Raw genomic sequence first — 72,089 nt, 5'->3', positions numbered from 1 at the left:
TTTACGGCTTCTTCTTATTTGCCTCACCGAAGGGACACGAAGGTCCACCCATAGCATGATTACGGGCTTGCTTCTTAGCGGTGCAGATAAGGCATTTATGCTCCTTAGTGCAGCCCTGCTCCTTTTGCCCCTCCTCACCGCAGCGATGACATAGTTTGCTCCTGTCTGTACCCTTACATTCGTACGACTTATGGCCAGACTCAAGGCACCGATAGCACCTATCCACTGAAGGCGGCTGGGGTATGCTAACTGGGCATACTGACCAGCCGATCTTCAGTTTACCTATCACGGTAACCTTTTTTGCATGTGTCTTCAGTAGCCTCCTGAGGTAGGCTACTTGCGTGCCGGAGGGTCCCCCTCTCAACCGCACAGAGGCCCGCTCTATTTTTACGTTGCATTGTCATTTCCGCCCCTAACGACCTCACTTGGGCGCCTTCACCAAGGACCTCTTGGGCCAAGGCCTTATAGACTGCACTGGATTGTGCGTCTCACGTTGCGCACGTCTTACCCGAGGGCCGAGAGGCTTTCGGCCGCCCTCATCGACTTTAGGACGTCGGCATATTTGTCCTTGTCGGTCTTTAACCACCAGGCCTCGCCTCTGTCCTTGGCCTTCTTCGCGGGCCGCGGTGCATCCGGTGTCGATGTCGGCTTCTTCTTGGTGACCAGCGTCCGGGGTTTACGCCCCCTGACCCGGTTGCGGCAAGTTACTGGTACCTTCTCTCTGCCCGGCGGGGTCATTTTCGCCCCGGTTTACCTCGACCAAACGGCGTTTGGCCGTCGGTGGGGCCATTTTCTACCACTGCTGGGGGGTCACTGGTGCTGTCGGATGCAGCACTCGTCGCTCCACTACTCTCCCCACTGGGAGGAGACCTCATCAAACCACCTTTAGCAAAGGGGTTCGGCACCTCCATTTTTTGGTTTTTGTTATTTTTCACGACACTCATTGATCCCACGAGTCGCGCGAGAAAGAAAGGTCCGCCACGCCAGAGCTCCGCAGTAACGTGGTAAGGGACGCTTACTGTGAGGGTTGCTCAGGTACCCCACAGGCTCCGTTAACGATTGAGCATCTTTTTCATCCCCTCGATCACTCATCCCTTGGCACGGGTCGCTTCACGCCTTGGACTTGGGGTTATGACATTTTTTTGCTTTACGTGGTGACCGCGGCCCAAATTATCACAACCATCCTCCTTTACCAGGGCTTTGGACCTGTAGCTCTGGTTCTCAATAGTTCCAAGTACATAGGTTATTACAGACATGCTACTATTGAGATCCGTCATTCGCTAGCGGAGTCTGGTCATGGGTGTTTCAAACAGGACCTTCGCCGATTCGGACACGTAACATCACCCTTTTGCCCGGCCAGAGTATGTAGATGTCGAGGAAACAACGGGGCATTTGTCTGCCTTATATTTGCAGTAGCGCGATGGGAGATGCCTCCGTTTAGTGTAGAGAATATCATGGCAGTTACTAACGCCAACTAGCAGGAGAATATGAACGAGAAGTACGAAGTCGGTTTAAAAACCCTGCTAGGGTGGCTGTAAAGCGATATAAGTCATGTTGAACGGCATCTCCGGATCGGATCACATCTCGGCATTTTCCAGCTCAAGCGACAGATAACAATACACAGGTCAAACGACGTGCTAGCAACATCGGCGGATGTGAGAAAAATAAAAACAAACAATCGGAGGGAAATTGGGAATTCGTTGTCTGGAGAATGTCCGCAATCAGGGACCCCTCCGTCGAAGTAGACTTAATTCACCACCCGCAACTACTTGAGTAGATTACGACAAAGTGAAAAGCTAAATGATTCAAAAAAGTGGACCAATATGGGAGCTAAATGGCCCAACGAACGCAAAAAAATGTATTCAGCCTTTTTCAAGGAATCTACAAAAGCTGTCCAGTAGCTCCATTCGATTGAAATGAAAGTTGTGATTCTCCGTTGTGCAGTGATCTAGAAGTGCCGTACATGTGCCGTGTACGTTTGACTCGACTGAAGAGGAGAACTCGCTCTCTTCGATTTTGGCTGCTGTACTGTGCAGAAGTTTTCTGATCGAGCTATACAGATAGGTAAAAGTTACGTGTGTAACTGGGAGACCAATACCAAAGGAATAGAGTTCGGGTGATATTGATAAACCAGGGACGAAAAACGACATCAGGAGTTCGGAGCGCAAATACCAGTAAACCTAAAAAGGAAAACAAATGAAACTGACATCACGCGCACAAAGTCGAACGTCGAATCCGCCGCTCTGGTGTCTTCCCTATACCCGCGATCAGTTTCCCAATGATGTAGTTCGGAACACCTCCTTCTGAAAACTCTGAAGAATAACCACACGGTCTCCACGAAACCGCCTGAAGAAACAGGATCAATGCGTGGCATAGTGCTAAATTAAGGGACGGGCGATCGAGGAAAGCAGCGTGAGCTCGAGCCAGCGTAAAACGACTACAGACGACGAAGCAGACAGGTGCACCCCGGAGTTATAGTCAAAGGTGTTATTCTAACAGTCATATGCTGATTTCGTTCTAGATCAGAGTCACTCTAGGTTAGCTCGAAACTGTCATTTTATATGAATTTTGTAAACTTTGGAGCGAATTTAGAGCAACTCGAATCTAAAACTGAAAAAAGTATTAAGGTAAACGGATCTTACATGTCCCCCTTAGGCAGAAATAGCTTTATTTCAACGTTAGGCACTATGATCTAAGCAGCAACTAGTCTAATTTATTGCTAAATAATGAACGTTGATTTCATGAAATTAAACAGTCATTTTTACGTTTCAAATAATTCTGGGTTCCTAGGAATAGAAGTAGGGCGTTTTGCCCCGGTGGAGCGTATTATACCCTCTTACCCTAGTTACAGAAAATAGCCCGTATTGAATCAAGTTGGATTTTTGTGTTTCGAATTAAACTCATCAGTAACTAGAACCAACCTGGGGCCAAGGTAAACGATGTATCTAAACTAGTAACCAAATTGGCACTAGTTAGACACTATATCCAAACAGTCATACTACATGACGCCTAAAGCTACTGGCAAGTCCCGAGTGATGTCCCTAGAAGCAAAATTTGAAGCTTATTTTTCGGCCAAAGAACCGAACGCCGTATTTGTCCACCCCATATGGATATGCTCATTTTTATTATTTTTTTTATTTTTATCGAAATATTAGGCACACAAGGTGACTGCAGAGCTTCAAATAACCCCACTGATTATTGCTAGCCAATTTCTGATATCTAAAACTAATCAATTTAAGAAATAGAATTCACGCTACACTGAGCGTGTAAAAAATTATTTCCGGAAACTTTTCGTTATATCTACAGTAACGGCTATATGTTACATAAACATCGGAAATAGCGATGCTTTTTAAGTTGTACACAATAGAAGGCAGTATTTGTTCCATTTGGGGATTGTTTTACCTCTGGAGAATAGCGACTAGAGCTCGTTTTTCAATAGACAATGAATTTGGACGCTTTGTCAAATCAGCTCGAACAGGTGGAATTAGAATAATTTATTCTTCTTTTAATTTTCCAATTGAGAATTTGTTTATATTTGATTATTTCAAACAAAATCCATTCAGGGTATCCCTCTGAAAAATGTTTAAAAAATATTGCACATGCCAAAACTATCTGCATACAAATTTTTAAAAGCAGTAAATTAACATAAAAATTTCCATTCATCAAGGGTAACCACTCAAACATTTGACCTGTACTGTAGCTCCGATTCCACTCCAGCAGTATCAGGATCGACCGTCACCGTCGCAACAGGATGCCACCACTCGGTGAGTGGTGCCAAGTGGGAATCCAAATTGAAAAATAATCAAACACGCACATAAACCGGTTGATTGCTTTGGCTCATGGGGCGCGAGGTTTTCATTGTTCGAAAAAAAAACCAGCCTTCACAAGTTTATCTGTGGGGGCTGTGGTACGTGCAGTGAACTGTCCAAGCTTGACCGATGGGCAGTTGTGTATAATGAAGATCTCAACAGTGCAGAGTACATTCCAGCGATGGATGAAATCGATTCATCAATCAATGGGATGCTGTGTGGCTTTGGATGCAGTTCTCGGGTACAGTTGAGTCTTTGCAAGGGAGTTAATTGCATGGTCGGAGCACATGTATCATCAGCCTACGTTTTGAATTTTTTTTGAGAAGCCTAACGAAAGAGAGATACACAATATGGTTGAGTACAAGGTATTCGGCTGTGAAAACCCACGAGCAAATCCTCACCGACAATAAGAGGCTGGAAAAGATGCGCTATCCGACATCACACAGGTTAGGGCTAACTATTGTAGGTGCGAGGAGACTGCAGCTGAAAGCTCCAAACAAACTGTTTACATTTAACCTAACAACACTGAATCTCTCGGGATAAAGACTCGCCATCTCTATCGTTTGTTTACCATTTACCTGTCAGTGTCATTCCAATTGTACACGAGAAGTATTTGAAGAAATTTTCCCAAGGAGTTTCCTCTGATTCAGAGCTTTTAACAGGTCTCGTGCTCATTTGCAGAGATGCCAGATTTGCAGACATGTCTGCAAAATCGCAGACTTTTAGTTTTAGCTGCAGATTTTTTCGATGACGCAGATATTTACAGATTTTTTAATTTGGTTGCAGATATTTACAAATTTTTGAAAATAAAGGCCATTTGGTTACATTAGTTTCAAATTACAGTTTTATCTACTTTAGGCATTTTTGATACTTCCCAGACTCTGAAAATTATTATTGCAGACATTTGGAAAAAGTATCTGGTATCTCTGCTCATTTGGAATGACACAGACAGATGAATGGTAAACAAACGATTCAGATGGTGGATTTTACTCGAGGATTCTGCGTCGGTAATTTAACTATAGCGAATTCTAAAAGTTATTGTTAGGTTTTTTATTCTAAATTTCGAGTTAAGCAAACATTAATTTCTGTTAAATTTCTTCCATATCTCTTTAGTTTCAAAATACCTTTTTAGGAAGAAACCTTTCGTATGTGTCGTTCTGTTTTGATATCAATCATGAACTCTAGAGAAGCGTATAATCAAAAATTACTCAAATTTAAGTTCTTGTTTTTTTCTGTTTTGCTATGTACGCCGTTGGGTGTTGTGTTCGAGCAATATTTGGATCTCTTTTCGCACTATGTCCAAAGTTTGAAGGAAAAAAATACATTGACGTCATTCATGTCCCTTCATTAATAGAAATTTGCTACTCCTCACGACGACAACGACGATGCGATGTTCATGGTGGTAACAGAAGTGATATTGATTGCGATTGCAATGAGCGGAACGAAAATTTAATCAATCTCTTTTATTTTTACGGTTTTATGGCTCCGCCAGCAATATCGACTGGACCACAGCGAGTTCCTGTGGCGGAATTATTTTTGGTTATTGGACTGATTGGGCGAGCGATTAATGTACTTGACCGAAGCGTAATTTGATGGCTGCCGGGTGTTCAATTGGTAGCAGCAGAGCAGTATGAGTGAGAGATTATGAACCCGTTGAAGCTTTATTTTGATTAAATCTCGTGAAATAAAAATATACTTGGATACTTCACTATTAACAGAGGATTAAAACACTCGTTCTGATTGGAATGATAACTGGAAAAGTTTCACCCAAAATTTGAGCACTACTTATACAGTTGTGATTCTCTGTATGAGCATATTTTATATAACAAAAATAGACGAGAGAACTGGTAAAGCACAGTACATACTGCAAGAAGGACATAATATGATATTAGCTTTGATTTGGCCAACACTACAGACACTTTGTACACAGACTTGCGGAGATAAAAACAGTAAAACTAGCATCCATGAATGTAAACTAGCATCACAGAAGATCCCATAAGCTTCGAATAGGCTTCCTCTTGTACTTCTCTTATCAGAACCCTCATGTCCCTTTGGCTGCAATTTTTGGCACTTCGCTAGCTGTGTATAAAGTGTCTGTAGCCAACACTATAAAGCGACCTTTACACGTTCAGTATTTTGACAGTACTAGATCATATTGACAAAAGGATTGTATGTGTAATGGACAGGCATTGCATTTATCGCTCATATGAGTAAATGCGCCCGGATAGTTTGCTACTGCGACAATAAAAACTCACATTTTCACACGAAAAGTTATTGGCACTCACACAACTTCTCCGGATAAATACAACGTGTTATTTCTCCGGATAAATAAAACAGCCGGAGAATGAGTGAATGAGTTTATCACGGTATCGTTTTTGCGTTCCCTGCTTTGCTGTCGTTATTCCAAAACACGATAAAACAAGTCTATCATACCTCTTTGCCGCTTTTCTTTGTAATTAAGTGTATTTTTTGAAGTTTTTATTGATTTCCACGAAATTAAAATTTTATCACCTTCTCCGGTGAGAAGGAAAAAGTCAAATAAATGTTATCCGGAAAATCATTCTCACGCTATTTGTGGAGACGGAGAATTTTGCGACTCAAAAAGTTGGACATCGGATAAGCTACTTCCCGCGTGAGTGAGAGAGAATTACAATCCCTGGTAATGGAAAAACCTGTTTTAATCCACCTAGCGGTGCAATTGTGCCTTTCTCATTTCTTCAAACTATGACTCCATGACCGATTATGTATAATTATGGAAATGTCTTTTACATTCTTAATACACTTTGCACCTACATACGCTCGCCAGCCACGGACCTGATATCCTCCTTACTTCCCTAGTTACGCTCCTGTAAAATCCATAAATCCTATGTCAGTCGAAAGAAAATTGGGTTGACGATTTTCAGATTGATTGCATAACCTTTCTATAAGAGAAAGGCAAAGGTAAAAATTTGCCAAAATACAAAAAAAAACAATCTTTGTCAATTTCTTTTCGAGATTTCATCAAATTTCGACGTTTCGTGCATTTTAAAGACATTTGGCATCAAAAATATAAATTCGAATTTTGAATTTTTCTATTCAGTTCCTACTTCTATGAACTCAGGAACCGTCGCAGGTGCACACCAAAGAGACTAGAATAACAAAGAGACGCCATGTTTCGTTTGGAATTTCAATTTAACTGTCAATGTCATTCCAAAGGAACAAGAGAGTTGTCAACAGGGTTGCCACTAGTTTTCAAAAAAAAATCTGGCAATTGGGTCATTAAATGAGAAAAAAAGTCTTTTTTTGTTACTTACATCGATAAAGCTGATTTTCGTGATTTCAACAATGTTTTTTTCCAACTCAGGAAACGTGAAAATAATATTAAAATTTAAAATAAAGAAATACGTTGACAGTCTGGATTTGACACTATAGTAAGGATTTGACATATCGAATTTCACGACAAATGATGCCCTGTCAGAAAAAATTAAGGCATGTTTTCTCGATTTTCCCACAGGGTTATTTTTATTTGACATAAACACCATCCATTGCAGATGTAAACAACCGCAGTTTTCCTATGTATGGTTGCCAAGTTTACATAAGATTTATTTTAAAAAACAAAAAAATCGTTTTTTCGTATTACAACTAAATTTTTTTTGAAATAATGTTATATTATGTATATTGGACCTAAAATTTGTCGAATGGAACGGAAAACTATATATAGCTTAATGACCCAATTCAACTAAAAATGTCTGGCAAAATCTGGCACTTAACACCGACCTTAAAGTTAGCGAAATTTTTCATACATTTTAGTTTCCATAGAATGTGTATTAATCGACCTTTGTAAAATTTGTGATATCATTACCCAAATTTCCAAAATATGTATGTAGCAGCTTCTAAAACATAAAAATTTGGCAGAATGAGAGCTTTGTCTTTTTGTCTGGAAGCTGCCAAAATTTCTGGCTATGCCAGATAAATCTGGCGTAATAGCATCCCTGGTTGTCAATCGTAAATGTTTACCACTATGTGACATTGTGTTTTTGGAAGTATTGTTATCCAATCCATTAAAATTTCTAAATCTCGACAAACATATGATTACGGCTTAAAAGCCAACTGTCAAAATTCTCTTTGAAAGCAAATTCCGGACAAACCGTTACTGGCTAAACATAGCAGTTAATGAAAGAGAAAACTTTTCTCTTTTGTTTACTACCAATATCTGTGATTGGCGAGTAACGATTTGTCCGGAATTTCCTTTCAAAGAGGATTTTGACAGTTGGCTTTTAAGCCGTAATCATATGTTTAACGAGAAATGTTTTAAAGATAAAAGCTACATCCTCAAACCAAATTTGTTACAATACCATCGTGTTTAGAAACGCTAACTAGAAAATGGCATGGTTTGATGGGAGAACGAAATTCAGCATGAGCATTACGAATATCAAATGATGCAAACATGCAGTCGTTCCGTTATTGTCCTGAATCAGCAAAACAAAGCAAAGCTCTTTTGTTTTCTGCAAACTCACAAGACAAGAACACACGTACAAGACATCAACCACGCCTCTTTTTGTTGTGGATTCGCTTGCAATAAAAAAATCTCAATTGTTCTTGTTCTAATGTGGTTCTGCTGCTGCGAAATTCCATTCGAGATAAAACAATGTTTTAGCTGGTCGAGAAACTCAGATTCCAGAAGTCGCAGTAGATTTTTATTTTGGCTAAAAGAAACAAACAGAATAACAACAAGCAAGTTTTGTGAGGCTTGCACATGTGCAGTGTTGCTTGTAAACCGTAGCTTGGTTGCTAGTTGAATTATTTTCACTGAATTAAGATGGCGTCTCTTTGTTATTCTTTGTTGTTCTCCTTAGTGCACACCAAAAAATATGAATTTTATCGTTGACGTAATTGCAAGCACGACAGAATTTAACAAACCGTAATTCACGAAATGACGAAATATAACCGTGCTCCGTTTAATTTTACATGAAACATATACATTACTTGCGCCATGACATAAAATTACACTTACTGCCATTCAGAACAAACGCTATATGTCGAGTAAAATTATATGATTTACGAAATTCAACGTCATGTAAAATTAAAATAAAACTTAAAAGTAAGTCCTTTTTGATGCTCGTATATGTCAGGGTCAGGATCCGTAAATTTACACGATTTTTTCTAGGTGTATGGCCAAAGCGATTTTGGGGTGTCATTAGTGATCTAGACTGTTATAGTGGTATCAGTTTATATGTGTTGTCGCACTCTTAACCCTCAAGTAGGCCAGCTATAATTGTGACTTCAAGAAGCATCACTCCTAAGATACATGTATTTCAAATTACAAGTTCATTGAAACTGGAGAACAGTAACTAGCTGGGCCTCTGAGATCCCTTGCCCTTTTGAGGGTTAAAGCCGTAACTCCGGAAACGGATTCAGATCGAGATAAAATTCAATAGCAGCCGAAATTTTTTTTTCTACGTAACATAAAATTTAGTCGATTCATGCTTTTTGGAGATATTTGGCAACGAAAGTACGAATTCGATTTCATTAGGTCCCCTTAAGAAAAAAAAAGAAAAGAAAATTTTCCGGCCTATGTACGAATTTCATATGTGACCGGAAGGTTCGATCTATATCTCCGGAACCATATAACCGATGCGTACGAAATTTTATAGACATCTATGGTGATTATATACCTTTCATTTGGGACTAAGTTTGTGAAGATCGTCCTAACCATCCCTGATAAACTGATGTGAGTTTGTTAATTTTTATAGGTGGTGATTCTTCTGAGTCACTTCCAGAACCGTCTATGAAGGTCAATGCGGTCAACGAGACATTGGATGGCCGTCAGTGACCTAGAACTGCTAATGCAAGTTGTTTTACACATAAATATATTCATTTTAGCGAAATTTTTACCTTTTTGCCTTCATCGAGGTATTATTTTGAATCGGAATTTTCTATGTGACCGCATGCCACAACCCGTAACACCTGAACTGTAAGTCGGAACAGAATTAAATTTAATAGCAGTTTACGGGGTAGTAAAAGCTTTCATTTTAGTTTGGTCCATACGGTCTAGCCATCTCCGAGAAACCGACGTAATTGTTATTCTAAGTTCGGATACTTCCGTCTGGGCCGCCGGATCAGGCGATGGTGGTCAATGTGGCCAAAGAGACTTTGAATGACTGTCAGTGACCTAGAACTATAAATACAAGCAGTTGCAGTCGCATATTTGAAAAAAATTCACCTTTATACATTCCATGCAGTATCCGTTGAAATAGGGATTTTCTGCGTGATCGTACTCATCATCCTGTAATTCCGGAACTAGAAATCAAACCCACACAAAATTCAATAGCAGCCGATGGGAACGTTGTACTTTTCATTTGCGACTAAGTTTGTGAAAATCGGTTTAGCCATCTCCGAGAAACCGATGTGGACATTTTGTTGACATGTCTGCACATACACACACATACATACATACATGAACATGAACAATATTGTCCAAAGAATGTGTGCGGATAAAGAAAAATGGGACGCGGTGAACAGAACAGTCGTTCAAATCATGTCAGTGATGCGACGAAGCTGGCGAGAGGAGCAACGATCATCAACGTAGCAGTACGCGGCTTCGAGCCATCGAAGCTCCGATGAACTGGAAGTTAAACTCCAACTGGAATCGCCGGATCGACCATGGTGTAGATTAGGTCCACCGACGGGGACCAGTTGAGTAGTACGCGACGTAGCACCGGGTTCGGGTTGTCGGGGTGCCAGTGAACCGGACGTCAGGCTTCGCCGGAATCGCCGGATCGACCTCGACACCCTACCGGGTAGCTCGAGAGTAAGCTAGATCCACCGCCGGGGATTAGACCGAGTAGACCGCGTCGTACAGCTAGCAGTGGGTCGTTGGGGCGCCATTGAACCGGAAGCTACGCTCCACCCGGAATTGCTGGATGGAATTCAGCACCTACTGGCTGGGCCGTTGAGTAGGCTAGATTCACCGTCGGGGACTAGATCGAGTAGATCGGGACGAAGCGGGGAGCTAAATGGCTCACAGAAACGAACAACGGAAATCTACCGCTCGGTTTCGGGGGAACCTCTCTCGCCGGGGAATTCTCCGTCGGAGTAGGCTAGATCCACTGTCGGAGACTAGACCGAGTAGCTCGCGAACAAGTAAGGGCGGGAGATGGAGGGCTCAGTGAGTTGCGGTGCTAAATGGCACCGTACAGGGAGCCAAAGGGCTCAAGAAATTGTGGTGCTAAAACAAAAGAAGAATCGGTATCGGGAGAGCTTCCTTCGCCGGGGAACTCTCCGTCGGCGTAAGCTAGATTCACCGCCAGGGACTAGACTAAGTAGACCGCGACGAGATACCACCAGTCGCAGGTTGTCGGGGCATCAGCGAACCGGACGCCCTGCTCCACCGGAATCGCAGAACTGACCTCGACACCTGGTTGGTTGGCTCGGTTTCGGGAGAACTTCTCTCACCGGGGAATTCTCCGTCGGAGTAGGCTAGGTCCATTAGACCGACTAGTTCGCGAAAAAGTCTGGTGCTCAACGAGTAAACGGCGCTAAATGGTGCGAGAAGGGAGTTGCGGTGCTAACTGGCACAACGAAGCCGAAGGGCTCGGAGAATTAGACAGTCTGAAGTTTGCCGCCCAGATTGTCTTCGTAGAGGAGGAGCACTAAGTCTCGACTCACAGTCAACTTTCCTACTGCCATGCAGAAATTGCCAGTCTGTGTGGATAGTGGAGAATTGGTGGTGTGTCGAGGAGTGGTGCTGTAACCCTGCGGAAGAAACGAACTTGTAAGTAGTTGAATTAGAGTGTGTGCTATGCACAGAAAAACCCCTCCCCGAAGTAATGCCGTAAGGTGGTGCCGGGGAGGAATCAGGTTCTGGGCAAGAGCAGTGGTTTTTTAGCGGGTCGGGTGATGGCAGCCCAAACCCGTTCCCCGAGACATTGGGGTTTTTGTACATTTTCCTTCAGGTCTCAGGGGTTTCCTGATTTTTTTTACTGCTCTCTAAAAAACATGCATACATACACACACAGACATGTTCCGATCTCGACGATCTGAGTCGAATGATATATGACACTCGGCCCTCCGGGCCTCGGTTAGAAGGGCGGTTTTTTGGAGCAATTGCATAACCTTTCTATATGAGAAAGGCAAAAAGTAGTATTGACGATGTGGATTTCAAATGGGATTGAAATATTGTATCAATACTGTGTATTGACAAAATATTGAACATGTAAGGGTCGATTAAAACTGTTTGAATGTACTATAACAAATTGACACGGCGGGAGAGCAAAATAACTAGAATAACTGAATCTACAAAGAAAATGTGGAACTTTACGCACAACACGGGCTTTGATAGCTTTAAGATATTTGATCTAGGCACCCAGCGTGGAAAACTGTCAAATTGAGACGATTAAAAGCGACTAAAAGAGCCTCTCTGAAGAAGTACTCCAAGTTTGGGAGCATTACGACAACATTTCGCGCATGTTATCTAAGTGTATAAAAGACTGCCAAGCGATGTCATGCCACTTACTTGCATAACGTGCAACATAGGCTGAAGTCCGAATCTAAAAAAAGGGAAGGCGTATTTCAAGCCCTTTAAGCGACGGTGCCTCCAGGGAAACCTCAGCACTTTCATCTAAAACTACCTCACCAACCACCGCTTCCGGGTCTGTATAGACGGAACCCTAGCTCAGGAGTTCCACGAGACCAACGGAGTAGTCCCGTCACCTCAAAAACAACCGTAGAACAGCACTTAACATAGGACGAACACTAATAAATAGCAAAATATTTGACGGGATCGAACTTATGCGCCGAAAGTTCGACGGGCGTTAGCCTTTGGATTACTTTCAAGCACCCCTGTCGAAACAGCATGCGTCGAAGCCGGAGTCCTCCCCTGCCGCTAAGAAGCAGCCAGGCTAGCTCTCAAACGGGCAATAAACTTCCTCCAGCGGGCGACGAATATCACATTCTCACCGTCGCAGCCAATATCCACCAGGAATTCACCAACAAGTCTCTCCCAAACATCACCCGACTGCATCGCGTAAGACCATGAGCCTAGCACGACCCTGGATTGAACAACGACGACAAATTCACCCGCATAATAAAGGTCGGCGACCCCCGAGCAGCATTATATAAAAAAAATTAGTTCCCGGAAGTACAACATCTCAAAGTCTACATCGACGACTCCAAGGTGGACCGACGGCGTCGGAGAGGGAATCAGCGCGAACTGGGGAGCAAGATTTCCTTCTATCTTCCCCCCTGCCTGCTCAGTTTTCACTACGGAAGCGGCATCCATTGTAGTGGCAATAGTCAAAAAGAGGACAGACGAACAAACAGTTATTCTCACTGACTCCTTGTCAGTTTTGAAGGATATCGGTCGGACAGCTGGACCGACCGAGTAAGCCTGAAGGAGCAAAGGATGCTCTTCCGACTCCGGGAGGGACATACTAGAGTGACCCACGCGCACACCATCTCCAGGGCACCAATAACGTCTGATAGATTTCCGCTTAGGTCGTTAATATTCTACTGCGCCACCAGAACGCAACTTTCGCTCTCGGCCGAGGTTTTTCAGATTCGCTCCTGATGATGATGAATGATGCTCATTTCGATAAACGCCTTTCTCTGCTTTTCCGGCGCGTTTCAGGTCAGTGGAGGGCCTTCTAATCGCCAACTATTACGCAGCCTAATTTGGCAGTCACTTTCATTCAAATGAGCAGTTACTCTAGCTGAACAAAAATTTCCCAAAACGTCAACAAAGCGTAGGTTGGAGAGTCGGATGTCGACCAAACGTGTTTCTGTTAGAAGGCAGACCGCCTAGAGCGACGTCATGTAGCTACGATCATGGAGTCTGTTGAGCTTCGCATGTTGGCAGCTCACGTGTTGACGTTGACGGAGAAGATCGATAGGCTCATACAGCAATTGAATGTCTTATCAAAAAGGTCTGCGAAGCGGCGACAATAAAATCGGCTGTTCAATTATATCGAACGAGCGTTCCATAATCAAGTCACCAATGAGAAGCTTAATTTCATCCTATGTCTACCAGATATAGACGATGTAAGCAGTGACCGTCGAAATAATAATATAGTCGAGGCTAAGCTGTGCCTGTGCGGCACCTGGACTAGCCAGTGTGTCTAAAACTTTTGGTACCATAAACTAAACGTTGTACATTCCACGAAGAATGTCCATTTCAAATGGACATTGCGTGTTCCACGATTACCTGCCTGTCAAGACTATATAAGATCCTGAGCAGCTTCATCGTTATATTCGTATGTGCCCATTGAGACCATCCGGACCATCCATTTCAAGAAGGCTTGCGACGGAGATTGTAGTAGATCCGCTAGTCGTGAAGTACCTGCGGCAGAGGATGGAGAGGTGGACGAGCGTTGGAGTCATCGAAAGGATCAATGGAGGCATCGGTGCCGAACAGTACAGGTAGTAGCAAGGCATTTAGTCGATCGTGGTGGCTGCGGTATGTATCGCATCGTGTAAGTACTTCGGAATCTTACAGTTCCCAGGAATTCTCAACACTAACATCATACTTCAACTCCGAGATAACGTCTTGAATCGAGTGAGCAGTGTCTTCAAATCTTTCTTGAATAGTAGGAATAAGGTGACTGCAATCAACCCGATTGCTGTGCCCTTGTTAGCCTATAGTTTCAGCATCCAGGAGGATCTTGAGTGAAAATTGAGGAAAGCATTTAGACTACAAACTTTACTGCTTCCTCCAGACTGCCAGGAAATCGCCGAATAGAAGTAGAAAGCTGTTCATGGTACCCACCCCCACTAGTTGTAGCAACCGTATGTGCACATAGCGTACATTCTGACGTGAAATTGTATCAAAAAGGCTCCTCCTTATTGTCATGTCCTGTCTTAGGATGTTTCCTGTGGTATGTCAATCTTCTAACTAATAAAATTGACAGCTGGTGGAGCCTTGCCCATTGTGCCCATGCGGCAAGCCAGCACAATGGGTAGCATTCTAAGATACCTTTTTGGTGTGCAATGATGGTGGTTTAATGACCGTCAATAGGTTTCGGTAAAACCATTTTAAAATATATCATTCAATATTCTAATCCTAGGTGACGAATGGACGCCAACCAGGCGCATTCGACGGGTAGCGTGCGTCCTATTAAATTATTAATTTAAATAAACATGCGGTTGTTTGGTGTGTCGGTGTGTGTATCGATCACCATTTTCAGCCATTTGTTCCAATTATCACGCAAACTAAAGGTTATACATACATTAGCGGGTGTCGTGGGGCGCTTGCTTCTATTCCCAAGCGTGTGTTTGGGTATCCCGAACGATTTGAAACAATGGCCTCGTTCAATGCAAAAACAATTATTCAACTGTGAAAATGGCTTCTATGGTTGCAAATGACCTCCATAAATATTTCATTAGTAACATTGTGTTTTTTGCCGGTCAGTACGGTTGATTCGTGATTGAAAACTAAACTAATTGAACCATCACAATGAAATATGAATACATTCGCTGCAGCTGTTCGTCGAAATGGTTTTGTATTTTTTTTTTGTCACTCGCAGAAATGTTCATAGGAAATGTAGCGAATACAATTCAAATCAAAAACTCATCACAATATTTTTCATAAGTTACGATAACAATTGTGTCTACTTGATTGTATATGGAATCGTATTTCGATTCTGAGTTCCAATTCAGAGTTTCGTCTTGGAATTTCGATTTAGAATTCCAATTATGAGTTCCGATTTCGAACCTCATTTTACATTTACGAGACTTTTAAAGGTTTTGAACTCCGCACTACGAATCGGAGTTCTATATTTTCAATTTGAAATCTGAACCATTTGACCATTCCTTTGCTAACAGAACACGTGTGTTTGTGAGACATCGTCTGCTGTTTACTTGCGGATGCAAGTAATTTTTCATTTTGGATTCAGCTTCTGTTGACCAAGCCGATCGCCAGATACTGATGAAACAAAGTCGAAATGCAAATTCACGACATTCTCAAAAGAGAGAAAATTCAAGCAGCAACTATAGTTCCTAGTGTTTTAGCACCAACAACTAACAACTCTAAAGAAGAAAAATTAGGTTCCAATGAACACAGATTGTCGAAAATTCTTGTAAAACTATAATCGTCGTGAAAAGGACTTGATTTAAATAGCATGTTAGCACAAATCCCGCTGCACTGTTTTGCATTCTCCGGAAATATCCTTCATGTATTGTGGCAACCCCACCGGATCGATTTTGTTCGTTTCCCGCAGACAACTGACTTAGAAATGCATATACATCCGCCCATTACCCATTCCGGCAAAGTTATCTCAATTAGTACAATTACACGCCATTTCAGAACCGCACAGTTTTATGTGGTCGGAGGAATGCACTACCAGGACCGAGCATCACTATAGTTCCTCCGCATGAGAGGTAAAAGTTAAATTTTAGGAGCTTTTTACGGCTCTCCGCGCAGATCGTAGGACGGGTTCCAGCTGCAAAGTTATTTTTAGTATAATTAGTTTGAGAACCGGACTGACTGACTGACTGACCGCTCCGAATTGGTTCGGACTACTTTCGTGGAGAAATACTGGTTGGGAAATGCGGAATTCTGCAGCAGCTAATTTCAATTTATGTCGGAATGCATTTACTGGAATTATGCGCTTTGCTTAACGACGCTATTTCAGAGTTATACCAAAGCTAGTTATTTCTAGCTTTTTCTAGAACTATTTGCTCTCTTTGCAGATGATCAACTCGCAAACCGAAATGTGTTTGAATTTTTGGAAAGGTACCTAAATTTTACATTCCGTTTCATATGTTGATAATCGCAGATCTAGCAGAAATCACATTCAGCCATCCAGCAAGTTCATCCTTAGTAGATCAAGCTCATCCGCCTTCAGTTTAACACCTCAAATCGGTCATATCCTTCGCCATCTCATCCTTTCGACGCGGTCATAACAGAATCAGAACACACCACCGCGATCGGCTCGAACTTTCTAATACTGTAATCTACATTTCCTTCCATCCATGGTTCCGGGACCAACCCCATTATTATCCCGCCTGATTGTAGTCATAAGAAGCGTGAAAGCGAAGAGAAAGAGGAGTGTCGTTCGGTCTGACTGCCGCGGTTCGAATTAAATATTAAAATTAATGGTAATGGAATTTACGGCCGCTTTATCGCTTCGGTCCCCGATTCCACTCCCCCCTAGACGGATTATCGTGATACCCCGCGAGGGAAGAGTGGGAGCTGTGTGAATTACACAATGACTTACATCGGCTGTCACCGAGGGAGCTGTATCCGCTAAAAGACAAAAAGGAAATTATCGTTACATCCGAAAGCTTTTCCTTAGACTATCGTCTTGGTGATTAACACTTGCATCACGCGGCACAGGGATCGATTCTCTATTTTGTACCAATGTCAATGTAACCAATGTAGTTATATCGCAAAAATACACGTAAATTTGCTGTTGATAAAGTTATTTTTTTAACAATAGTGAATGCTTCATGTCAAACTTTCTATGAGCGCAGTACTAATAAAGTTCTAGAATTTTTACGATAGTCTAACAAACACCGACAATTCTATTACGGAAAAAATCAGTGAACACAATTAAATTCGAGCCTGAATTCCCAAGATAAAATACATTCTGAACAACATTTATCTGAACACAACCTAACTCAGCCCACTATCCCGACTAAAAAGAAATAACAGCACATATTGCAGGATGTAATTTTCTTAACAAATTGTATAATAATTCTTGACTCGTTAGTAGTTGAAATAACAAAAATTCACCAAATATTAAGAGGTGATATGTCATTCTAAACTATTTTGTTATGTTTTACTGATCGGCATAGGTTTGCTACCCATTTTGCCATGCAACTCACCGTCCCCTACCGAACACTAGCAAGTACATCTTTTATTTGCATAATTTTGATGCACTTGTTATGCTCTTGACAATGCCCAATTGCCATCATTTATCAGCCAGGTTTGCTGTGCCTCAATAGAAAGACTAGACTGGCCGGAAAAAAGTCGATCTACCAAATTTTGTAGGTAAATAAATATCAGTCATTTGGATCACGAATAGTTTTTTAAAAGATTTTGCTTCTAAGCTTTCAGAATTTATTCAATTGAATAGCAAATTGAATCTAAAATAAAATTTTTGTTATATTTTATCTGGACAAAAAACAACGAGAAAATTCAATATGAAAACAAACTTCAATACGCGCTTCAGCATGCATCCTTCACAAAAATTAAAATGAGCAACAATTTTTTTTTTCGATTAGTCCACTCAGACTTGTGCAGTGGAAATCGCTTCAGCAAGTGCATTAATTGAACATCGAGTCAATTGTGAGAAGTGCTTGTCGGGGGTCGGGAGTGCACCTAGTGCCTCCATCAAGAGCCATCAAAAAACGATACAACCAGTATAGTGCCGAGTTGAAATCATCGATGCTTCATACAGCAGCAGGATAAAATTGGCACACGCAAATCTCGGTATGTGTGTGTGTGTGTGCAAACTAGAAACTATAATTGATCGATATTCTGGCGGAGCGTCATTGCAAGCTGACGTTGGATTTGATTCATTGAAGTTTAATTATTGTTTTTGTTTTTCAATCTGGCATTCACTATGTTCGGACTATTTGTCATTTGGAAAATTACGGATTCTAAAAATCTAAAAAAGAAGCTGCCTGGTATCGCTAAATGTTTTCAATGGTCAACAGCAGGGGCATAAATAAGGGATCAGAAGTTATTGGCTCGATTGGCATGTTTCCCACGTTCTACGGAGATTAGTGCTTTTCCATGTCGGAAAGGAAGAAGAAAGAAAAGGTAGGGAAATAGAAAATGACAAAACAATATGACACAAAACAGTAAAATGTCTAGATATCTTACACCCTAAGGAATAATGAATCCTACTGATGAAGCCTATAGCTCTACACCGCACTTGATTTACAACAATGATATATCCTTGAATTTTAGCTCCCTGTACATATAGGTTCATCTATGCATGGAGAACACCCGGCTAGTTTCAAAACACAATCAGAAAAAAACCGACTCGGAATAGTGGTGGGGTATTTTGGTCGGTGTTAAATTGAAATTTCTTTTCTATCACGGACGTCATTAGCAAGGTAGCGACTGCACAAAACATGAACTGTTTCCCGTCATGTACGGGAAGCAAGACCTACGGTTTGGATCCACGTATCCGAGCCGAGGGTCCGGATTCAGACACTTGCCTGGATCTAAGCACCAAGTCTGGGCCTAGTTTATGTCCGGACCTGGTAAGGGGAAAAGGGGATGGACTAGATCCAGGAACTGGTCCGTCAAAATTTTTTATATGATAGGATGCTTCCTTTTTTATTCCCAATTCGTTACTGCCTATTGCCGCGATGATTTGGTACCTCTAACTATTGAAAAAATCAGAAATAGTGCAAGCTGCCCATTTAACCCCATATTCTGAATACCTATCTTGCCTTGCTTCCCCGTATTTTTACACCATTTGGATGAATTTCCTGTGGGGAATACTAAAAGGATGCCAGATCTGCATATATCTTAGTAAATCTGCAGATTTAGCATTTTCACTGCAGATCTTTTGCAGAGTACAAGTATTTAGCAGATCAAAGCCGATGCCAGCCAATTTACACACCTGCTTTCAACATTTTTGATCATTTAAAATATATTTCTATGTCAAATTGATTGAAGATTTTTGTAGCAATTTGCAGACTTTTATATTTTTACTGCAGGCTATTGTTTAACTGGACCTGGCATCAATGATGCTGAAATGATTCATTCATATACCTGTCAAAAACATACACGGTTAAATAAAACAACCTGCAGAATAAGTTCTTTTAACTTACTTTTGAGTTGTGCGTCTCTTTCGCACTTATTAGTGTTGTCAAAAACAAGACGAGAGATTCGACTCAGTCGAGGTCTTCCGTGGAGGAAGGTACTTTTGAGTTGTTTGGGCTATACTCAAAATTAGGTAAATTCAACTTAAATTTGAGTATAAAAAACCTATCAATGAGTTGTAATTTTTGCCGTGGTTAAATGGAAATTACCTTCAACACGGATTACCTAATTTTAAGTTCCGCCACGCTACCACGAGATTGAGTCAAAGGAACTCAATTTTAGGTAGTTTTTCGTTTCCGTGTAGAGCATTGTATGAAAATGTATAACCTCACTTTTCTGACAGTTCAGTGTGCTTGTTTACCTAAGACTTGTTTACATGGACTTTTAAAATTTACATTACTTGAATAATTTCGATGCTCTTTGTTCATACATTGACCAATCGGCGCTGGATGTAATACCCGGTGACATATGCTGAATCGCAAGATCAAGTATTGGGCTATTAAACGATTGATTTCTGGATGATGGATAAGGATTTGTACACATTTGTTTGTTTGCTCGTGGGTTAATTCCTAACAAGATGATCCGATTGATTATTCATTTTTAGGTGGTGAAGTTTACCTGAACCCGAATTCGGTCGATGATAAGTTGTTGAAATGATCGTTCAATGCCCATACCGAAAAACGTTTCCATTGGTCAGAATGCCTACCAGCGTATGATAGCTGCAAACATGAGGACAACAAGGTTATCGCTTTCGAATGGAACAACTATTTATTATTCGTGTTCAAGTTCCATTACAGCAAAAGTTTCGTCGATGATCACATTGTCGTTGATTTAGCCGGCAAATGCAAAACAGTGCTCGGTACTGACGATAAGGAGTTAGAAGGATTTGATAGGAGTGATAAGAATGCAGAGCATTATACATTCTGGAAGAATATCAGGGAGGAGAAATTATATGTAAATTAATATTATATCCCGAGTTGCCATCATTTTGGCACCGCAATAAAGCTATCTTTCATCTGCTGTCTTGTTCAAATTGGTAGGAAATAACTAGGCATGCTTCGGAGATCTGTCTTAACACTCTCTACTTAGCGCAGGATACGCGAAAGCGCTGCTAGCTTTCAAAAGAAAATTCCTAGCTGCTGCTACTCTATCAGTCTCTCAATAGTGGACTACAATTTCGGTCGGATAAATTATGCTATGAAAATTGTATTTCCTGGAATTTCCTCTGACGAGATCAATTCATTGTGAGGAATTTCGCTGCGTTTCAATATTGCTTGCCTCTGTAGGTGATGTGTGTGTGTGTGTGTGTGGTTTCACTTCGGCAGCCCGCTCTTATATTTTTGGTAATTTTGCTATCTTATTCTGCTGAATAAATCATCTGCCCAAAAGCCTCTAGGTTATACTATGGTCACTTTAAAAACGCCATGCTATTTAATCTTGTAGCTCTCGGCAAGTCAGTCCTGGCACTCTTCTCGACTATTCCTGGCACTATACCGCTGATGTCACACTTATTACGGTATTCAAACTTGGCGAGAGCGGCAGTAGTTTCGTCGGAATTGTTCACTCGACACGCAGTAAGTGCAAGGACTCTACTACTTATGCCTGAGCCCCTCGTTGAAACCTTCGTCCTGCCGGAGTGTTAGCTTCGCCCGATACCGGAGCGTATTGCTGAACCGAAGCAGTCTGCTACTGGCGCTGCTTCCTTCGAATCGGAATCGCTGAATATTCCCGTTAGCCGATTGTCCAACGTGGCCGAAGGCAAACCGATTGCAGTAACACAACCAGCCGTAGCTGACATTTTAGTCTTTAATCCAAGTCCCTGCCATTGACATAGCGACAGACGAGTGCGGCGCAGGCTGGACCATCGGTTGACTCGGTGCCGGACGGTGCGAAACAGCTGCAACAGGAGCGGACCTAGTATGGGGTGTAAAGGTCATCAATTGCCATAGATCACCAAAACGCTCTGCGACTAACATTGTGAACAAAACAAACCAAATGAAATTGATCGCAACAACGATAAAATAATCTAAATTCTACCCAAACATTTGAAACATTTGAAAAGGGTCTAACTGCCAAACGTAAACCTCGAGAAAAAGGCAAAAGAAATTCGGGTCGAATTCATTATAATTCTATTTAAAAAATTTAATACTGTTTTATTTAGTTTAATTGTGCATATTGTTTACATGAGACACTCCCCTTAATTCATTGAGTACGTATTTCACTGCCTTTATAATCCTTTTGGAATCAGTTACAATAATCCTTTATAATCATTTTATAATAAGTGTATTGCTAGTTAGGACTTTTATATCAGCCGGGCCCTTTTATAATTTGTTATAAAATCATTATCAAAATTCTTCATAATCCATTGTTGCGTTATGTTTATGTACATGGCCAGATAGATAGTTTTTAACTGGGACGGGGCGTGTGGATACGAAAAACCTAATATCAATTGCAGCCAGGGGGAGCTGTCAAATGCAGCCAAAAAGGAACCGTCAAATGCTGTCAGAGGGAACTGTCAAATGTAGCCAGTCCATTTAAAATATGTGAGGAAGAAAGAGTGGCTATGCAAGACAAGAGATAAAATGAACAGAAAAAAAGAAAAAGAAAACATCTATCCATAGGTTCTGTCCCAGGATTTTAATAGAGAACATGAAAATTCGATTTATTTGCATTTGGCAGTAGGCCTTTTTCAAATGTTTGGCTAGAAATTCCTTACTTCTTCAATGAATCATGTACAAGAAAAGTAAAAATGTTAAATTTAACGGAACAATGTATGATGCCGACATCAAATAAAAAATTACAGCTGAGCGAGCTTGTTTGGAAAGTGTTAATATTTGGAAGCGAACCAAACCAAGTTTCTCATACTGTGATCGAATCAACAAAACTTCCAAGACCATGTAAACAATCTCTCTGAACTTTCAAAAAAGTGAGGTTAAATCAAGATGGAAAGGTGGGAACATTTGACACTTTTGAGTGTATTAGTATTATACTTGCAAAATTAAGCATGGCGGCCGGGGCCCGTGAAGTAAACATCAACATCCGAACGAGCATCCTGATTCTTTGGCGCACGATGAAAAGTGAGAAAAGGCCGAGCTTCACTTCGGATCTATCGATTAGAACACTTATGGACACTTTTTACCTCGAAAAAAAACCGATTAAATTAACTATGACCGAACCGAAACAAAACTTATGGCAACAAAAGGGCCCGCTAGGTCAACTGTTTGTGCTTTTCTTCTTCATATCCTCTTGTTTTTTTCGGCTTCGTCAAAGAAAAATGACAACCGCACTCACACACAGAAAAAAATGTGCACACCTGTATCCGTCTTGAGGTTAAACATTATCATGCAATGTTCTCCACCGAGAGGTTCACTTTAGTTTGTTTACATAACCAATGAACTTTGTACCGCGACTCACCACTTCATTTGCCGCGTTGCCAGGAACTCAAGCAAAAATAAACAAAACAGTGTTGCCCAAACACACATTTTGAGTCCCACCATTCTTGCAAAGGTGAAAAAAATACTAAACATTCTTGCATTTTTCAAATTTAAAAAAAATCATTAAAAAATCACGATAGCTCTAAAAAGTCTCATTTCAACGGAAATATTCTTAAAAATGTATATTCTTTTAAATAAAAATAAGAAAAAAGGGGGTTAGGTCGGACGAGAAAGGTCTATTGTGCTTGAAAAAATGCAACAAATTATTTGATATTCCATTAAGGGGTTGCACTAGAATCTCGTATCACTTGAAGCGAACAAGCTTCTTACATGCTGCTACTATGAATGAGTTTGTTTGGAACTTCAATCGTTGGAAATACCCGTAAAACCTAGTCGCCAAACCCACTGCACAGAGGTCCCAGGTCGTAGATTTGGAATGACGACATGTAGCGATATCAAGGGAAATGTTTTTGTGTTCAAAGATGAACTATTTATGATCAAATAAAGACGGATGAGCCAGTTTGCCAGCTCATCAGTAATACTGTCTGAGTAGAGAGTTACATCTAACACCTCTTCTCTGCCAGACCATGCCTATGCAGAATTGTACTACTTAAGTGTTCATGCAATGCAGTGCCATTAAAATCGATATCTGATTGTGATGCGTATTTTCAACACTGGTGATTATGAGAGAAAGCCCATTTAGGCTACAGAATACCATCCTTCTGATATCATCAGAAGGTGATGATTCATTGTGGTGTATGGGTCAGTTCGATTTAGAATAAGGCCAAGCAAAATGGCGCACCTCGTTGGTAACTACTGATGGACTGGAGGGCGGGTTTCCCCGTACGGCCGGGACAACAACGGCCTGGTCTGTCTCTGCTGGTATCATAGCTGGCTCCTCCGGCAGCGGTCCTTGTCTATTAGCTAGGGAGGCGAGCAAGGCTCATTTGTCGGAACCTCCCTAGTGACGGTGGTGACGAATCACCGGATTCTTTGCTCCCCGCAAAGCATCACGGAAGAAACTGTAGTGTTCTTCCCAGGGGAAGCTACTGTCCACCCTGCTTCGCTCTCCTTGGCTATTAGCTGGGAAGGAGAGCAAGGCTCGTTTGGCTTATCCTTCTCAGCGAGGGCGGTTTGGTGCGTCTGGATCCTTTACGGTTAGCCGGGGAAGCGAAAGCCCCTTGGTAATAAACTTCCCTGACGGCGATCCAGCACCACAAAACAAACAAGCACCCGAACCACGGGTCGGCACGGATTTGTTTCCATCGCTCACACGCGCTTCACAACTGTTCTTGTGGCGGTAAACTATCTCGAAAATTATGAACGACGTCTTTTCGTTGCCGGGGTTCGTTACTAACTAAACTATCACTGCGATGGCCGTCTTCCATCCGACCAAAACAAAACCGACAAACCGCCTCGGTGCATAGCTGTCATCGCCCTTGCAGCATATCCAGCAACCAATTGAACAACAAAGGGAGAACGGTGACCAAACTAATCCCTATGTTGTTTATCTACAATTGTATAACAAAAATTACTACACCTATCTGCACGCACAAAACTGTTCACAAACGCGAAACTATACAAAAATTTACAAACTAAATGTGAACGGTATCGAATAGTGGTGAGCATAACTATAAGTAAACAAATACACTCTACGGAGTGTATACACAAAAGAGAGTATATTTCCACCCAGTGCTAAATGGTTACCCTAACGGGTTACACACTGACAGTTCAAACATTTTGATAGCGATTGGAGTTGGAACGGTACTCCTTGATAAAGTTGCTCCTTGGAGTACTCCCTCACACTCTACCGTGTTTTGGGCCTTGGCGTGATCTAGAATGGCGATATCCGCATGCAAGCAGTTTGCTATGCTTGGCGAATCCGGTCCTTTCGGCAATGCAAACTGGCGCCGGTCGAGAAGATCTTGTTCCTCGAAGAGGGTAATCAGGCATCTACTCACCAATCGTCTTCCCAGCAGAGTTAAAAATGATCGAAGCTCCTCTTTTTTGACGGCTGAAAATGAACCTGTTGCGACTCTAGGTGAATAGAAAAAGAAAAAATATTCATTCAAAAATTCATGTTATTCATTATCGTTGAATATCGTACAATAATATTAATTTCACTAATTAACTAGGAAAATATTTTCAAATGCCGGTAGAGCATATAAAACAAACAATTATCATCGCTTACATTGTGTCAGGGTCTACGTTGATGCATTTGATTCGATGCTGCACGTTCACTTCGTGTAATGATCGAAGACGAATGAAAATCTGCATGGATGAATGGGTGATTTGTTCGTTTGACGATTTCAGCTGCGTCACTGAATATTGCAAATGAATGCTGCTGAATATGGTCAATTTTCATTCAATGAATGTGAATATTTGTAACTCTGCTTCCCAGAGAAGGAGTCTGATGGATCAGAAGCCATTCGCGTTTCTAGTTCACTCGCAATTATACGGGATGGGAATCGTGATGACAGTTTTTCAGTTGTCTGGGAAGAGTCCATCTCTCAGTTGAAATTGTCTAACAGTGTTCGCCTACCAACCGTAGAAGAATGCCTTAGCAAAGGATAGCCACCGTTGACGAGTCCGGCAGAATTATCCTGCGCAGTAATCAGCTCAGTCTGATTCCACACTAGATAAGGCTTGTTGTAATTTTGGTTCGCATCTAGCGTGAATGTTGTAGGCTTCTATGGCCCTTATCATTTTAAAGAATGCAGATGGAGGGGAGTCCCCAGAGAGAAGAACGAAGTGAGTTCAGATTTTATTGGTAATCTCGCAATGCTCAACCGTCGTAGAACCGTTGACTAATAATGCCGGGTTACTGTGCCCATCCAGGAAGGAAGGAAGCCCAGTTGGTCTCATTGGCTTTCTCGATGGCCTACCTGTCCTGATTCCGTACACATCGAAAATTTGTCGATCTCATCCGAACGATGGTGGTCAAGGGAGGCGTTTTTGTAAGCTCGAAGCGCTATCCGTGGATAAATTTTTGTTTGGCTTCGCTACCACTGGGTTCCACCATTGAACCGCCCGTTTTGGAGGTGTTCCGGCAGTTTGAGAAATGCTTGGTCTACCAACCTGGATCTTTATTTCTACAAGTTCTTTCGGCTGGTAATTGCACTCTCAATCTAGAGCAACCGAAACGTTGTTTTCGTAGATGATCTGGTTCGCCTGATCGCAGATCCAATGACGACGCGAATATCTGGTCATAAGAAAGATAGTAAGGAAGACGTCGCTGTTTGCACAGTCGACTAGAACTGATCATCCGCAGGCTCCAGCAATGGTGCTAGAAGATTTAGTCATATCTAACACGTATGTGGATCGGTCCCGGGAAAAGGTGGCAGTACAATTATTCAGCATCATCGCATTGTTGTTTTCAACAGCCTCAATGATGGCGTTCCCGCTCTAGAAGCACCTTCTTAAACTGGAATTAGTATGGTGGGCGTTTAAATCACCCATTGATAGGAAGAGAGTCCGCAGTTGCTTGAAGAGATGCAACTACAATCCATTGGGATAGATCTTGTGGAAGACAGTAGAATGGGCTGCAACAAATCCGTCGCAGTTGTACGTAAAACTGGTCTTTGAGCTGTTTCCATTGCTTCTATAGAAAGAGTAGAGGTGGACTCGTCGGATGACTCCGGGACTTTCCGAATCGGTGGCATTGCAGGGTTTTTTTGATGCCGGGTATGTTGTAGGCAAATTCGTGTCTCATGTTTTCTTTGACGACTCAGAGGTTTCGAGATGATGCGGCTGATTTTGTACCGTAAAATTCTGTAAGAAGGTAGAGTGCATCATATGGGTCCGATCGGGTTATGGGGTTAGTTGAACTTACTCAAAAGGATGGAGCGGGGAGGAGTTCTCTGCTCCGGCAACCATGGGCCACTCATCATGTGTCTTCTGAATCGGACTCGAGCTCGGTGCCAGGAGTAAACGGTGATAAGCCTTAGGTTGCGGAACAAACGGTTGGTGTTGCTATGGTCTAAGTGGTCGATCCTATAGTGCAAGGTTCTTTGTGTACTCTTAATCGAACCAACGGGTTAGGTAAGGGTTTATTGCTGTGTGAGTCGATAGTTGACGGCGGCATGTCGTCTGTAAGAATTTAGTGTTAGCTGTTGGGTTCTTTGGACAAAATGAAACAGAATTTGTCCAAAGAACCCACGCCTGTGCTAACAGCCGCCGTTGGTACATCGAGGAACTCGTAATGTCCCCGATCGGGTCAATGGAAGAGGGTTGCTTGTTTTATGCTGATTTCGGTTTTAGATCAGAGTCGCTCTAGGTTCGCTCTAATATTTGCCAAATGCATACAAAAGTGACAGCTCAGAGCGAACCTAGAGCGGCTCGGTTCTAAGAACGAAATCAGCATTACTTCGGCTATTAAATTTTATTGCTGTTGTTATTTGCCAGTAGCCGGGTTGAGTGTTTGCAGGTTATTGTGGTTATTCTTAAATGTATGGGTTAGAATTCAGTAAGGATTCAGATTGCAGAAATTAACGGATAACATGAATTTTTTGAAAATTGTTCAGATTTTTTTCCTTTAGTCACGTCTGTATTGCTGTTTCATTTTTATCTATAGAAGAACGAACCCCGATTTAGTACCTATAACCTTTGGATTTGAAAGGAGCATGAACCGTTTCGAAGGGCGTGATATGTGACTTGCTGACGGGAGGAAAGGTAGCAACCAGTGATGCCACAAGTACAGATTTATCTAGAAAGGTACAGATTTTTGAAGCGTTTTTGGTACAGATTCTGTACGGTACAGATTACAGATTTTTGTAAAAAAGTACAGATTGGTACAGATTTTTTTAGATGACAGAAGAAAATAATTTAACCTTGCGATGCATCCCATAATGTGCACAAAGAGCGAAACACAAAAAAAGAGCGGCACAAGAACACTGCGATGTGGAGATCACCCGCCCAAAGAGAAACTTGAAAACGAAAAAGAGAAAGAGCTGTGCACCAAGAGATGCAAAATTTCGCACATTGAGTCACCTTGAAGAGCCACTTTTTTGTGCCTCCCCTCCAGAGTTAAAAATAATCGAAGCTGTTTGTTGACGGCTGAAAATGAACCTTTTGCGACTCGCGGTGAATAGAAAAAATATTCATTCAACCTTCCATCTTATTCATTCAGTTGAATATCGTACAATATATTCATTACACTAATTATCTAGGAAAATGTTTTCAAATGCCGATAAAGCATATGAAACAACAATCATCATCGCTTACATTATGCCAGGGCCTACTTTGATGAGTTTGATTCGTTGCTGCACGGTCGCTTCGTGTAATAATCGGAGCCGAATGAAAATCTGCATATATGAATGGGCGATTTGTTCGTTTGACGTTTTCAGCTGCGTCACTGAATATTGAAAATGAATGCGGCTGAATACGATCAATTTTCATTCAATGAATTTGAATATTTTTAACTTTGCTCCCCTCACTGGCAAACAGGGAGGAAGGGGAATCAAACTATTCAGATTCAGATAAAGATTGATCGGAAGAACGTTTTTAAAATGTTTTTTGGTTGTCATCTCTGCTTCCGTGCGCATGGGACCATGATGCACACTAAAGAGCCTTTATTTCTACTCTTTGAGGTGTGCGGCCATGGAGTAGAATGCACACATGGGAGCAAAACACATAGGAGTGAAGAGGTTTATTGTGAAAGAGAAGAGTCAAAATTTCTGGTTTGATTTCCCCAAATGAAAAATATGTATAAGAAAAATGATTTTTTCTAAACAACCTTTTTATTGTTTCGGTACAGAATCCGGTACAGATTTTTCTATAGCAGAGTACAGATAGGAAAGATTTTTCAACTCCCGGTACAGATTTAATTGTGGCAACACTGGTAGCAACTGACAATAAAAGCAGGTGCACATAAAGCGGCCCTTGCACGGTCAATATTTTTATCAATACACGTATTAACAATATTGTTACAATCCCATTTGAAATCCACATCGTCAATACAACTTTTTTCTCGAAACTGTGTTCACGTCAGTTGAGTGCGTAGATTTTTTGACATTGAAAGTGTTAAAAACAGATTTCTTCTTACTTTTACTATCTGGAAGGTTAGCAAGGCGCGCAAGTCTCGCGGTTTGAATAATATTGTCTGTCTCGAGATAATCTAGCGTTTCGTCGAGTTGTTGCTATACGGGAGCCACTCGAGTGCGATAGAAACAAAAACAAAACGTCAAAACGCTTTCTCACTCGCATCGATGCAAACTAGATGGGCGCGTAATTCAACGCACGGCCCGGTGGTGCTTGGCTTTAAGAAAAGATTCGAAAAAGTTCTTTTTTTGTCGATTTCATATCACTACATTTGGCAACCGTTTAAAAAGTGATAGCGAAGTGCATGCAAAACCCAACATTCAGCAATAAACAATAAGAATGCCAAATGCAAGACTTATTGCAATCACTTTAAGAATAACAAAGACAACTACGAAAAATACATATCCCATGTTCTGTTACTTTTCCATAACTCACTAGAATTTGACAACGAGTTTAAAATACTTTGTAATTGTACAGTCATCTGATGAGATACGAAACTCATTTTCGAACCCGGAGAATGTATACCGACTAATCTATCCATATGGGAGCTATTTCTCACAACCTAATTAACATTCCACTGTGACACCACCGGGCTGAAAAATGTTTCCAGTGTAAAAAAACAGCACGCTCCTAAAAATATGCAAGTACATACAGTGTCGGACAAAACGATATTTACCCTTTTTGTGCTATCTATCTTGATATTAATGCGTCAAGCAATGATTTGAGCCAGATTTCAATCACCATTGCACACAATTTAACGAATATAAATTATATTTCTCACACACTATTTTAAAATTTTACTTAGCCGGCAGTCATCAGTTATGCAGTTGAAATACTAAACAATATTGTGAGTGCTAAATATGCTCAATTTACAAAAAAACATCGAACACTGCATCAAAAGTCTATGAATCAGTGATTTCATGAAAATTTTGTACATAAAAAGAAGTCGTAGATTTTACTTTCGAAAAAGAAACACATTCTAGAAACGTCAAACTTGTTAATTATAGACCATTGGACGAAACTGTTTAACCTCACTTTTCTAACAGTTCAGAGAACTTGTTTACTTGAACTTAGAAAATTTTTGTTTCCACCCAATCACACTTAACACTAGGTTCCAGATTCTAACACTATGTAAACATGGTGAACGCTGAACTGTCATTTTTCGAGCACTTTAACTCAGATGACGGTTTCTTGCAATGTTCTATTGGGTTGAATTTGTTTTCTATAATACTGCACAGGTTTTATTTTTGTTTCCAATTGTCGAACTACAACTAACGTTTTAATTTTTTATGGAGACATGTAAACACAACAAGAAAGGTATGATGTACATTGCAATAACACGATATTCAAAGAAATTTAAAAAAATTCTTGAGGGTGGCAACATTTTTTGTCCGTCCCTGTACAGATGTAAGCGCTACCACGATGTGAATAAATTGGAATCCCCTAGAAAAACGCTACTTCAACTCGCATTTCGCATCTTATTTTTCAAACCGCGGTAAAACGCCCAATGCAAAGCTGGTTAGAGAGCTGGAGTGGATGGCAAAATCAGCGCGGAATGCGAAAAATATTGCTCCCGTGAGAAATTAAAAAAAACCGGCAAAATATGCTGCGCTCATACACAAAGTGCGATGTTTTATAGATGGTGAGTTTTTTAACAATGAGAAAGAATGGTGAAAGTTTTTTTTGTTAGTATTTATCTGTCTGTGTCGCTGCACGCACATTGAAACCAGGAGGATAATTGAATAATATTTGGCAAATTGGAGTCCAGTCGCGGTCGCGGGAGGGAGACTCACATGACTTTATTCCTTTTGACAGTGAGCATACGAAGCATTTGCATGTAAGCTAGAGTCCCTGTTAGGTTGACCTTTCACGATCATTGCATTGTCAATACTATAGACCTGGATTATTGATAGTGGAATGTAAAAAAAAACCGATTGATAAAACATCTTACCGAGGCGAGGTTTTAATTACTGGATTTGCTTAGGATATTAACAGCAATCCAGTCGGCAATATACGTAGTAAAACATCTTTGTAACCGAGCTCCCCCCGAGAAACACTAAATATTGGATTTTGACAATCATAATATAGCACTTCCCACAAATGCAAGAATAGTTTAGTTTCCCTTCGTACCCCATCGTCTGATCGCGCATCAGCATGCTTCTCATTCGACGAGTAAAAGTCAAATGATGCACGAAAATACATGCGGTCCTCAGATATCTTCCCAATATTTGATTAGGTGTGCTAGGTGCTCTATATTGACGACTCTGCCTGAAATAGACTAGGAAATTTCGGTTTTCCGCGTCGCTTTCAAAAGATTTTCTGTAAAACAGGATTAGCGTTGTTTGAAAAAGTTAGACATACTTCAAAATTTAATACAAAATAGGTGCACATTTTTCCGACTGGTTGATGAAATGGAAACAATGTTTAATTTCGTTCGGTACAATGATGGTCGATTGGATACGATTTCAAAGTCGTTGTCGGAATTTGTTCCGCATTTTTTGCAAAGCAGATAAGCAGCGTAGTATGGAAACGATGGCAAGCTCAATCGTCTCATGTAGCAAGACCTCTTCACGGGCATCAAAGCGTTTAGTAAAAATTCGGGAGTTACAAACTAAAAACTTTGATACTAAGTAAGCACTGGAGGGAAAAAGCAACAGGAGAGCGGCCGATCAAAAGCTCCAACAAGGATGAAACGGTACTGCCGGTGAACAAAGAACTGTTGCAAATTATTACGAACGATTTGGCATCCGGTGTAGTTAATAAGTCAATCACTTTGTACCCAGTTTATCTGGGTTAAATTCGTTACCGCCGTACAAAGTAATAGAAATTTTTTGAACCCGAGTAAAGGTTCAAACCTGAAACTTCATAAGCACGATAACCGATAAATCTACATCTCAAAACAATTAACCTTCCAGCAGTCGCGCTAGTGCACTGAGTGCACGCTGCTCTGAAAATCTAGCGAAATTGTCGTTCGGCACCAGCGGATGCTCGTTTAGTAGGCCATAAGCGCGACTTCCGGAAGGTTAACTTCATTTCTGAAATTTCCCTTCTAAGTAGAGTCTAAAAATAAGCAATTTAATCCAGCAGCTATAATCAAAAATTGCACAATTATCCTATTCGCAACTTTCATCGTTCAGTCCCGGCATCGAAGAAAATTTAAATATTTCAGCAGTTCCCATCGGTCCGTTAAAGTAAACTTGAAAGCTAACAAGGCATGGCAAAGCTAAATCACTCAATCTGATGCCTTTGCGACTAAAACATGGAAGCCGTGTTCGTTGTAATTAAAATCTTGTATCCCTCCGGTTTGCCTAGCCCTGGCGTATAAAGTGCCAATCCAGCCTTGCATAACAATCACGCTCCAATCCACGCTGGCTCTGGCTGCCACGAGCCAGCAGAAAGATAATAAAAACATTCCTTTGTGCTTAAGGGTCTCTCTTCTCCGCCGAGAGCTCCTTTCTGTCACATTTAGCGAACATTGAATGTGCACGAGGCTGGCAGGAAAGCGATTTCCTCCCCATTCCCAGGCCCGTCGTCGAATTCAATAAAATCCAATTCGAAAGTACAATAAACAAGGTTTAATTGATTTGCCTTCCCCATCGCATTCGGTTGTTGTGGCTGCGTCTGATGGCTCGGTGGTTTCCTGGGAGGACGAAATTTTTGTGTTGCGAGAGAACGCATGTTTCACAATTGGCATGATGAAGACTCCTCCTGAGGATAGGCTTCTGGTAGGTACATAGACGATGACGGTGATGGGCCTTTGTTGGCTTTGTTTTCTCAACATACATCTCGGCGTTGTCGGCGTCGTCGTCGTCGTCGTCGCAGCCGTCGTCATGGGCTCTTAGGCGCATTGTCCGAGTAACCGTCCATTTCATTGGTTTAGTGTGTTTGCGTTCTTGGCCTACGCTGTTTTACGAATGCAAAAAAGAAAGCACTCAGTGGGATTGCGATTTTTTTTCTTCTCAACATCATACCAAGGACAGTCTTTTTTGCGAAACATTTGGCAGACGTTTGATTGACGATGAATCAATGATTCGGTTTTTTTCCTGTTGTGGGTTGATTAGACCCAAATTTCAATTGGCTGTAAACAGATTGAGCATCTAATACAGAAACAATTATCAATGCCGATGTCGGCTTGTGAACGACAAGCTTTAGTGAACATTAGACATACAGCTTCGGGGTTGTAAAGTTGACCAGAACTGACTCGGAGGCATTAAAACGAACATTACGTCTGGCATTCACTAAGCATCATATGCACCATCCAACATGATACCGATCATCCAGCCCGTAATCCTGAGAACACACATGGCACAGATGGTTTTCGAACTTCGCTTTCCGAATACCACTTGGTTCCTAGCGTGCCGTTGGGTACAACACGTTCGTGCAATCTGCCGTTTCTTGAACGAAGCATTATTTCCATGCCATCGTTTAGACTACACCTTCAAAATCACGCTGCGCTGCCATCACCAACCGGGACGCTCCAACGCTATCGCGCTACCAGCCAGCGACCAGCTTAGTCGTCCCGGTCCTGCGTTCGGAGGTCGTGACAGGCAGTGATGGCATTTCACCCTAGTGATGCACTGGCGCGCAAGTGTGATGCCTTCACAGAGGATACAATGATCACACACCACAGAAAAAAGCAGAACGCTCTTTCTTTCGGAGCTGTATAGACCGATTTCAAGTGTGCGCTGGTGTTGAGCAGCCCCGTGAAAACTGTTTGTTGTCTGAAGCTGCCACCAAATGCCAGTAGCGCTAGCTACGTTTTAAATGGTTAAGGTCTGTTCACTTGAACTATATAACACTGTTTAAAAGTTGGATTCAAAACAAGTAATTAATAACAATATATGAGAAATCATGCTTTCTCTTGCATCGCTTCTTCTCCACAAAATCCGAACGCTTGTATCACCTGAGTACCAGTTAAGCACATCGAAATGTAGTTTGTTTGCATTCGATAAGTTTCAGGTCGAGTTAACAACATTGGCTCGTAGCGATATGAACGTTGCTTAAAGCGCGTTCGCTGTCATTTTTGACAACTAACCGAGCCAGAAAGCCAGCTTATGTTGGCTTCACTCATTTTTCAAAGAAACGTCAAAACATTCACCCTCTTGGTGTTGAGGTAGTTGGGTGCGAGATAGCCGTGCTCTCTTGCTCTTTAAATTCTCTGTGGCGCGCTCAGATAAAGTCACCACCGCGCGCGCCCCAGAGTCGCTGTGGTGTATTCACTGGCGTGGTTTCACTGGCGTGTATTCACTGGCGTGTGATCTTTGGTTTGTTTTCGTCTTACAAGCGGCATTGCGAGTGAGATTGATTTGATTTGCACAGGTTATTGCGTTGTGTTGTGTGGATGGCGGTGGCTTATTTCAAGCTTATATTATTTTCTACTGAAGATTTCATACAAGTTGCTTGGTAAAGCGAACGAGTTTATAAAGTATTGTTACACTACCTGCAAAACTAAAAGTACTCGGTCCTCGGAGCAAATTGGGAAAACTTTTTACGTATCATCGTATAGAGAGTTTTATATTGACCAGAGGTACCTGATATGCAAACTCGTGTTATAAGTATTAATAGTTTTATTATAACTTAATCCTACAACTTTTAAACGGTATACGCTTGTGACGATAATTAATTTACATAGAACATCACAATTGAGCGTACACCCGTTATTCATTTGTTTATTTGTCTATTATTTTGCGTGGAAATCGTTTAAACAGCAGGCGAAAGCGAATGTTTCAAGAGCATGGGAGCTAGGACCGGGATTCAGCGCGTCAATGAGCGAAATAAATTGGCTCAGTTTCGGGGTCAAGAAAAAAGGCCACTAGTGTTCACGCTTATTTTAAATGAACAATGAATCTTGTGTTCCATAAAAGGATGTTATAAATGGGTCAGCAGCAACAATGTTTATTATACGTATTCTAGATTTTTGCGTCAGTTAGTATTTTAGACCGTAATTATAATGCACGGATTCATTGCACGTAATATCAGCAGCAAAACAAAGTATTAGGTATCTGGTAGTATCTGTCGGAATCTCTATGAAATTTTCGTATTTTCAAGTAATAAGTAAGGTGTTTCCTCAAGTTTAAACAAGCGATTTTTGTGTGATAAATTATTCCTCATTATAACTTTCTTGAATGAGGTGTTTTATCAAAAAGGTAGTGTTGGGAAAATATCAAAATATCAATGTTCACAACAGAATCTTTTCATCGCCGATTTTCTAATAAAAAGTTCAATGATATAAAATATCGCTACGGAAAAATCGTCAGTGAACTTCAAGAGTGCCGATGTTTGGGAACATTATTCCGTTCAAGCAAATATTGGAAGAAGAAAAGATCGCTTGCGAACTTTTATATCAACGAAAATATAGAAAAAAAGTTCGCCTTATGAAAACATCTTGCACGATCTTCGAACAGGGGATTTCCGAGGGATTTTCAAAGATTCTAAAAACCTGTAGATTAACATGATATAAAAAACTACGTTCTATAATATTACGGTGATAGCCATAGGCGTGCGCAGCCTTTTCCATTAGGGGGGGCTAACAGCTTAAAAAATTTCAGTTATGTTTCAGTTGGATCTCTGGTAGAGATTCGATTGTAAAACAGTTATTTTATTTTGTAATTAAACTTCACGTTGTTTCATTTATTTCCTAAATCGAGAAGAAATTAACATCAAACATTTTCAACTTCCTTGAAAAAATTCTCGTGGTCTTTAGCGTAAAATAATCGTCACCAAATTTCTTGCATCAATCGTGAACTATTGATGCAAGAAGTTTTTCTACAAATAATTAAAGTTGTGTTTTGGTATGAGCAGTATGAAAAAAAAAATTAAAACATTTTTTTATCATTTGACTTATGTATCCTGCAATAAGCAAAGCCAATTTAAAATCTAAAAGGGTAGCGATTTTTGGAAGTATGATTTAGCATAATACGTTATCAGAAAAAAATGATGCGTATTTATTGTGGTTTGAAGACACAATGTGAGTTTTTGCGGTTTTTATTCCTCTCGAATGAAAATTTGAACTTTGGGCACGATACCTGCCTTTAGTTTCTGCACAAGCTGCTGATCATTATCGCCGGCTGCTTTTTTCCAGTATCTAGTCATTGAAATAACATCCTTAGCCATGTTTCCATTCTATATATTTAGAGTACATAGACTTGGTTTGGGTGTAATTCCTATATACTTCGATTGTGTGGAATTCCGGGATGTTAGGAGTTTCAACCCATTCTCATGTACGTTGACGTCATTATCCCGGTACAGCTACTGCACATTCTTACTGTAGTGGTTACTCGCCAAATCTGGCAAAAACTGGGGAGAGCCCCGGTGATACCTAATTAGCCGCTAGACGCTTTTAAGACCATCATTGATGTATAACTCGTTGTAGGTTGTGATGAAAATTGGAGTCTTGTGGCTATAACTGCAAATTTACTGCCAGATGATATACTTTTTCCGGCAAACTTGTCCGTAACAACAATTTTATACTTCTTGGGAACATCTCAGTGATCTTTGGCAACATTAAACTTATGTTCCGGAAGCTGTTTAAAGTCAAATTTGACATACGTTTCATCAGCCTTTTGTTGCATTTATTGAATTTGTTCAGATCATGATCATACATCATTCAGACCCGCGATTTTGGCCATAAAGTTTTGCTTTACGGTCCAGTTTGATTGCTTGATAGCGCTAAACTTGAAGAATACTTCCCACATCCCTGCCCGAAATTCCTGGATTAGCTTTGAAAGCCTGACGCAGTTTCTGGTACCGCTTCGACGATGGCATCTTCTGAACAGCAGACAAACATTACTTGAAATCTGTTTGTAATGAACATATAGAGGTGAGGGTGGGCGTAGCGTAGTTGGTAAATCGATTGCCTTGTACGCAGTGCACCTGGGTTCGAGTCCCGACCCCGCACATAGAGTTAAAACTTCTATAATCGAAATAAAAAAACATAGATGTTTGGATATTGTGATCATCATATTTGGGTTTTTATTTCTTTTGTGCAAAATTAATTCTTGCTTCTTTTCCATCGCTTGACAATTTAAGAAAACATTAAATTTTTTGCGCAAGGTTAAGGTCTCAAGAGAAAGACACTTACAGTGTTGCAGTCAAAAGCTTCCGGAACAGACCACAAAGAGCACTGCACCGGATAAGAAGAAGGATCGTTGTTCTACATTCGTTAGCCTCAAATGTTTCCAAATTGAACTTTTTTTTGTAAATTTTAAGAATTATTTTGGGAAAATTTTGTTAGAAAATCAGAGTTATTCTCAACATACGAGCTATTTCAATTTTAATTTTTCTTGAAGATTTGAAACTCAACAATGTGAAAAGTAACTGAACAAAAAACCAAAAATAAACAAAATCAATAAAAAGTAATTTTCAACTAGTGGAAAATCCATAAAAAATTCATTTTGAGATATAAAAAACAACAAAAATTCGTATATCTTTTGAATTTACGTAATCAGATCAAAATATTTACGAAATATAATATTTCTCTTTCTATCTCGCCAGGATTCGGTAGTGGATTATGGTTCACTGACGACGTAAATTATAGTGCATTTAAAAAAACCGAATGACCTTTGTTAATCTATTAATTGTGATATATTATCTCCACTGTATGATTTATGCTTAAAAATAATTTTTATCTCGCTTTTAAATTTTTTAATTATTTTATGATGGGCCCTTATCTCATAGTCACGTCACTCAGTGACTAGAAGGAAATTTTCTTCAATTCACTAGGTGACGTGATTGTGAGAATAGGGCCTGATATCTATTTTTTCAGGACAATATATTGAATGAATTCTGACATCACCTCAATTCTCACCTAGATTTTCACCAAAAATTACTTTTTCAATTTATAAAAAAAACTCTATCTGTAGTATTGGGTGAATCTCTAATGGGTTTATAAGAAAAATGAAGACAAACAATAACTTCTGAGCAACTCCAAGAATCAAGAAAAAAATAGAAAATCATCTTTCTGTAGGAAAAAATTAACTATCACTTATTGGGCTATATGAGTGGTCCAAAATAGATTTAGAAAAAATAGTTAGGAAAGGAATCAATTTCTTTCGAAAACATTGCTATTTGTGGCGACCGAGCAATCCGGATATTTGATGCAAAGCATGGTCGAATGCATAAGAGTTTTTCTGGAAACCACTTTCCAATCACGCTCCACACACATATATTCTTCGATTGCATACCTCCAGCGAGAGCAACGTTTTCCCCAAAAGTCGACGACGCCTTGCAGATTGTCTACCTACGCGTTACATGCCCAAAATCCTCCCGACGTAAGCCTGCGTGTATAATCCGTACAGCTCGTTGCTCATGCTACAGGGTCATTTTTCATTTTCTTTTCTTCATCATAGTATTTAGTAGTAAAGTAGTAGGTTGGTAGAACTTACGTTTAGTCATTTAGTCTCTGATCGACGCCAATTCCGAAGTCTTTCATGAAACCAAGAAACATGTGATTATGGTTTCGTTTCTTCGTACACTGTATCGTATCGTATTTTCGAGTGCATCTCCTTCAATTTTTCTTTTAATCTGATCAGTAGTATTGTTATAAGGCAATGGTCCGTAGTTTGTCTTCTGGTAACCCGCTGTGGTAATCACTGATAAAATATTCTGTCAATAAGCGCTGTTTGCTAAACAGAACACAGGAGAGTAGCTTATAAGCGGTATTGAGGCGCTTTATATCTCGATAATTATCACAGCCGAGTCGGTAGACTCCAAACCATTCCGAATGCAGTTTTTTTCCATCCATCATCACGATTGCATGGATGATCACTTTGTGCCGTTTTAAAACTCCTGAATATTTTTTAGACTGCCTCTAGCATACTAGTCCCTAATTCTAAAGCCTTATGCATCCCTGTCATGATTGTCTTTTTCAGCGGCGTTCAGTTCACTACACTGTTCTAACATAAAACCAGTTTGAGCAATAAGCTCCTAGTCTGATTTTTCTTATCTGTTGCTCGTTGGCACTCCACATCGAACCAGTTTCCTCGTGTGTCATCCGATAGTTATGTGACTGCTGAACTGGTCGCCCTACGAACGTGCCGCTGCGTTTATCCTAAAGCCGGAGTTATATCTCAGGCTTTCCATGAAATAAGAAATTTAAACGTGTATTTTTTGGTATTCAGTATTAAACTATGTTTATTAATATATTTTTTCAGTTTGCCAAAGGGATCTTTTCATATGTTTCATAAGCATTTTTTTCTATAAATGAAACTTCCAACTTCAATATAAGGGTTTCATTCTAGGGCAAATAACCCATTAATTATGGTAGCAGATACCATCATGATGCATTGTTTTTTTCAGTAGGTCACACTCAAAAAAATATAACAAATTAACATAAAAACTATAAAATGATTAAAACAGTTTTGGAACGTGCATCCCAAAAACCTATTTTCATATTCCTCATTCGTGTAATGAAGAGTTCTTGCACAGTTTATTTATTCCGTTTTAACGACATTAAATTAGCTGAACATTACTTAGAAGGGCAAGTTATGAAAATTTAGAGCCATAGTACTCAAATGAGAGCAAGGATTTAAAATATAAAGATCGGAAAACTAGAAAAGATAGGGTCATTAGGAACAGGCTTAAAATCTTTTGGACAAATCTTTTATCTTCTGTTGGTAGGAATTGAGCTTAGGCAGAGTTACTACGAATTGGTCAAATCTACCAACATGTCTCACGGCAACAGCAGAGTTGTCCCTCTTTACCATGAGAACCGACAGATTTGCTATCTATATATTCCAAATCCTTTCATAACTAGAATTTTTATAACTTTTCCTACATAGTAATCTCTAGCTAATTTAATGTCGTTTAAAGGAAAAAATAGAAGTAGAATACGTTGTTATCCAAACAAATAACATCTATATAATTCCAAAAGTTCATCTATTATTATATTGCTGTTAAGTTTAAGAAGAAAGTTGAATGTTTCTCTTGTTATCGCTTTGCATCTAATACCTCCTGCCAGTGTTGGGAAATTATTAAAAAATCAAAAATCGGTAACGCATAAAATTACTACTGAATCTCTTACTCGATATTTATTATCAGCAAAATCACGGATGAGTTTAGCAATACAATGAAAATGTGAAATCCTTACGCCTTCTTCGATCTCATCATCATGATAAGTTTTTCTTTCACACGTACTCATAAAATCATCTAAAGAGAAAATCAATCTCACCAATTATCGATGATGTGTGATTTTGATTATTTTATTATGCGCATAAACTGCTATATCAGTTTCGTCTGCCATTTTGCAGTAGCTGCGATTGAACAACTAGAGCTAAATATAACGGGAGATGCGGGAAGTTAATTAGGGCCCAACACATTTGTTTAGGTGGAAAATGTTCTCGTATGCAGCGAACCAAAAATTAATTTAACGTTATAGTACAAATTATACATGTCCCTATACTATTAAACATGTTTGAGTGTTAGGATTTTAGTTGACAACAGCCCAACAGAGCTTACATCGTGATCATCGAAGCCGCCAAAACACTAGAAACCCGGAAACTTCGCACGGTTTCTCTGCTGTTAGAGAGTTTGAGTGAGTGTAACACCGACTACACCAGTGTAGTGTATTGTCAAAAACGAAAATGCCATTAGGTGTGTGTTCTACTAATAGAGCCTACAAAATATGATGAGAGCGTTTAGCCAGAGACATCATCCAACGCTAAGAAAAATTATTCACGATTTTTTAATAAAATTTCTTCTACTCAAATGTGTAGCAATCACGTGATGATTTTATTTTGGTTGCCGTTGTGTGAACAGTAATGGGTGACAACGGGCATATAAAATTGAAAACGAGAATACTAGATCAACATCTATCTCTGTATATCAAGTTATAAGGTTTGTGATGTCAGGTGGTAAGAATGAAAACGATTATCATCGATGATTTTTTCGACGGTGATCATTGATTTTTAATTTTTTGATTATGTTTATGACAACACTGCCTCCTGGAATCGCCATACATGCCTTTGCAATAAAAAGTTTAAATTTTTAGTTAATGCAAAAAATGAAATTGATCACGAGCACTCTTATATTTTTAAGTCGGTGACCGAATTTTTGCTGCAGTTAACGCTTCTTCTCAGCAAACTTATATTGTTATCGATAGAGATTCCTGATTTCAACGAGCTTGCGCCAACTGTTGATTTTAACGAGGCGTTCTAAGATTACAAGGCTTGCTTAAACAAAATGAGTTATGTAGTAAGATTCACATGTTTCTCGTATGTATTCAACAATATAATCATACTTAAAAAAGTTTTTAAAATTTCCAGAACATCAGGGGGGGGGGCTATAGCCCCCCCTAGCCCCCCCTTCCGCACGCCAATGGTGATAGCTCAATAGGATAAAGCGTCAGGCTACTTTAGTGTCAACGAAGCTTTCTTCAGAAGCCATCGTGTAAAAAAAATTCATCAATCGACAGAATTAAAATGGTGCTTGAATGATATGTTGTCAAAAAAAAATATATATGTATATATATATATATATATATATATATATATATATATATATATATATATATATATATATATATATATATATATATATATATATATATATATATATATATATATATATATATATATATATATATATACATATATATATATATATATATATATATATATATATATATATATATATATATATATATATATATATATATATATATATATATATATATATATATATATATATATATATATATATATATATATATATATATATATATATATATATATATATATATATATATATATATATATATATATATATATATATATATATATATATATATATATATATATATATATATATATATATATATATATATATATATATATATATATATATATATATATATATATATATATATATATATATATATATATATATATATATATATATATATATATATATATATGGAAAAAAGCAAATTCTGGTATGGTGGCCGGTTCTTAACAACCCGTTGGTTGTATGACCGAGTATGAAAGTTATATATAGTTGAGCTAATGTATCTATAGTTGCATGTCCCATAGGAGCTGTAATTAGCAATGTCTATATTAATGATACATGGTAGTGGTAATGGTACAAGAAGTTTCACATACATAAATTGGTTAATAAACAATCTTAACATTTTTTTATCATTTTTGGGATTAAATGCTTTCGTTTAATATATTGACACCGCCCATAGAACTTTTCATCGATTTTTTAGCAGAATTTTCACTCAAATATTCTAGTTCTTTGCACACATACCAAAGATACGTTGAACGATTTCCCATATTTGCAATTAAAATTCTAGGGCAGTTCATAAGACACGTAGAACAACTTTCAACATTCTGCTTTTATTGCACTATATTATTAGTCTAACTAATGCTATCGTTGTAATGCAGTACAAGTGTAGATTTTCAAAAAAAATTATATTAGAATTAGAACGAAATATTTTTTTGTATCGCTACGTCGCTCGAGAATAGCCAAAAAAGCGTAAAATATTTGGCTTTTACTGACCCAAGCATGACTAAAATGCAACTCACACCTTAAGTGCGGAAATGTTAAACTATTATGTATTTACTTTGTTAGCATTACTAGAGCATTCGAAATTGATAAATTTTGAGAAGAAAATGGAATATGTTGAGGATAATTAGTATTGTCTGATATAATATTACTAAATATCCATAAAAACTTATTTCATCAGGAATTAAATCCTATATTTCTGTTTATCAGAAAATTTGAATCACCTAATTGGACTAAGAATAAAAATCACGGAAGTGTACTCGATTCGAAGTGTATGCATGAATACTTACAGGTGAATTGATTAATATATGTATAGAATACGAAGTTTACGTTAATTTTTGGGATAAACGTAGATCGTATTCCTTTTTCGGATCAAAATGAAAACAAAAGCACATCCTCACGTCACGAAATCAACTATAGGTTCAAGGTTTACACAAGAAGATTTTTATTCGGTGAGGCCATAAACATTTTCTGATACATAAACTTAATATTATAAGCTTTACAAATTTTAAAATTACGGTAAACAGATAAACGTTCTTTGGAACAATTTAGTATGTACTGCAAAGACGGTGGATTTGCCATTTTGAACTTCTTTGCTATACTCGTACCCTAACATGTTAGGTTTTAATTTTAATTCTCTCTCTTATTATTCCATCGCATGGAAATTCGAGAAAAAAACATCTAATTTATTTAAATGATGGCACAGAAGAAAAATGCCGTCAAAAGATTCCAAAACAAATTATTGAGGGGTTACACCACTATAGAGCACGAAAAATAGGCATATTTCGGGAATTTATCTTGACGCAATAATGAGATGAATCGAGATCTTGTTTAACTTTCCGGCAGTGCACGCTGCTCTGAAAATCTAGCGAACCCGTCTTAAAGCATCAGCGGCTGCTCGTTCAGTGGGCCATAAGCGCGACTTCCAGAGGGCTAATGAGATATATAACATTACTTTATTGCAAAAAAAAAATGATTTATTCGAGTAATTTCGTCACAAGATGGCGGCTATGCAGCATATTCCCGCCGGGGAGTTTTTTTTTTGGAAGGGGTCCGCGGCCGGAACTCTATGTCCCGTAATTTTTGATCCAGAGCCAAAAACCAAAGCTTTTTAAACTTCTTAGAACGACAGCAAGCAGCATACGTAAGATTTTTTCTATGTCTTGATTTTTCGCGAAATGGCACATTTTTTAGTCGAAAAACGCTGAAAATGTGTTAAAAATCGACACAAAATTTGCTTATTAAAAAATTATGCAATGAAAAAATTAAATCCCACGTACATCGCTGGAGAAAGTAATCTTGAACATGCTGTAAAAATTTTAAGCTGATCAAAAATCATTTGTTCGAGTTACTTTTCCGGCCAGATCAAAAAAAAATTATTTCGAGAAAAACACGGTTAACGTTTTCAGTATACTCGAGGTATACATAAGAGGCGTTGCGAAAAAAATTTAATATTTATTTATTGTTTTCGCGATTCATTTTTTTGGAATATCATTTTCAGCATCCTAAAGCACCAGTAAACAAAATTCAACCAATAAATAAAAATTAAATGTTTTAAAAAATCTACAGTGCTGTAACCCCTTGAAAGCACTGTACCGGTCAAATAGAAGCGCTTCTAAATTGGCAGTGTGAGAGAGAATTACAATGCCTGCGTATGATAATAATCGAAAACGTGTGTAATACCAGGACATTACTTGTAATGGATCACTTTACTTTTTGGCGTCGCCAATTTCGCAATCAAAATAAGTTAACTTACCCATTGAGTTATTCAGTCGAACAAAAAATAGGCCGTTCCTAATGTGGATGTACAAATCCAATCTTACGTCTGTTATACGATTAATCTGATACTACAGATCATTATAAAACTTTGTTTATACCAGCCGATACATTGATACGTAAAACGTTTTCCTTGTTTGCCCCTAGGCTCGAATACTTCAGGTTTCCCACGGTAGTGTACTCTATAAACTCGCAAGCTTTACCAAGCAACTATGAAATCTTCAGTAGAAAATCATATAAGCTTGAAATAAGCCACCGCCATCCACACAACACAACGCAACAACCTGTGCAAATTAAATCAATCTCACTCGCAATGCCGCTTGTAAGACGAAAACAAACCAAAGATCACACGCCAGTGATTACACGCCAGTGAAACCACGCCAGTGAACAATGTTGCAAATATTCTTCGCCGAACTAGTTCATTCGTTCATCATCGATGCGATATTCGTCGTGTCATTCACCTATGCCTCGAATAACGCTGCGCCGTTCGTCACACGAAAGCACAGAATCAGCGAAAATGAATAATACAAACAAACAAAAAATCCGAATCTGATGTCTGCTGTTCGCTGCTTGTTCGCATCGTTGTTTGTTGAATTTAGCCATTCATGCAATGTTCATCTTCACGCATCGTTCGGATCGGCACACGAATGGCTTAGGTGATAATCGCCACTAACCATTCTTCGCTAAGGATTCTTCATTCTTCATTCCTCCTGCATTGCGACCAAGAAAAACAAATTTCTTGTTCATTGATGGAAGGGTCAGAGCTTCATGACTGAAATGGTGCAGAAATGTTCGGAATAGGATGACTTTTGCTATAAACAATTAGTAGTACATAATGATTATTTGCTGATGTTTTTTATCAGATTTGAAACGGAAAACTGCGTAAGCAAAGCAAAACAAATCAATTACATTTGTAAATCTGCGGATGTCTCGCGGGCGAAAACCGAATCAACACAATTATGAATCTACATACTAGACTATTGGTACTTCAAATAACTTTTTTTCTAATGATGAATTAACACTGGGTGATAGTTTCCTTGAATCTACGTTTAATGACTTTCTTAGGACCATTTGGCACAAATAGCAACCTTAAGACGAAATACTCTTATATAATTTCTATATCTATAGAACTATAATCAAGCCACAAGTTTTTGACAAATCGATGTATTCCGATTTCAACCAAACTTAGCAAGTATTAAACTTTTTTGCCAAAACTGAACCGGTTAGTCTTATACCCTAGTATCAATTGAGGTTTTATCGTACTTTTATAGCCACTCATAACATTTGAATTGCACTTGTAGCGTGCTATAAAACTTCAATTGTTGCTTGTAAACATAAGTTTTTGTACCATGAAAGACTATTCTTTAGCTTAAATAGCAGCTAATATGGTTTTAATTTCAGCAAAATCTAGCATGTTTTCAATAAAGTTGTACAACAAAGCATTACAGAAAAAATGCTGAATATGTATATCTCACTTGACATGACATCAAGAAATAAAATTTGGATATATTCTATTTAGGGGCTACACCACTGTAGAGCACGCCAAACATGTCATAAAAATCGACACAAAATTAATTAAAAAAGCTAAGCAATAAAAAAAAATCCTACGTACGTCGCTGGAGAAATCAATTTTGAATATACTGTGAAAATTTCCAAGCGTTCAAAAATCATTTGTTCGAGTTACATTTGAGGCCAGCTCAAAAAAAGTGGTTTCGAGAAAAACGCGGTTAAAGTTTTCAGTACACACGAGATATACATAAGAGGCATTGCGGTAGAATTGAAAATCTGAATATTTATGTATTGTTTTCGTCATCCATGTTTTGGGATATGGTTTTTAACATTCTAAAGCCATTTTTGATTAATAAATTGAAAATCGACTTTTTTTATTCTACAGTGCTGTGGCACTTTAAAACCGTTTTTAGATAAATTTAGTAATTATTATTTAACATAAATGCAATCTCTGGACATATTAAAAATATTTTAGAGCGCAGGAGATGTTTAAGGACACCAACCCTTAAACTATTTTCATTTGAAAGTTATAAGAACTTCGTCATCTTCGAATAAAGTGCCTGAAAGTGAAAACTGTTTTTTTCCATAAAGAATATACGACTTTTTAGAAAAAAATGGCCTGAAAATGCCAAAACAATTTTTTTTAAATTAACAATTGTCAAGACATATCAACCCTCTAGGCCAGATTTTTAAAGGCAAAAGTTTTCTTCTAAAACTTCATAATTTCTTTTGTTGAGAAGCGCCTAAATAATTTGAGAAATGGACGTTAAAAATATCAATATTTTCCAATATCGCTCAAGTGTTCTACAAGTCATGACATACTATGAAGTTGAACGGAAATAAGCTTTGCTTGCCATAATCAGTGCTACTGGAATATTAAACAGAAATATTTTTAATGAAAAAGTGTTCATAACAGTTTCATAAATAAATGCAAAATGTTTAGCGTAAAAATGTTTTTTTTTTAATCGAGTAATTTTGATCAGAAATGTGTTGATTATCTTGAACATTGAGTTACTAAATTTGATCAAGTTGTTTATTTTAAGTGGATGAATCTTAAATTTTAGATTGATTGGAACTTGGTACTTCTAACATATTTCGAAAATGTACGTACAGTTAATTGCTCCGACGATAGAGTAGGGGAACATGGGGAGACTTTACCAAGCGTAAGGTTCTACATTTGGCTATAACGTATTCTATTTGGTTTTTAATTTCTTTTTTAAATATTTTTATGCTTGTTTCGATCCCTTAAGGTAATTATAAATCTTTGAAATGAAAAATCCTTTCATCATAGAAAATATTCAAAGAAAAATGTCATGTAAAATTAAAATCAAACGTAAAACTAAGTCATTTTTGATGCTCGTATATGTCAGGGTTAGGAGACGTAAATTTATACGATTTTTTCTAAGTGTCTGTATAATCATCTGCAGTAATTTCATTTGCATCGTAATCTCGCCCAGTAGATATTTCAGAATAAATTTTGGGAGATATTTAGAAACTCCGATTTGTTCCACATAATTTGCTTCGCTATATTCCACTTCCTTTGAATCTATTTCCTTGTGATGTAGAACTCAAAAGAATTTATTACCTCTTCTGGTGTGAATTTATTAGGAGTTCCAACTATAACGCTTATCGTACGCATAGTTCCGACATGGCTATCTTCGATTTTCTTGAAGTAAAATACAGTTCACACTCTGGAACTATAAGGCCAACAAATTCTTTGACAATCACATGACAGAAAATTTTTCATATACCTTGCGGGTTTGAAGCGAAAGTTTGAAAAGAAGGATGTTGGCCTAACAACACGAAGGATCTCAACACTTCTTAACTTGTAAAGCAGATTGTGACTCCAGTTCCCGATCAGAACAATGTACCACCAAGAGTCAAGAAATTTCTGTAACTGCTCCAAAACCATCGACAATTAAGCCGCCCCTTACGTTGGCAAAAATAAATTCCATAACTAATTTAACAATCACATTCTGTCGCTGCAAAACATTTCAATTTGAAGTCTGCGTACAGTATGTGCTCATTTTGTTTGATATATAGAATGTTCATGGCACAAATAAGAAATAGTTTCTTTTCTTATGAGAAGAATATTTTTCTGATCGATTTCATTTTTCATGCATGTTTTAGGTATTACTTAAGAAAGGACAAACCTTCCCTCCCCCAGGTGAGAATTGGTAAGATATTTTGAAACACCCACTCCCCCCATGTGTCCTTACGTAATTATTGTATGACCCCTAATTAATAAATTTGCGTTAAATGATGTATTTTTTATCAAACTGTGGTACCTACTGTTAATATTAACCACGTCACAAAAAATCTCACCTTAAACATCAATCTATCTTTATAGCACTAGTTAACAAAGTTAGCAGCAATGTAATCATTATAGCTAATCCCTAAAAGGGAATGCATTAAAAAAATCGAAATTCAACCATTTTATATTTTTGTTGGTATCTAAGGATCTTGACAATATGGAGTCAAATAATTACAACACGTTTTTATGCCAAGTCTTTCCCGATGGAGGAACAAGAAGTAATATTTGTATTATCCATATTACACCCACAACACACTGTTCATTCTACAGCTAATTTATTTTTAAACAACCGTGCTGATTAAGCGATTTCGTCGTGATACTAGCAAAACATGCGCAATAGGTTAAATTATTGTGATATAACACCATGTGCAGATTAAAATCAAAACATCATCCAAAAGAATTTTGTTTTGCTTATGCCGAGTTTTATCACCAAACATGGGTTCAATCTCCTTTGAATACTTGACACACAAGGCTTCTATTAAGATTGTACTATATTTAACAAATATTGCCTGGATTCGGCTGTTAATTTAACCCATAGTTTTGTACTGAAGAACCAGTAGCGCATTGGCTTGTTCCGAACAGTACAACGCATCAGAATACAAATATACTTCTTCGCGAGCCATCATTCTGCGAAGATAAAATTGAAGTCATCTTCGCCAATAGTTGTAAGCGATCATCGCTATGGTGAAGAATTGTTTGCTGAAGATTTATTCGTCATTCACTTCCTAGCTTCCTCGTGCAGTTCATTCGGTCGCTCGATGAGTAGCAAGGCACGAATGTATGGATAAGGCATTCGGATGAACACGGATTGGCAGTCGGCTTCATTCGTGGATGAATATCAACAGCAAGTTGAATATAACAGCGAAGAACGATGTGGGACGAATGCAGGTGATTCATATTCACCGTGCTTCGTCGCGATGAAGATTCTGAAGCAACATTGCCAGTGAATACACCACAGCGACTCTGGGGCGCGCGCGGTGGCGAATTTATCTGAGCGCGCCACAGAGAATTTCAAGAGCTCTTCTCCACACTCTAGATCGTTGCAGTGTTGGGTGTATGAAAATTTACCTCTGCCATCAACGTGCGCTTACACATATCAAATACGGTGGTGTATATAAGCGAAAGAGAAGCGCTCTCGTTTTGCTTGCCAGAGTGTGGGGAGTAATTTCAATTTCTCTTTACTGCACAGAGGATAGGGACATCACTGGTGACAGGGTCTTCCAAACTCCTTTCTCAGGTGAATATTTTGCTTTAAATGATACTCCGCTCCCTGAAAATCTATTGGTTCATAGCTCACCTTCTCGTACAACACCTGTTTTCCTGTCCGTCTACTACCAGAACTTTCGTGGAAGGAGAACAAAAACTCAGGCCTTCTTGCATGCCCTCACTTCCTCCGACTACGACATTATCGTTCTCACCGAAACTTGGCTATATATTAACCCTTTCATCATCATTTTTTTTTCTCGTTCAGGTAGAGTTTCAAAACTATTTTTCCTTGAAAATGATGGGGTCAAGAAACATGAAAAGCCTTTTTTCATAAAGATAGGTGCTTCCCTCGCAGTGTTACAAGCTGCTCAATTTTTACCTTCCAATGCTCAACAAAATTCTCCAAGCATATTTACAATAGTCTAATTACGTGGAAAACGTAGCGGAAGACAGTCTAAATTGATAAGATTTATCAGTTTTCAATAATATTGCAACATAAAGAAGATATATGAAAAATTCATTTTCCGTCATCAACGTAAACTGTCTCTGGCAGCACTGCTCCGTCGGAATCCAATCAGACTAATTGCAATAACTTCAGTTCTAAAGCTGATCCTTGTAACTACTCAAATGAAAGGCAATAGTCACATTTATTAGCCTTACTTGTTTTTGTGAGCAAATCTTGCCTCAATCAAAAGATATAGCTGTTTAAAAACGTTGTTTTCCACAAAAAACATGGGCATGAATGGGTTAAACACCGAGCTATCGACGAACTACGCAATCTACCGAGGCGATCCCAACTCTTCTACTAGCCATTTAAGCCGCAAAGGTGTTCTTATAGCGGTAAAGAAAAAACTAACTGGCACTGTACTAAAGATCCCGGAATGTGAACAGGTTGACGTACGCGTTTCACTTCCAGGCCGATCTTTATAGTTTTGCTGCATATATCTGAGGCCGAACATGTACAACTTTCACTTCTCTGCGGTCCAAAATATTCTTTAGAAAGCCAACCGACAAGACAATGCACTTGTTGTAGTCGATTACAATCTCCCTCATGGATGTTCGTGGATGTTCGATGACGATTTTAAGTGCCTTAAAATGCAACATTATACCATTCTCTATCTTAATTCGGAAAATAAATTTCGTATATCACTGATTGGTGAATTAATCACTAAACGGTATACTCCTGTGGAATCACAACTTCTCCGAACAAACTATGTTTCCAAAGTTAACGATTTAGACGCTATTAAATTTGAGCACGAAAACGACGTTTTAAAATACTGTGTAGTGGAACCTTCGTTGCACAACCTTACATCCAGCTTCGCCAGGGCTTCCAACAAATTGAAATTTCTTGTATTGATCATCCTGTTACCCCACTCCACGGCATTAGCGCTAAAATATCATCCTATGACAACGGGCGTTCGTCCGACTAACGAGTCGGTTAGTGCGTCCAGCATCAGATAGTACTGCTTGGGTGCCCACCGTGGGGAGCATAACAGCCATAACCACCACCTCTTGCACAGTAAAACCACCCATGGCCTGGATTGCCACCATCCCTTAATTATCCACCACCCAGTTACCGTTATCGGCACTTCGTTTCTGTTGTTGACTGTCACAACAGTTGCTGCGCAATGTCGTAATGATTGAGATTAAGCTGGATTATCTCCATCATCGTCCGCCTGCCTTCACTTTTTTGTACTCTGGGCCTAAGAAGCCTCCCGTCATGTGGTTCTTTCCGCTCTGCTTTGTGCAGAGCATGCACTTCGGTTGCTTTGTGCAGTCTCTAGCAATGTGTCCGTTCTCCCCACATTTTCTGAACAGATAAGATAACGGGCCTTTACAGTTTCTAACCTGATGGCCAAAACCCAGGTACCTGAAACACCTCTCCGTTTGTTTAGTGGCGCTAGGGATCAATGGTAACGAGCACAGCAACCATCCGACTTTGATCTTACCGGTCGACATAAGCTTGATGGCGGCGGTTGGCGTTAAGCGTATCACTGCTGTCTGTCTGCCACTGTACGTCTTTCTTAACTTGATTGACACCTGCTTTTTCTCCAGGTTACATTTCTCTATTATTGCGCTTCTTACTTTGTCTTCCGTTGTGATCTCGCCCAAATTCCTACTTTCAACCACTACTTCCTAAACTAAAGCTCTCACGTTCGCTACTTTTCCCACTGCTTCCGCCACGAGTTCCCGATAGGTCGATTTCTTGATCAGCGGATCTTTCTTCAGCTTGAACAGCTCGCCTGTTTGAGTGCGACTCGTTCTTATTACATTCTCCTTCACTCTTTTGAGGATCGCAGAATATGTCACGCTATCGCTTGCTTTACCGACTATAATGTCACCCTCATACCTCTCCTGGCGCAGTCGAAGGTCCCTTTCGTATTTTTCTTCTTTTCATCCTTCTCATGCTGTTTTTTCTCCTCTCTTTTACCGCTTTTTACGGTTCGCCATCCACTTTCCATTTGTCAGTTGTTACACTGTCCTTTACCGACCTTCTTAAGCTTCTTCGGTTTCCCGAACTCTTTTCACGGATTGGGAATACCGGTCACCCTTCGGCGTCTCATAGCCTTCTGCCTTCGTTATCTCTGTGTCTTCAGTAACATTTTGGCTGCTCCGGCGGATTTGATGCTGTTCACTTATCACCCTTATCTGTCCGTGCACGTTGAGCTTGCTTTTGACGAATAAGAGCTGTTCAACTATTTGCTTCATCTCATTAGGCAACCTGGACTGCTGGTTTTCCTGGGTAATGCTTGATTTCGGCGTGCGCACCTGAAACCCTAACTTTCTTTAGCGTTTGTCGCCGCTCGTGCTCGCTATGAACTCGCTGCTCTAGAAGCTGCGGCTGTATTTGCTGTTACACTTGGTCGTTTGGCTGGATCGGCAACCTCGCTAGCCCATCTTTGGCGGATGGGTTCACCAGTCTAAGGTGTTCTCTTAGATTTTTTATAAATTTTTGTTATTTTTGTCTTCTTCCGTGCTTTTTGGGTCCCAACTCCAAGCCGCTATCAACGCCTATAGTAAGTAGTCGCCTCTACATGATCCAATGGTTACTTTTACAAGCAGAGGCCATAGGCGAGGGTTGACGCGGTCCTTCATGGAACTATGGTATCGCGTTCAGAACCGTTTCGGTGCTAGGAAGGAACGTTTTGAACGTACTTGAAGACCTATCAAGGTTTTTACGGGCCAAGGGCAGCCACCCTAGCCTACCTGCCGATTCGGGGAAATGTCATCCATCCCAACTAGGTCCGTAGTTAAATTTCGATGAAATCCTTATTTACCTCCATGTTCAGCCGCCAGTACGCCATAATAAAATCTAACTGGTATCTATTGCAATTCGCCGGTTGTCACTTCAGTTGGGCTACGTGCTTTTATTGCTAAGATCTTTGGCCTTTGATAGGATCTCAGTAGAAGTGGCGCAGATTCACTAGCAACTTCGACAAGTAACTATCGGTGCTAAGGCTTTTTTTAGAGGTTTAGCAGAGTCCAATGCTTCCTAACCTCCACCATACTCTAACAAGACTCCCCAACTCGTAGTAGGTCTTCCTCCTCTACCTGCTGCCCTCATTGTATGTATGTATGTGACAAATAGTGTCACCTCTGTTTATCAGAGAGGGCTGAACCGATTTGCCCAAACTTGGTCTCAAAAGAAACAACGCTCCCATCAGCTTTTGAATTTTTCATATAGCGGACTTTTGGTTCCGGAGTTAGGAGTTTGGGAGTGCGGTTACACAACAAATTACTATGTGAACTGATACCACCATGATGGCCAAATGATGCAATACATAATAAAATGTATGCAACATTACTTGCATATGCGTTTCTGCGCTAATGACTACATTGGCCGTCTATGACTCTTCTTTGTTCTTTGTGGACTTGTCAAGTTAATGTCCCATTTCTTTCTCAGCGAATTTATAGCGATTTTTACAAACTTGATTTCAAATGGAAGTTATGACACTCCCATTAACTGCTGTTGAATTTCATTTAGATCTGACTTTTCGTTCCGGAGTTAAAGCTTTGTTGGTGCTCTCACACAGAAATTTTCCATTTAAACCGATACAATCGTAATACCTCAGAGATTAAAAATCTACTGAAATGGACATGAAATTACATCGATTTGCAGATCTAGATCAATGTTGGCCAATCAAAGATTCTTTGAAGTTATTGTCCACTAACGACAACTCCGAATGTCCCGAGCTTTGGGCATATTCCAGAATAAAAGTCATATCGGACTGAACCGATTCTCACAATTAGAGTATTGAATCCTCCCACTCTTTACGAATTCTCGTTGGCAACATTGACCACCAGAAAAGGCTCCGGTAGTCCCGGGAAAAATTGCCATCTTTCAAAATCACCAAACTCACATCAGTTTCTCGGAGATGGTTGTGCCGATTTGAACAAAATTAGTTTCAAATGGAAGTGATTTTTTTATTTAGATTGTAGTTCTTTTAACCTTAGGGTCATTCGCCCCTTTACGGGTTAGAGAAATCTTTTTTAGAAAAATCTTCAACCCTATGTGCGGGATTGGGAACCGAACCCAGGTGAGCTGCGTACAAGGCAATCGATTTACCAACTACGCTATGCCCGTCCCCCAGTTTCAAATGTATGGGTTATTATCTCCGTAGATTGCCATACAATTTCATTCGAATCGGTTTAATGGTTCCAGAAATATTGATTTAGTCGTCCGATCACATATGATATTCCCAAATAAACCGGAACAATTTTTTTTAGAAAAGGTCAGAAATCGAATTTGTATTTTTGGTGCCAAAAGGCTTCAAAATACACAAAACGTCGAGTTTTGATGTAAACTCTAAAGATATTTTTAGAGTTTTTGACCAAAATCAACTATTTTAGCGAAAGGAGAGCGGTGGCCTATCTACGTATATACAAATGTTTAACAAAAGTTACTACACGACTACACCTATCTGGATTAACAAAATGTTACAAAACAAATACACCCTACGGACTGTATACTCAAAAATAGGTATACTTCCACCCAGTGCTAAATTGTTACCGTGTCGAGTTACATATATGATATTGTAAGTTTGTCATTCGAACACTTACAGCGCTTAGGATGTAAAGTGGAGTGCCGCAAAAAATCCAGTACCACATTAAAATTTAGTTTTGTTTAAATTGCTTCAATTTTTACTATACTGGATTGACAATGTTTTCGGTTGATTGTAGGTACAGTGGCGAGCAAAACTGGATACAAAAATTAAAAATTTATGAACTTTCATTGTAATTCTTTTATTTTACCACATTTTCAAAACATGTTTATTTTTTTGTCATCTTTATGATGAAAGATCCTGAGAATTGAAAAAAAATCGCATATAATTCAATTCTCTTAGTAAAAAACAATATTAATCCTTTTAAGGTCAATTTATCCACTTTTGCCCGATTGTTATAAATAGCTTTTTTCGCTCTCCTAGTATTTAGTCCAAAGTCCTTTATTTTTTATTACACTTTTACACGCTTTGGGAGGCTCTCGACAAAAGTTTCGATTGTATGGTTTGGAATTCTACGCTATTCCTCTTCAACTCAGGACCACAGCTCGTTTATATTCTTTGGAGGTGCCTCGTATTGCGAAAGTTTTCTTTTCACAATTGCCCACAAATTTTCTATCAGGTTCAAATCAGGACTTTGTGCTGGCCATTGCAATACATAGAAATTTTGTTCTTGTAGCCAAGCTTTGACTATTTTAGGCGTGTGCTTTGGATCACCATCCTGCTGGAAAATGATCTCGTATTCGGGATATGCACATTCTTCGATAAAGTCAGGTAAATTATTTTTCAATATGTTTAGGTAATCTTCCTTTTTCATAATCCCCTCTATTCGCACTAGAGGTGTTGGACCTCCATGTAAAGCAGCCACATACCATCAAACTCCCTCCTCCATGTTTAACGGTTTGCTTCACTTGGTGTTTTTGAAGGCTTTCATTCGGTCGGTGCCAAAAGTATTCCTTACCGTCCGATTGAAATCTATTAATTTTGGTCTCATTGGACCAGATAACTCGCTTCCAGTCGTCTTCGGTCCAGTTTTTATGTTCCTTGCAGAGTTTTAATCGTGCTTTTACGTTTTTATCCGACAGCGCCGGTTTCTTTTGTTTGATTGCCGATACTAGCCCTATGTTTCGTAGAGCTCTCCGCGCAGTCCATTCGCTTACGTTTTTATTTATTGCTTTGGCAGCTTTCTTTGGTGTTTTTGTCTTCTTCTCTCTCATTAAACGTTCCATCAATCGAGCATCGCCATCCGTCAACAATTTTGGTCGGCCACCGCAGTTTCGATTCATTGTGATATTACTTCTTTTTGCGACCAACAAAACTGTTCTGTGGCAGACGTTTACCATGCTGGCAATCGTACATGCAGATAAACCCTTTTCACAAAGAACCACAATCCTATTTTCCAGATCTTTTGATATTTTTCTCATATTTCGCTACGAGTAATATTATCGATTAGAATACACAAAGAATTGCTGAGAGATTCTTCAAACCACTTATGAAAACGATTATTCCTTCATAAAAGATCTTAAACGAGTATAAAACAACGAAAAAACTCGGATTACAATGACAGTTGCTGAAATTTGTGCTAACCGAGGGTGACTTTTGAAAAGGAGCAAAAGTGGATACATGACAACATAGGGATGCAAAGTTTTTCAACAACCGTATAGGGCGACCAAAGCTACACACTACTTTCCAAAAGTCGGAGCATACACTCAGTTTAATAATAAGTATAATAGTTTCTTAATACGTGCTAGTATTTCACATATAATATCAAAAAGTACGAAATATTTAAAACATCCCTAATAAACATCTTATGATTCGAGAGCCTAACGACCTGTTCAGGGTATCATCCAAACAATATGTGGAATCGTTGGACTATATGGGTTTAAGTTCGTGAATAATATTTTTTTATTAGGGATGTATCCAGTTTTGCTCGCCACTGTAGGTAGGGTTTGCCTGAAATAGCTGCCTCGCTAATAGAAATTTTCTCTTTTTCGTGAACCTATCAATTTTCAATTTCAAGAGACTAGTTTTATTGCACATATATTAAATTATTACCAATATTCAAGACAGGCGTTTCTGAATCTGTTGGTGTATAAATGATTAAAATCAATTTAATAATAGTGAAGTTATAAGCGTGCAAACTTAACATAATTTTATTACATAGGAGATATTTTCGATTTAAGAATGACACCCAGGCGGATAGTGAAGTAAGATATTTTTAACGTCAAAAAATGCTAACAATTTCTACATGTGATATAATTAAACTTTAAAATATAGGACACACCTTTTACAAAAAAGAAAGTTATCTTTTAAACATGTCACTGAAGACAGCTAGCAGAACAGTACAATGTTATATGTTTCTCAGAACGAAAATCAATAATCGAACGTTTACTTCATGCCCCTCAACCATTATGCAATTTTATAACATCGAACCTGAATTTACCTCCTAAAAGTATCTATCAAGACATCAAACGAACCCCTATCTATTATCTCTACCAGCAACAAAACTCCACGCATCATAAAGTCCTTCCTCGCACTTTCGAGCTACCCCTCGATGCTACCGATTCAGTTGGAAAGTTAATAAATATCGAGCCCTTTCGTCTGCTGCTGATGCCCGTCCGTTCGCCTAGCGTTCGAAGCCATTGTCCTGATGTCCTCGCTTCGATGCCGTGTTGCGCTCGCAAAGTGATTCAACTTATCTCGCCTACTTGAGAACGGCAAGCAACAATCATCAACAAGGACACTTTATCAGATCCGAAAGGCCATGAATATGAAAGAAGTGACAAAATGTATGAGAGTTTCTTCCACCCCCTCGACTAGCGGCCGGCTGTGTGACAGACATACTATACCGGCAAACGGGAGCACCAAGCAACCATGTCCCGAAAAATGTGACTGCTTTCGAGCGAGTACCACCGAGTGTGGAAAATCTTTCACTTGATTATCGTCATATCAGCACAAGACCCCGTCCAGGCAGTGTTGGTACTTCCGGGACCGACATATACCTACCAGCTGCGACCGTCGAACGAACGTACCGATGATGGTTCCTCATATTTTTTTTCGCTTGACGCTTTACGGTGAAAGGGCACGTCACTTACTGATATATGCCGGTTCCGCCGGGCTTAGGGATAAAATACAAGTGACAAAAGCTTCCAGCGGTTCCGTGACGTGCGAGAAAAATGCGTGATAGAAGTCACGCACAAGTGTTTCGTGTCAAGTTCCAGATGTTGACATCCTAAAAGTCGCAGTGCTGCTGTCCTAATATTCGTTTGTCGCCAGGTGTCGCTTCGCAGATCAAGTTCGCAGTTGAGGCGCGATCATTAATCATACATGTGTTTAATTATTCTCAATACACTACAAACTTGCATTGAGCCTGTGACAAATCGTGAGCAGAAATCATCAATCAAAATTGTCAACCAATTTGAGAGTAGATACAGAACACTAGATCAGAGATGCCAGATTTGAAGATTTGTCTTCATTTTGAAGACATTTGAAATATTGTGAAGACGTGTTTTGAAGACAGATTTATTCGGATGTCTGACTGATTTCTGGCAGAATTCTGGCCTAAAATGAATAACCGATTGGCCATTGAAGACATTTTTTATAAAATGTGAAGACATAGATTAGGATTGTCGCTGGCATCAGTGGTAGGAACATCATTGTTTTGAATCCGGGATATACCTGTCAAATAGGCCAAATAAAAAAAGCAAATAAATAATCCTCTATCTCCATCTCATAGCGACTAATCATTTTAATTTCTTTTAACCAGCAAAACAATGGCCATTCTTGGCTTGTATTTTCACTACTAACAATGCACAAATTGTCTAAACCTGTACGGAATTTTGATATATTTTCATTTTCTTGTGCGGTATATACAAACTCTTTCATTTCATAAACCTATCAGTCGAAAATTTACACCGAGAAAATTCGTTCTAGGGTAAACGAGCCCTTATTCATCTCATTAGTCAGGATGTCACACTATTTCGTTGATAACTCGGCCAACTGTAACTGGATTGCACTTAAACATGTTTCAAAATCTTTGCTTCGTTCCTAAGAAGTAATACATTGAAGAATCTGACCTGGAAAATGTAAAATACTCGCGTTTGAGTGAAGTGAAAAGTCGAGTACAACGCACCCTTATTCATCCTACCATTTAAGCTAATGCGTTGAACGGAGATAGCAGACACTGCCATAACTAATGTGTTCAAATGGGTGGGATGAATAGAGGTGCTAAGATGAATTAAGGAGCTGTTACCCTATTGAATATATTAATTTCACACATTTTTTTGCAATTTGTAGTAGCACATAAACATTATCTGTCACGCATACATATAATGTGAAAACTAATGAAATGATAATGGCATACTACATACAAAATTTGTTTCATTGCAGATATCTCATTTTTCTGTTTGCCTCTCGTTTCTTCTGTAAGTTTTAGGCATTGAACGTTTTCGGTCTTGAAAAAAAAATAAAAGTCAATAAACGAGGCAGAAATTATAAACGGTTTGTGGTTACAAGCAGGCTCATTTTTCTGTGTGTACGAAAAGTGCGGATCAAAGACTTACTACACGCTTATCCTCAGCTACTCATTGCAACTAAAAAGCTTTTACTCAAAAATGAATAAAATTTGTTTGAAAGTTCAATACAGTCGTGATTCGTTGGTTGGGCCACAGCCTTGTCCAACTAACGAATTTGATTCGCTAGTTGGACCGACTGACAAATGTCAAAAACTCTCCAAAGTAGAGGTTGGTAGTATACATGCATCTGTTCACATCTCTAAATATTGTCAGATTGATTGTCAAAGTAAATTTGACATGAGATTTTGACGTTCAGTTGCTTTTTAGTTGGACAATGGTCCAACTAGCGGAGGTCCAACTAAAAAGCGGTCCAGTTAAAAAATGTCCAACCAGCGAATCACGACTGTATAATGTCTGATCGAAGTAGGTCATCTCCATCCGACATCGGTACTACATCATTCTGAATATCCTCACCTACTTTTACTCATTTTTGACAAGGTACGGTTTTTCACAAATTAGTAGATTTGACGCGTTTGTGACAACCCAGTGGGCAAATTTTCCGGCGAGACCGCTCTGCTAGATTTCTGTAAGTCTTGGTTTAGCAGCCCTGTCGGATTTCTGCGCGTATCCTGTCGGGTTAGTTGAGCTAGGGCGAACTCGGTTTCGCTCGCGTTTTCTGGCAAATTTTGACAGGAACCGAGCAAAACCCTGGCATAACTCGGACATAAACTGTGCAAAGATCCTGGCAATTCCTACCTGGTAGAATTTAGCACGAATCGAGCAAAACATCTGACAAAGATGTGGCAGGAAGCGTGCAGAGATCTTGGACGTACATTTCTGACTGGATTCTGGATAAAAGTGAGCAGCATCTGTTGGTTTAACCGCTTCTGTCAGAAACGGTTGATGCATTTGAGCGAATTCGTTGCCAGAATTCTCGTACAAATCGCGCAAAATGCTCGCAGAAACTCTGCCAGCATCAATTTCGCTTTGCTCAACTTTTGCTAACTTTCTGCTTGCCACGCTGACCGGGAAAAACCGTACCTTGTCAAAAATGAGTAAAAGTAGGTGAGAAGAGTCGGAATGATGTAGTACCGATGTCGGATGGAGGTGACCTACATCGATCAGACATCATGTTGAACTATCAAACAAATTTTACTCATTTTTGAGTAAAAGCGTTTTAGTTGTAATGAGTAGCTGAGGATAAGCGTGTAGAGAGACTATCGATACCTTGACAGATCCCTCTAAGAACGGTTGGTTTCAAAATAGTCCAATGAAGGACGTTCGTTGGACCAATTTGCACGACGTCTAAATAACCGTTCAACGAACGTCCATCGTTGGACCCGTGTTGAACGATTTTGAAACAATTTTTTGGACGTCTCAGTGGGATATATCTCGACCAGTGATGCCACAAGTACAGATTTATCTAAAAAGGTACAGATTTTTGAAGCATTTTTGGTACAGATTCCGTGCGGTACAGATTACAGATTTTTGTAAAAAAGTACAAATTGGTACAGATTTTTTCACATGACAATAAGATAAGATAATTTAACCCAGCGATTCATCCCAGTAAACAGCAGGTAAACGTTGAGTTAGGCAGCAGTGATGGCAAAAATCTGAAGTGCACCTGGTACTGATTGAGCTTGAACTGAAGCTGACATTAGAATGCGATATGCGAGAAACCTGCTTCCAGCAAATCAAACAGATGATGTCTAAGTGAAAGCCGAGCGAATCTTCTTGGAGTACATACGTTTACTCTGGCCTGCTCCATTTGAATTCCTGCACGCAGGGTTCTCGCATCTTATCCCTTAAAGGCGCAAATCAGTTTTCTGCAAATTTTGTTAAAATTGTCTCATAGGTTCGATGCGTTGCTGCGATGATTTAGAGATGGTTTTCCCAATGTTGTTTCTAAACAACGTTGCACATTTAAGGGTTATTGATATTATCAGTCCCATTTCAGCATATCGCCGCCACTCTGTTGGCTATCTTTGGTTGCAAACAAAGTGGCAATGAGAATTTGAGCTGGAGCTGATATTGACATTACTAGTCAAACTCAGTCGGAATTCTAACTGGTTTCTTGAGGAATTCCAGCTCAAATAAAACAACCGAAGCAGGATGTCTGGTTTCATTTCCCCGAATTAAAAAAATGTATAAGAAAAATGATTTTTTAGAACAAACTTGTTATTGTTTGGGTACAGAATCCGGTACAGATATTTCGATAGAAGAGTACAGATAGAAAAGATTTTTCAACTTCGGGTACAGATTTAATTGTGGCAACACTGATCTCGACAAACATGCCAAATGGTCCTAAATGCAAATGAGAGCGTCATCTTAAAACTTTTCAATATTGTTTCATGATAGATAAACAAAACTCTGATTTCGACTACACACCAATTTGTTGTATTTTGTTTCAGCAAAATATTTTGCTGAAACTTTTCAGCAAAACTGGATTTGCTAAGAGTTCAGCTTTGCAATTTTTGTTTCGCTGATTTTTAGTAAAGCCCATTCTTTTGACGAAAATCAGCAAATGTATAGGTTTCGATTGCTGAAACAATCAGTGAAAGAATGGCAATTTTGCTGAGTTCTAGCAAATCAAACTTCAAAGTTCAGCAAATTTTGACAGTTTTAAATTGCTGTCATTTCAGCAAAATATTTTTTGCTGAGAGTATTGCTGATATTTCAGCAAGGCAAAATTCAGCAAAATTTTGCTGATACTCGGCAAACAAAATTTAGTGTGTAGCTTATTCTGCTATGAGTTTAGTAACAAAAGTATAAACTGCCGTGTTATTAGCGAAGAAGAAAGTTAACAAAGAGAAACTGTTATTTGCACTTAGGATCAATTGACATTTTTGGCTGGATATACCGAAAGCAAAACAAACATGTTCCAAGGCGAAAACAATGGGAACACCAGCGACAACCCCAATCTAGTGTTCTGTATTTATTAATTTCAACCCGTAATTTTGTATAGGCCTGGTATCCTGGAATAATTCATTGTATAAAAAATAACTAAAGGGCGAACACGAAATTATTGCGACACCGAAAATGTCATGCCAATTTTCTTATAATGTCTAAAATCAAACCAAAATTTTAGGGATGTGTTATACATATATTTACTTCAAAAATCAAAAGAATAGTTAATCGATGGAGCCTTGAGTGTAAAATTGAACGCATTTTTGCTTGATGCCCTCCATCAAAGCAGACCCTGTTCACTTCGACGATGTCCGATCTTCAGCTCAGCAACGCCATCGAACGAGTTCACATAGAACTAACCATCTACTCATTTCACACACACCACCACACAGTAACAAGAAGCGCGCGCGTACGCGACGGCAGCCATTTTTATCTTTTGGTTGCATCAAAGCAAATGGTTGTGCATTTTCACCGTTTTTTCGTTTCGATGTTTTAAATGCGAAAAGGCAAGCTGTGTTAGCTATTGTAGCGAGGAAATCTTTTCATAACATTTACCAAGCGTAAACGTGTATTAAAGTGTATATATTGTAGATTAAATATTAGTGAATAAGGTATACAAAATAAACATTAACTTTGTGTCGAATATGAGTCGACGGTGTGTGGTTTCCGGATGCTGCAGTGCCGCGAATGGTGCTTCGAGTAAATCATTCTTCAGGGCATCCGGAAAACAACGGTAAAGTTTAGTTGTTTAGATTTAATTTGTACATTTAATAAAGCATCTCTTGCAGGAACTTTTCTGCATGAAAGACCTTTTGTGATAATGTCGAGATGTCTAGCAATAGCTATGTTTGCGCTGATCATTTTACTGATAAGGATTTTGTGAATAGTAATAACCATTCGCAAGGGTAAGAAAAACCATTATTATAAGGCAATATAATACAAATTTATCAACAGTTTAGTGCCATTTGCTGTACCATCTCTACGCGCATTTTCGACAAATGATGACACTACAAGACCAGAGTCTACACAGTGGGGCATTTTCGACGGATGCAGTAATTAAGTTTCAAAACCTGTCGAAATTATTTGATTTTAATGTTTGATGTTTTTGTAAGGTCGTGATAGCTCGGTCGAACCACAGCACGTAAGCTTGAACGAAAGCGATTTAACTGGAGAGGTAGTCATCGAGGAACAAACAGAAGGCGCAGTACCGTTAGTGAACAAAAAACGGAAACTAAACGTTCCAATTGATGCTATACGTCACGACCATGATTACTTGTATGATAGCGAACGATACATAGCAATGGCCCTAAAGTTCACCGAACTGGAGGAAGAAAACACTAGATTGAAGCGGGAAATGCGCAAGACAAATCAAAATTTGTCGAAGAAAAAATCCGTGATCCGCTTACTACGAGAGAAACTCCAAAAACTGAAAGAAAGCGCAGTCCCATTGAATCCCCTAAATGATTCATTGTTGCTTGAGCTTCAGAGAAATAAAAATCGAAAATGCAAAGGAGCCCGTTATTCTGACGACACAAAAAATATGTCTCTGGTACTGCACTACTGTTCTCCAAAAGCTTATAGGCAAATGAGAAAGTTTTTCAGTCTTCCATCAATTAGTACATTAAAAAGATGGCTGGCAAAGATTGAAATTAAGGATGGATTCTCTACGAACATAATGAAACTCCTAAAGATTAAAGCTTCAGCCTTGGAAGAAAGTGAAAGACTTGTAACGATATTTTTGGACGAAATGTCCATAACAGAAAACGTAACCTATATTGCGAATGCCAGACCAGATTATTTTGTTGGATTCCCCACACAGCTTCCAGGACAGTTAGAGACCAACATCGAAAGTCGGGCCAAATCATCTTTGACACTAATGATTAAAACAATAAAATCAGGATTCAAGCAGGCTATTGGATATTTTTTGTGTTGCAATTTGGATGCTAAACAAGTCAAACTGATCGTTGATGAAGCAATAAAAGAAGTTAAAGAGACTGGTTTCATTCCAAAGGCTATTGTTTGCGATCAAAACTCGACTAATCGCTCCTTGTACAGTAATGAGTATAACATCACAGAGGACAAACCATTCTTCGAAGTAGATAATGAGAAGATCTACTGTCTATACGATGCTCCACATCTGCACAAATCTGTAAGGAATAATTTGTTGCGACATAACGCGGTGTTTGAAGGGAAGTTTTGTTCATTCGACCACATAGTGGAATTGTACTGGCAGGACGCTCAAACTCTTCCGCGAACTGTTCCTGGTCTCAAATACAAACATATAAAACTAGCCCAATTCGCCGAGATGAACGTAGGGTTAGCGGCTCAAACATTAAGCCATTCTGTTGCATCAGGTTTGCGAGCATACGTGGAAACTAAAAAGCTTCACCAGGATTGCCTTAATACTGCTGCATTTGTCGAAAAGTTTGATAGCTTATTTGATATTGCCAATTCTTCAACATTCAACGAAACAAAGGTCCATATAAAAAGTATATATGCATGAACAATTTAATATTATTTGTTATACATTGCAGGAACTCAAACGACCTGTTCAACACAATAGCAAGCATATATATTATTTGAATGATATGAAGGATTCTTTACGAAATATGTACTTCATCGACAAAAAATGCAAATCAATAAAATGTGTAAGTATTTATCATTGCTGTCTTTCAGAGTAGGTTCGACTTGATAAGTACAGCGAACCTATTCATTAACCAAAAAGCATATTCAAGCGTGATTTCAGAAAACGTATCATACAAAAATAAACAAACTGATATTATCACTCCCCCGCATTCTAAGCCTCAAACTAACAAACTTGCCTTTCATTATTCGGTAATGCTGTTGAGCAATATACGTTTGAAATAACGAACGAGTAACTGACAAATCAACAGTGCATAAATACAGTTTTGTTAGTTTTAATGTAGAATACATTTAAGCTTTCAATATAGGGGTCCCGTTTCAAAATATCGGCTGCGGCACCGCGTCAGATTTTGAACGTTAATAACTTTTATCATACTTAACAAAATGATTTGATTTTTAGGCCAATTTGTTGAAAATATGTTCCTCTATGCTGTATTAAAATTTTAAGTATGTATAACATGCACTAATAACAAAAAATTGTGTTTTGAAAAATCTTTCGAAAACGACTCGGAAAAGTGAAAATTTTCAGCCCATCCCGCACAGAGCCGTCAAAATGGTGGACCAACCGAACAATAAAATAATGAAAAGTTTATATATAGGTCCACTACATGTTTGTTTTATGATTATTCGTATTTGGTTGCTTGACGAGAGCAGTTAGTGGGGGAAAGACGGCATACTCCTTTGGTTAGGCCATTAGAAGCCGGACGGAAAGGAAAGGCTCACGCACGGCACGAGAACGAGCGAGAAAGCGATAGTAGTGCATATTAGCGCGATTATATAAATATCTGTCGGTCGGTTTTTCTCATTCGTATTCGTTCAAGTACTAGCAAGCAGCCAGTCCACCGAAGTAAAGCAGTTGGCAATGACGACGGTCCGAAAAAGTGCCCCAGCTACTGGTGACTCATCGGAACTGTCGCCCTGCAAGAATTTCGCCCCAACTAAAGGGCAACTAATCTGTAGGCTATCGTTCCAGCGTCTATATAAGAAATACGATGTGTGGAACGAAAGAAAGAGAATTTAAATTATCCTCTCTCGCTCGTTTTCGTGCACTGCTTTTCCATTCCTTTCTGCTGCTAATACCATCATAACTTAAACGAATGTGCATGTTCCCCCACCATCTCATGGCCAGTGTTGCCACAATTGCATGTTGCTATTACACTTTGAATTATTTTATCGATCCTCTCTAGTATTGATAAAATATAGAACGTGCAAAGTACACTAGTCGCATGCTTTTATTCGAACTTTTTGGCAGCCTCCGTTGATTAACTGCATAAATCGATTTGTTTGTGCAGCTCCTTGCTAGTAGCAAACTAAATAGCCTTTATCAGCGCTAACAAATAACACAAAAGAATTTAAATTTGTGAAAATATTTTCCTTCCTTCTTTTCAAATCTGTAACATTCTTTGAAAATATTGTTTGAATGTTGTTATTGAAAAACTGAACATGCAAGTTTGCTAGCACTGGCCACTACATTGAAGGCGATGGAAAGACAGAATATTCGTTTTGGTTATGCTAGTATTGGTAGCCGAACGGAAAGGAAAGGCGCAGGAATGGAACGAAAACGAGCGAGAGAGCGATAGTAGTGCTTTCTCGTGTGTTTATATATGAATATTGGTCAGTCGGTTTTTCTCATCATTCGTATTCGTTCAAGCACTAGCAAGCAGCCAGTCCACCGAAGGAAAGCAGTTGGCAATGGCGATGGACGGAAACAGTGCCCCAGCTACTGGTGACTCATCGGAACTGTCGCCCTGCAAGAATTTCGCCCCAACTAAAGGGCAACTAATCTGTAGGCTATCGTTCCAGCGTCTGGTTCGTGAGATTGTACAGGACTGCAAAGTCGAGCTACGCTTACAAACCTCAGTCGTAATGATGCCCCGAGAAGCCAACGATGCCTACTGGTTCGAGAATGCAAAATAGTGCGCCTGGTTTGTTCGAGAATGCAAAATACTGCACCAAACGCATAACTTTCAGGCCAAATATATTAAACTGGCTCACCGTGTCGCGGGGAGTGCGTCTGAATTATGCTCCCGCAATAAAACAATAAACGGTTCTTTTCAGGACCAATTAATTGTGTTCTAATAAGAGTTAAACTGAAATATCCATTTGAGGTGTTTAACAATTTTCAGCAAGTAGGTTAGAAATACGATATGTGGATAGAAAGAGAATTTAAATTATCCTCGCTCGTTTTCGCGCACTGCTTTTCCATTCCTTTCTGCTGCTAATACATCATAAATTAAACGAATGTGCGTGTTCCCCACCATCCCATGGCCAGTGTTGCCACAATTGCATGTTGCTATTACACTTTGAATTATTTTTTCGATTCTCTCTAGTGTTGATAAAATATAGAACGTGCAAAGTACACTAGTCGCGTGCTTTTATTCGAACTTTTTGGCAGCCTCCTTTGATTAACTGCATAAATCATTAGATTTAAATTAACGTCTCGAAGTGAAGTCACGATGCTCCGGTTATGTCACAGACATTACCCACCCATCTTTTTTTAGTTTAGTAGAGCGAATACGAATTACTATCGCTCTCTCGCTTGCTCGTTTTCGGGCTATGTTCCTTTTCATTCTTTCCTGCTACTAATACTAGCATAATCAAAACGAATGTGCGTCTTCCCACCATCCATTTAGTGAGCAGTGTTGCCAAACGCATTTTCAGTTTTTCATCAATAACATTTCAACAATATTTTCAAAGAATGCTGTAGATTCGAAAAAAAGAAAAATAGTTGGTGATGGAAAAGAATTCCCAATTAGAATTTTTAACCATAATTATAACGAATCATTTGAAAATTTCACATGCAAACGTAATTTCGTTGCATATCATTAGATTTGGATTAACGTCACAAGTGTAGTTACGACACTCCAGTTATGTCGCAGACATTACCCACCCATCTTTTAATGTAGAATATTTAGTCTAGAAATCAGAATGTTCCAATGGTCGTTTCAGGCGACTTCAACATAGATGTTTCAAAACAAGAGAATTTGAAATTTGTTTATTTTATGAATGAATGTTTCAAGCTTCGTTTGATCTCTGATCCATCACAAGCAACTACACTTGCAGGCACATGCATTGATCTTGTATTTGTCAAAAACGTCAATGCAGAAACCCGAAGATATATTTCGTACTTTTCATATCACAGACCAATACTTTTTTTAATTGATCCAGTGGTTTAATTTCAAATGTAAACAACGCTTGAAAAATTATAACCGGTTGACGACCTACACCTACACCAATCATGTCAGAATCACCTCCTGGACAACAGCTAAGCCCGGAAATAGTAAGAAGTCAGAAGCATCCAACGAAAATCGAAGCCAGCGCATCTCCCCACCAAGGCCAACAACGCCAACAAAAACGGTCCTTGTCAGGACCACCATCATTTTTGTAAAGAATAATTTGAAATATTCCTCGCCCAAATCACCTTTTGTCCGAAAATTCCAATGAATATCAACATATTTGAAGAACGTGTTCCTTATGTATTCTACATCTCTCCGGTTATGTCGCAGACATTACCCACCCATCTTTTTTTGTACTGCTCACGTTATTAACCGCTTAACTATATTATAGAAGTATACGCTAATCCTTTTACTAAAATGCTCAATATCGGTAATGTTTCTATAAGGGAAACAAGAATGTTCAGTTCCTTAATCCTGAACAATATGATATCTATCTAGCCTACCGTAGATCAAAGCTGAATACTTGTCACAATGCGAGTGCAAATGAGATACTTGCTAAAACCGACTAATCAACACGAGTAAACATAAAACTCTTTCAAAAGTTAAACCACAGCCATACAAAACCGAACAAATATAAAAAAGGTGATGGGTACTTACAATTTACTGATAAATCCATTCGTTACCTCTCTTTTTTAGTTCCAAGTGTATTTGTTTTATTTTTTAGTCACAGTAGCTAACTTTGTGGCTTTCCACTTGGATTCGATTTTGTTTTTTTTCTCTAACGATCGAGAAGAAAACAAAACCAAAATAAAATATCAAAATAATCCAGTTGTGTTGGTATTGACCCATGTTGACATTCGATTTGGAGGAAAACAAATAATTTACTCGGCGAACCAACTTCTAGATCTGAGGGGAAGGCGGTAGTGTAAATATGCCAGATATTAGTGTGTGTATTTTAAATGTTAGATATCCCAATGTCACTTTATAGCAAACGACGATCTAAACCCTGTAGGAAAAACTCGTTCTTCGTTAGACCAATAAGCACGGACCGTGCGCGGGGTTGTTAGTCTAACAAATGTTCAACCTCACTAAAGAACGCAAATGCATAATATTTATAGCATGCACCCAGTTAAACACATCCCGGAACCGGTTCGGAATCTTGAATGAATTCAGTATGGATTCTAGCCTCAAATGCAACAACCGATTCCGACCCAAATGGTTTAGAAATCGGTTGTTGCATTTGAGCTGGAATCCATACTGACTCCATGCAGGATTCCGAATGGTTTGATCAGGCTAGACGAAACGACAGTATGGTCACTATATTCATAGTTTGGCGGAAACTAATGCCGATTTCGTTTTGGGTTCGAACAAAGACTATTAAATGCTAAATTATCGTAGAATGTTTCACTACCAAACAAAACATATCATTGTAGTACTTACTTTTTAATTTGCGTTTCTATGTTATCTACTACAAATAAATTTGTTTCAGGAAAGTGAATTTAAACCATTGGTGAAGCAATCGCGAAAACCTTATTGCATAGAAGGATGGCTTCTTTATATCGCCGGAACTACTATGCTGTGGAAAGAACTGCAAGAATCCTTCGGTTACTCATTTCTCCGGACAAGGAATTTGTCTCAAGACTGCTTAGAACACTTCTTCTCCTTAGTACGATGGAAACACGTAAACAACAACCATCCAGATGCATTACAGTTCATGTCAGCTTACAAATCGATTGTAATCAACCAATTGATTTTACCAAAAAATATTGGGAACGTCGAAGCTGACTTGAGCAAATTCATCGTGAATAGCGAAGAAATCCAACAAATAGGCTTCGTACAAAAACAACACATACGAGGAAAATATGAACCGGAGAAGGATGTCGAACCAATGAATATATATGATCCCAACCAGCTTTCTAGCATTCATTGGACTACAGGATGGGCATGTAGTACGGTTAAACACCAGGAATGCCTGATTCGCATGACTGCAAACCCAGAAGAAATTTCGGACGAAGTAACCATTCTGTCTGACCTTAAACGGTACAATTCAACAAGCCGGATCATGACGCCTGGGGAAAAAATATTTAAATTTTTCCAGGGTGTATGTAGAGTATTTGACAATCACTTCGAATCCCTTCTAAAACTTGGTCCTGTGGGAGTTAAAGCTGAGCTGGTGGACATCATAGAAGATCGATTTGGATTCCCCACAATAGAGCGAGCAGAGTCAAATAATATATACGATGAAGACGATTTCATACTTGATGAAAGCGAAAAAAGAGTAATGGAAGTAATGTGTGTTAGTTGTGCGTTAAAAATTATTAATAAATATTTAAACATGTTGATAGGATGTAGGTTAGCTAACATGAATTGTTCGTTTAAAATAAAAAATGATAACAAAAAAACAAAGAATAAAGCTAAGAAGCTCAACATAGCTAGAACATCACAATTGATGAGTAGATACTAACAACTGAGAACTCTAAATAAAATGATACACTTTCAATCTTTTTCCATGAATTTGTTTTCAATATATGTATACATATTTAATCATAGAAAATTGTGTGTTTTATTCAAATTCAAATATTCGAACAAATCGTTGACACTACATTCCGATCCGGAACTTGACCTACTTTAACAGATGTCGTAGATGATTCTTAATGTTCTCAACAATTGCAGGGTTAGTATTGCCATCTTACAGACACTATGAATGTTTCTGATAGTCTCAAATATACGATCGCTTTGTAAATCGTAAGTCTCACCCTCTTCACCACCGGGCAATTCTTTATATTTATGATATAATCTAAAGGTTTTGTATTTGAGACTAACCTATTACTGCATATCAAAAATATTACTCATTGTTAGAAAATGTGCTACTCCGGCCAGGAAGCATTCTCAGTGCAAGTAAAATCGTAGCACCAGTTGTGAAATTGTTTTGTAAGTCAAACATTGGCGACTATGTTGGTTCAAACAATGCGAAAATTCCACAAAAGACTTTATTTCACTAGAGTACCGTTGCTGCAAACATATTCGTTATTACTATTCCAACAACTTGGATTGAAAGCGGTAGGTTATGTATTATTTTCATCGCGTTTTATATTCCCGACTACCTGAAAATCCTTTCTTAGTTTAGGTAACAAATTTTGGTTTTGTACTCTGCTGTTTACCCACGATTACTGCCTTAATGCTACATTTTTATTACCTGAAAACTATTCATAATGAGTTTGAATTTGTTTCCTCTAGTGATAGCAAGAGGCGAAAGGGGTTATATTTCTGAATATAGCTGAAATTAAAAATGAGTAAGCTGAAACGTAAACAGTAGGAAGTGTTTTTAATATAATCACCGAAAAACATCAATCTAAAAACGATAGCATTTACCAACGGGGACCGAAAACGGAAAACATTCATTATATTTATTTCAATGCGATTAGTTTAAATCGAAATCGCATCACCGGTTTTATCCACGTCACGATTCTGTCATATGTGTGCAGGCACCCGTTGACAAGTGTATACATGCAAAGATGGCAAAGTATATGTGTGTGCGGGTTGCTGGTTGAATGAAAACTCAGAAGATGGTGCTAGGATCACTAGAATGATGTTGCCGGCCATTTGTTCGCGAAATTTGACAGAGGGATATCTTGTACTTTGTCATCTTTGATCAAAGTCTTTGCAGTGTCATCCGGTACCAGTTTCTCAGTTTTTTCCATTTCCTTAACATGTCCTTCTCGTCTTTGACTGTCTTCTTGCTCTTCCGAAGTTCCCGCTTCATCATTGCCCAGTACTGCTCCACCGGGCGCAGCTCCGGACAGTTTGGCGGATTCATGTCCTTTGGAACAAAATGGAAAGAATTGGCCTCATACCACTCTAGGACACTTTTAGAATAGTGGCATGATGCCAAATCTGGCCAAAATAGCAGAGATTCGTCGTGCTGTTGCAAGAACGGCAAAAGGCGCTTCTCGAGGCACTCAGATTTGTAGATCTCGCCATTTACTGTGCCCTTTGTCACGAAAGGCTCACTCCTCAGTCCGCAAGAGCAGATGGCCTGCCAAATGAGATATTTGGAGGCGATCTTCGACATTTTCTTCTTCTTAAATTTGTCGTCCACATAGAACTTGCTCTTGCCGGTGAAAAACTCCAACCCCGGAATTTGCTTAAAATCGGCTTTTATATACGTTTCGTCGTCCATCACACAGCAGCCATATTTTGTCAGTATCTTCTCGTAGAGCTTCCGTGCCCGAGTTTTAGCCGTCGATTGTTGCCGCTCATCGCGGTTTGTGAAGTTCTGTACCTTGTTTGTATGTAGTCCAGCTCTCTTCTTTGCATTCTGGACGTAGCTCTGCGACATGCCGATCTTTTTAGCCAAATCACGGCTTGAGACGTTGGGATTTGCTTTTATCATCCGCTTCACCTTTCCCGCCGTCGTTTTGTTCTCCGGTTCCGGTTTTCTTCCAGCTCCTTTGCCGTGGTCCAACGTCAACCGCTCCTGGAACCGCTTCAACACTCTGGAGACG

At 39.1% G+C, this 72,089-nt stretch overlaps 1 protein-coding gene across 1 annotated transcript; it reads left to right on the top strand.

Moving 5' to 3' along the window:
• Positions 1–18,487: 18,487 nt before the first annotated feature.
• Positions 18,488–70,048, top strand: LOC131676062 (uncharacterized). The gene is made up of 2 exons (XM_058955189.1): positions 18,488–18,549; positions 69,074–70,048. The coding sequence occupies exons 1-2, from the start codon at positions 18,523–18,525 to the stop codon at positions 70,046–70,048; spliced, it is 1,002 nt and encodes a 333-aa protein (XP_058811172.1). The 5' UTR covers positions 18,488–18,522.
• Positions 70,049–72,089: the final 2,041 nt, after the last annotated feature.

This window comes from Topomyia yanbarensis, chromosome 1 (assembly GCF_030247195.1).
Source record: "Topomyia yanbarensis strain Yona2022 chromosome 1, ASM3024719v1, whole genome shotgun sequence".
NCBI classification, from domain to species: domain Eukaryota; kingdom Metazoa; phylum Arthropoda; class Insecta; order Diptera; family Culicidae; genus Topomyia; species Topomyia yanbarensis.
Note: the sequence above shows the minus strand (reverse complement) of the source record. Positions and strands in the feature narration are given on the sequence as shown.

Bases quoted from the DNA above. Each gene is read 5' to 3' on its own strand.
- LOC131676062 (XM_058955189.1), top strand. From the start codon at position 18,523: ATGTCGGAAAGGAAGAAGAAAGAAAAG. The intron at 18,550-69,073 runs GTAGGGAAATAG...AATTTGTTTCAG, and splicing joins AAAGGAAGAAGAAAGAAAAG to GAAAGTGAATTTAAACCATT.